Genomic DNA, 72,089 nt, shown 5'->3' on the forward strand with positions numbered 1-72,089 from the left:
TAAATAGCCTTGTCCAAGCCAGAACAGCCCATAGGCCAGGAGCTGTCCCCATAGGCCAGGAGCTGTCCCCATAAGCCAGGAGCTGTCCCCATAGGCCAGGAGCTGTCCGAATAGGAGAACCCCTTTTGGTTCCAGGTAAAACCCTTTTGGGTTCCATGTAGAACCCTCTGTAGAAAGGGTTCTACATGGAACCAAAAAGGGTTCTTCAAAGGGTTCTCCTATGGGGACAGCCGAATAACCCTTTTAGGTTCTACATAGCAACTTTTTTTCTAAGAGTGTATCGTAAGGCAGCTTGATGTACCAGTACACCCCCTGGACAGGACACTAGTCTATCTCCTGTTACTGTAGTGAGGCAGCTTGATGTACCAGTACACCCCCTGGACAGGACACTAGTCTATCTCCTGTTTCTGTAGTGTGAGACAGCTTGATGTACCAGTACACCCCCTGGACAGGACACTAGTCTATCTCCTTTTACTGTAGTGAGACAGTTTGATGTACCGGTACACCCCCTGGACAGGACACTAGTCTATCTCCTGTTTCTGTAGGTGAGACAGCTTGATGTACCAGTACACCCCCTGGACAGGACACTAGTCTATCTCCTGTTACTGTAGTGAGACAGCTTGATGTACCAGTACACCCCCTGGACAGGACACCAGTCTATCTCCTGTTACTGTAGTGAGGCAGCTTGATGTATCAGGACACCCCCTGGACAGGACACTAGTCTGTCTCCTGTTACTGTAGTGAGACAGCTTGATGTACCAGTACACCCCCTCGACAGGACACTAGTCTATATCCTGTTTCTGTAGTGAGACAGCTTGATGTATCAGGACACCCCCTGGACAGGACACTAGTCTATCTCCTGTTTCTGTAGTGAGACAGCTTGATGTACCAGTACACCACCCTGGACAGGACACTAGTCTATATCCTGTTTCTGTAGTGAGACAGCTTGATGTATCAGGACACCCCCTGGACAGGACACTAGTCTATCTCCTGTTTCTGTAGTGAGGCAGCTTGATGTACTAGTACACCCCCTGGACAGGACAGTAGTCTATCTCCTGTTTCTGTAGTGTGAGGCAGCTTGATGTACCAGTACACCCCCTGGACAGGACACTAGTCTATCTCCTGTTTCTGTAGTGAGGCAGCTTGATGTACCGGTACACCCCCTGGACAGGACACTAGTCTATCTCCTGTTACTGTAGTGTGAGGCAGCTTGATGTACCAGTACACCCCCTGGACAGGACACTAGTCTATCTCCTGTTTCTGTAGTGAGGCAGCTTGATGTACCAGTACACCCCCTGGACAGGACACTAGTCTATCTCCTGTTTCTGTAGTGAGACAGCTTGATGTACCAGTACACCCCCTGGACAGGACACTAGTCTATCTCCTGTTTCTGTAGTGAGGCAGCTTGATGTACCAGTACACCCCCTGGACAGGACACTAGTCTATCTCCTGTTTCTGTAGTGAGACAGCTTGATGTACAGTACACCCCCTGGACAGGACACTAGTGTATCTCCTGTTTCTGTAGTGAGACAGCTTGATGTACAGTACACCCCCTGGACAGGACACTAGTCTATCTCCTGTTTCTGTAGTGAGACAGCTTGATGTACAGTACACCCCCTGGAAAGGACACTAGTCTATCTCCTGTTTCTGTAGTGTGAGACAGCTTGATGTACCAGTACACCCCCTGGACAGGACACTAGTCTATCTCCTGTTACTGTAGTGAGACAGCTTGATGTACCGGTACACCCCCTGGACAGGACACTAGTCTATCTCCTGTTTCTGTAGTGAGACAGCTTGATGTACAGTACACCCCCTGGACAGGACACTAGTCTATCTCCTGTTACTGTAGTGAGACAGCTTGATGTACCAGTACACCCCCTGGACAGGACACTAGTCTATCTCCTGTTTCTGTAGTGAGGCAGCTTGATGTACCAGTACACCCCCTGGACAGGACACTAGTCTATCTCCTGTTTCTGTAGTGAGGCAGCTTGATGTACCAGTACACCCCCTGGACAGGACACTAGTCTATCTCCTGTTTCTGTAGTGAGGCAGCTTGATGTACCAGTACACCCCCTGGACAGGACACTAGTCTATCTCCTGTTTCTGTAGGTGAGGCAGCTTGATGTACCAGTACACCCCCTGGACAGGACACTAGTCTATCTCCTGTTTCTGTAGTGAGACAGCTTGATGTACCGGTACACCCCCTGGACAGGACACTAGTCTATCTCCTGTTACTGTAGTGAGACAGCTTGATGTACAGTACACCCCCTGGACAGGACACTAGTCTATCTCCTGTTTCTGTAGTGAGGCAGCTTGATGTACCAGTACACCCCCTGGACAGGACACTAGTCTATCTCCTGTTTCTGTAGTGAGACAGCTTGATGTACCAGTACACCCCCTGGACAGGACACTAGTCTATCTCCTGTTTCTGTAGTGAGACAGCTTGATGTACCAGTACACCCCCTGGACAGGACACTAGTCTATCTCCTGTTTCTGTAGTGAGACAGCTTGATGTACCAGTACACCCCCTGGACAGGACACTAGTCTATCTCCTGTTACTGTAGTGAGGCAGCTTGATGTACAGTACACCCCCTGGACAGGACACTAGTCTATCTCCTGTTTCTGTAGTGAGACAGCTTGATGTACCAGTACACCCCCTGGACAGGACACTAGTCTATCTCCTGTTTCTGTAGTGAGACAGCTTGATGTACCAGTACACCCCCTGGACAGGACACTAGTCTATCTCCTGTTTCTGTAGTGAGACAGCTTGATGTACCAGTACACCCCCTGGACAGGACACTAGTCTATCTCCTGTTTCTGTAGTGAGACAGCTTGATGTACCAGTACACCCCCTGGACAGGACACTAGTCTATCTCCTGTTTCTGTAGTGAGGCAGCTTGATGTACCAGTACACCCCCTGGACAGGACACTAGTCTATCTCCTGTTTCTGTAGTGAGACAGCTTGATGTACCAGTACACCCCCTGGACAGGACACTAGTCTATCTCCTGTTTCTGTAGTGAGGCAGCTTGATGTACCAGTACACCCCCTGGACAGGACACTAGTCTATCTCCTGTTTCTGTAGTGAGACAGCTTGATGTACCAGTACACCCCCTGGACAGGACACTAGTCTATCTCCTGTTTCTGTAGTGAGGCAGCTTGATGTACCAGTACACCCCCTGGACAGGACACTAGTCTATCTCCTGTTTCTGTAGTGAGACAGCTTGATGTACCAGTACACCCCCTGGACAGGACACTAGTCTATCTCCTGTTTCTGTAGTGAGACAGCTTGATGTACCAGTACACCCCCTGGACAGGACACTAGTCTATCTCCTGTTTCTGTAGTGAGACAGCTTGATGTACCAGTACACCCCCTGGACAGGACACTAGTCTATCTCCTGTTACTGTAGTGAGACAGCTTGATGTACCAGTACACCCCCTGGACAGGACACTAGTCTATCTCCTGTTTCTGTAGTGAGACAGCTTGATGTACCAGTACACCCCCTGGACAGGACACTAGTCTATCTCCTGTTACTGTAGTGAGACAGCTTGATGTACCAGTACACCCCCTGGACAGGACACTAGTCTATCTCCTGTTTCTGTAGTGAGACAGCTTGATGTACCAGTACACCCCCTGGACAGGACACTAGTCTATCTCCTGTTTCTGTAGTGAGACAGCTTGATGTACAGTACACCCCCTGGACAGGACACTAGTCTATCTCCTGTTTCTGTAGTGAGACAGCTTGGTGAACCAGTACACCCCCTGGACAGGACACTAGTCTATCTCCTGTTTCTGTAGTGAGACAGCTTGATGTACCAGTACACCCCCTGGACAGGACACTAGTCTATCTCCTGTTTCTGTAGTGAGACAGCTTGATGTACAGTACACCCCCTGGACAGGACACTAGTCTATCTCCTGTTTCTGTAGTGAGACAGCTTGATGTACCAGTACACCCCCTGGACAGGACACTAGTCTATCTCCTGTTTCTGTAGTGAGGCAGCTTGATGTACCAGTACACCCCCTGGACAGGACACTAGTCTATCTCCTGTTTCTGTAGTGAGACAGCTTGATGTACAGTACACCCCCTGGACAGGACACTAGTCTATCTCCTGTTTCTGTAGTGAGACAGCTTGATGTACAGTACACCCCCTGGACAGGACACTAGTCTATCTCCTGTTTCTGTAGTGAGACAGCTTGATGTACAGTACACCCCCTGGACATGATGCTAGTTGGTCTTATATGTTGTCACAATATCACCTAAACATTATATATCTTTTGAGGGCTGTTATATCATTGTAATGTACAATATAATAACTTTCTCATCTCAGTGTATCAGTGGCTCTTCCTGTATTTCCCTTTTGTATGGTTTATTAAACTACTTGCTGGTACATGCTGAGGGGCTTACATTGCAATCTTCCCTTGCTTGGCTAATCATTTGGTTCGATGAGTGTAACGACTGTCGTCTAATGGGGACCAAGACGCGGCGTGTGACGTGCTCATATTTACTTTTATTTAACTCAAAATCAAACAAACAACAACAAAACGACCGTAAACAGTCCCGTCAGGTGCAACATACACAAAACAGGAAACAACCACCCACAGAACACAGGAAAAAACACCCCTACTAAATAGGACCTTCAATTAGAGGCAACGAGGAACAGCTGCCTCCAATTGAAGGTCAACCCAAGAAACTTAAACATAGAAATAGACACACTAGAATAAACATAGAAATATACTAACATAGAACATAAACCAAAAACCCCGAAACACATAAAACAAACGCCCCCTGTCACGCCCTGACCAAACTACAATAACAAATAACCCCCTTTACTGGTCAGGACGTGACAATGAGAAACATTGCCGCGGTGATTCGCCCAAGGGCATAACACGAGGTTAAGTGGATGAGGATGTGTCTTTTATGAGTTTGAAACGCAGCTCAGGTGTGGTTTATTCATCTACTTCCTGGTATTGTATATAAAGGCTTTACGTCCACAGTGACTAGACTATCATTAGCATCATACAACAATTACAGGAAAATCCCAGCTCCACATTGTGTTGACGAAACAAATCACAGCACACCTCGTAATATGAGCGATGGATTTAGGTGTGTCCCCCGAATGATGGGCCTGGGATTCATGAAACAGTGTATGTAATAAACCATCCTTCTTCTCTGGTTAACTTCAATGACTAAAGCAACGAGGGAACAGAATTACCCTCGCATGGAGTTGTATTTTACCTCTGTATGATTTTAGTGTATGTGTGTGTATGTGTATGTGTATGTGTATGTGTATGTGTGTGTGTGTGTGTGTGTGTGTATGTGTATGTGTATGTGTGTGTGTGTGTATGTGTATGTGTATGTGTGTGTGTGTGTGTGTGTGTGTGTGTGTGTGTGGTGTGTGTGTGTGTGTGTGTGTGTGTGTGTGTGTGTGTGTGTGTGTGTGTGTACAAACAAAACCGGTCCTCTGCTAGATCATTATCCTTTCTCGGGCTCATCTGATTGTATTTCCAAACTTCACAAAAAGAGTTGTTGGACCTGCTTTGGTCTGTAACCACACCAAGTGTGAAGGGACAAGCTCCTCCCTGCCTGCCTGCCCGCCCGCCCGCCTGCCTGCCTGCCTGCCTGCCTGCCTGCCTGCCTGCCTGCCTGCCTGCCTGCCTGCCTATCTACCTACCCTGTCTTTCCTGTCTTCCCTGTCTACACAAGCATTTTGCTACACTCGCATTAACATCTGCTAACCATGTGTATGTGACCAATAAAATTTGATTTGATTTGCCCTCCCTGTCTGTTCCCTTTGTCTCCCCTGTCTGCCCTGTCTGTGTGCCCTCCCTGTCTGCCCTGTCTGTTCCCCTGTCTGCCCTGTCTGTCTTCCCTGTCTGTCTGCCCTCCCTGTCTGTTCCCTTTGTCCTCCCTGTCTGCCCTGTCTGTCTGCCCTGTCTGTCTGCCCTGTCTGTCCCCCTGTCTGCCCTGTCAGTTCCCCTGTCTGCCCTGTCTGTCTGCCCTCCCTGTCTGTTCCCTTTGTCCTCCCTGTCTTCCTCGTCTGTCTGCCCTGTCTGTCTGCCCTGTCTGTTCCCCTGTCTGTCTGCACTGTCTGCCCTGTCTGTTCCCCTGTCTGCCCTGTCTGTCTGCCCTCCCTGTCTGTTCCCTTTGTCCTCCCTGTCTGCCCTGTCTGTCTGCCCTGTCTGTTCCCCTGTCTGCCTGCCCTGTCTGCCCTGTCTGTTCCCCTGTCTGCCTGCCCTGTCTGCCCTGTCTGTTCCCCTGTCTGCCCTGTCTGTCTGCCCTGTCTGTCTGCCCTGTCTGTTCCCCTGTCTGCCTGCCCTGTCTGCCCTCCCTGCATTCTAAATGGCACCTTATTCCCTATAAAGTGCACAACTTTTGCCCAGAGTCCTATGGGCCCTGTAGTAGTGCACTATATAGGGAATAGGGTGCCATTTGGGAACGTATTCATAAAGCAGTGGCAGGTAACCTGACCTTAGCTGTGTCTGTTAATCTGTATGACAAACACTGTTGGAGTATATATGGGAGGATGGGGACTATCTGGTCTGCACTGGTCTATCACAGTGCCATCCGTTTTGTCACCAAAGCCCCATATACTACCCACCACTGCGACCTGTACGCTCTCGTTGGCTGGCCCTCGCTTCATACTCATCGCCAAACCCACTGGCTCCAGGTCATCTACAAGACCCTGCTAGGTAAAGTCCCCCCTTATCTCAGCTCACTGGTCACCATAGCAGCACCCACCTGTAGCACGCGCTCCAGCAGGTATATCTCTCTGGTCACCCCTAAAGCCAATTCCTCCTTCGGCCGTCTCTCCTTCCAGTTCTCTGCTGCCAATGACTGGAACGAACTACAAAAATCTCTGAAACTGGAAACACATCTCCCTCACTAGCTTTAAGCACCACCCCATTATTTCTATTTCTACTTTGCACTTTCTTCCACTACAAATCTACCATTCCAATGTTTTACTTGCTATATTGTATTTACTTTGCCACCATGGCCTTTTTTGCCTTTACCTCCCTTATCTCACCTCATTTGCTCACATTGTATATAGACTTATTTTTCTACTGTATTATTGACTGTAAGTTTGTTTTACTCCATGTGTAACTCTGTGTTGTTGTATAACTGCTTTGCTTTATCTTGGCCAGGTCGCAATTGTAAATGAGAACTTGTTCTCAACTTGCCTACCTGGTTAAATAAAGGTGAAATAAAATAAATAAATAAATAAATAAAAATGACAAACACTGTTGAAGTCTATATGGGATGACGGGGACTGTCTACATGACAAACACTGTTGAAGTCTATATGGGAGGATGGGGACTGTCTGCATGACAAACACTGTTGAAGTCTATATGGGAGGATGGGGACTGTCTGCATGACAAACACTGTTGAAGTCTATAGGGGAGGATGGGACTGTCTACATGACAAACACTGTTGAAGTCTATATGGGAGGATGGGACTGTCTACATGACAAACACTGTTGAAGTCTATATGGGAGGATGGGGACTGTCTGCATGACAAACACTGTTGAAGTCTATATGGGAGGATGGGACTGTCTACATGACAATCACTGTTGAAGTCTATATGGGAGGATGGGGACTGTCTGCATGACAAACACTGTTGAAGTCTATATGGGAGGATGGGGACTGTCTGCCTGACAAACACTGTTGAAGTCTATAGGGGAGGATGGGGACTGTCTGCATGACAAACACTGTTGAAGTCTATATGGGAGGATGGGGACTGTCTGCATGACAAACACTGTTGAAGTCTATATGGGAGGATGGGGACTGTCTGCATGACAAACACTGTTGAAGTCTATATGGGAGGATGGGGACTGTCTGCATGACAAACACTGTTGAAGTCTATATGGGAGGAAGGGGACTGTCTGCCTGACAAACACTGTTGAAGTCTATAGGGGAGGATGGGGACAGTCTGCATGACAAACACTGTTGAAGTCTATATGGGAGGACGGGGACTGTCTGCATGACAAACACTGTTGAAGTCTATATGGGAGGATGGGGACTGTCTGCATGACAAACACTGTTGAAGTCTATATGGGAGGATGGGGACTGTCTGCATGACAAACACTGTTGAAGTCTATATGGGAGGATGGGGACTGTCTGCATGACAAACACTGTTGATGTCTATATGGGAGGATGGGGACTGTCTGCATGACAAACACTGTTGAAGTCTATATGGGAGGATGGGGACTGTCTGCATGACAAACACTGTTGAAGGCTATATGGGAAGATGGGACTGTCTGCATGACAAACACTGTTGAAGTCTATATGGGAGGATGGGGACTGTCTGCATGACAAACACTGTTGAAGTCTATAGGGGAGGATGGGACTGTCTGCATGACAAACACTGTTGAAGTCTATATGGGAGGATGGGACTGTCTGCATGACAAACACTGTTGAAGTCTATATGGGAGGATGGGGACTGTCTGCATGACAAACACTGTTGAAGTCTATATGGGAGGATGGGGACTGTCTGCCTGACAAACACTGTTGAAGTCTATAGGGGAGGATGGGGACAGTCTGCATGACAAACACTGTTGAAGTCTATATGGGAGGACGGGGACTGTCTGCATGACAAACACTGTTGAAGTCTATATGGGAGGATGGGGACTGTCTGCATGATAAACACTGTTGAAGTCTATATGGGAGGATGGGGACTGTCTGCATGACAAACACTGTTGAAGTCTATATGGGAGGATGGGGACTGTCTGCATGATAAACACTGTTGAAGTCTATGTGGGAGGATGGGGACTGTCTGCATGACAAACACTGTTGAAGTCTATATGGGAGGATGGGGACTGTCTGCATGACAAACACGGTTGAAGTCTATGTGGGAGGATGGGGACTGTCTGCATGACAAACACTTTTGAAGTCTATATGGGAGGATGGGGACTGTCTGCATGACAAACACTGTTGAAGTCTATATGGGAGGATGGGGACTGTCTGCATGACAAACACTGTTGAAGTCTATATGGGAGGATGGGGACTGTCTGCATGACAAACACTGTTGATGTCTATATGGGAGGATGGGGACTGTCTGCATGACAAACAATGTTGAAGTCTACATGGGAGGATGGGGACTGTCTGCATGACAAACACTGTTGAAGTCTATATGGGAGGATGGGGACTGTCTGCATGACAAACACTGTTGAAGTCTATATGGGAGGATGGGGACTGTCTGCATGACAAACACTGTTGCAGTCTATATGGGAGGATGGGGACTGTCTGCATGACAAACACTGTTGAAGTCTATATGGGAGGATGGGACTGTCTACATGACAAACACTGTTGAAGTCTATATGGGAGGATGGGACTGTCTACATGACAAACACTGTTGAAGTCTATATGGGAGGATGGGGACTGTCTACATGACAAACACTGTTGAAGTCTATATGGGAGGATGGGGACTGTCTACATGACAAACACTGTTGAAGTCTATATGGGAGGATGGGACTGTCTACATGACAAACACTGTTGAAGTCTATATGGGAGGATGGGGACTGTCTGTATGACAAACACTGTTGAAGTCTATAAGGGAGGATGGGGACTGTTTAAATGAATGAAAGCCTGTCAGGGCTATGGCAAAAATTGAGAGTTTTCTTTAAGAAATACATGTTTAAATGGCTAAATGATTTAACAGTGCACCAGGAGTACTTGCTACTGTGATTCCTGTAATGCATAGCCTGTCGAATCTGAAATTATACTTTTGATATATTGTTTGCTAGCTCAGCTGGTTAGCTAGCTCTCGGTCTCACTGACCACCAAACGTTGCTAACACTAGGTAGCTAGCCACTTAATATAAATAGTTTTCTCAAAATGCACAGTATGTTAGCTAGCTAAGTTAGCAATGTTATGAATCCAACTCCCATCTGATGTCAACATCAGAATATGATTTCAGAGTGCTAGTTAGCTCCAAAAGTGGTTATAGTTTTGACTGCATGCTAACAGTGAATTCTGAGCCATTCAGTGGCTAGCTACACTAGGCTACAAACATAATTTTACCAGGTTCCCATGAAGCAATTGTAATAACAGTCCACCACCCAAGAGTTTCCTGATTAGCAAGAAGTAGTCTGTTTTTAATTTAATCTCTTCCAATGGTGCGGTTGCTGTCGGCATCCAAAGATTATCCAACTTGAATAAACACTTGGAGGTAAGGATGAAAGCAGCGGTGAAGTCTACGACGATCACTTATTATTGATATCTACATAGCACGTTGATGTGAATCACACTGCTGCTCTCTCATTTCGCTATTTGCGCCTTACGGATTGTGGTTGTTGAGGATGGCTGTTCACAAATCACACATTCTGATTGACTTAAAGAGGAAATCTGTAGTTGCAGCATCCATTTCTGTATTTATAAATTATATATATATCCATTGATTCTTGAAGAATATAACTTATAAATGCCTCATGGGCTTAGTTCAACTGTCGTACCCCATCAGAACCCAAAATATAAGCTTGTTTTTCTCCAATGTTCGTAAACATTGTAAATGTAAACAAACACTGTATAGCCTCAAAACATGCTTAAACAATACTTTTGATATCATGGATGGTCAGTCCTTGCATCCATAGCTCTGAGAGTGGTTACTACCCAACCCTGATTGTGTACTGGAAACACAGTTTGAGATCACTGTGAGGGGATTTCAGCATTGTTTAGAAGGGGGAATTGGGCTTCCCGGGAAAATGTTGTCCGAGGTTGCAACAGTAACCAAGGTGGGCGGAGCTTAGCAAAGGGTCAATTATACCTCTATCTCTGCAGGGGGGAAGTCCCTAGTGGATGTTTGGCATCTTAGCTGAGCAGTCATGTCTATTTATAAGTCTATTCTTAGGTGATTTGTTTGTGAGTTTGTCTATTTTTAGAATAGAATTACTTTAATGTTCCTAGAAAAAAACTGGCAAGTTGTGTCAAGTTGGATAAGATGTGTAAAGTAAACATATAACAGCAATATGACATCAGAATTCACACAAGACAGACACACATACAGTTGAAGTCGGAAGTTTACATACACCTTAGCCAAATACATTTCAACTCAGTTTTTTTCACAATTGCTGACATTTAATCCTAGTAAACATTCCCTGTTTCAGGTCAGTTAGGATCACCACTTTATTTTAAGAATGTGAAATGTCAGAATAATAGTAGAGAGAATGATTTATTTCAGCTTTTATTTTTCATCACATTCCCATTGGGTCAGAAGTTAACATACACTCAATTAGTATTTGGTAGCATTGCCTTTAAATTGTTTAACTTGGGTCAAACGTTTTGGGTAGCCTTCCACAAGCTTCCCACAATACGTTGGGTGAATTTTGGCCCATTCCTCCTGACAGAGCTGGTGTAACAGAGTCAGGTTTGTAGATCTCCTTGCTCGACATGCTTTTTCAGTTCTGTCCACACATTTTTTATAGGATTGATGTCAGGGCTTCATGATGGCCACTCCAATATCTTGACTTTGTTGTCCTTAAGCCATTTTGCCACAACTTTGGAAGTATGCTAGGGGTCATTGTCCATTTGGAAGACCCATTTGCGACCAAGCTTTAACTTCCTGACTGATGTCTTGAGATGTTGCTTCAATATATCCACATAATTTTTCTACCTCATGATGCCATCTATTTTGTGAAGTGCACCAGTCCCTCCTGCAGCAAAGCACCCCCACAACATGATGCTGCCACCCCCGTGCTTCACGGTTGGGATGGTGTTCTTCGGCATGGAAGTCTCCCCTTTTCTCCTCCAAAAATGACTATGGTCATTATGGCCAAACAGTTCTATTTTTGTTTCATCAGAGCAGAGGACATTTCTCCAAAAAGTACGATCTTTGTCCCCATGTGCAGTTGCAAACCGTAGTCTGGCATTTTTATGGCGGTTTTGGAGCAGTGGCTTCTTCCTTGCTGAGCGGCCTTTCAGGTTAGGTCGATATAGAACTCGTTTTACTGTGGATATAGATACTTTTGTACCTGTTTCCTCCAGCATCTTCACAAGGTCTTTTGCTGTTGTTCTGTGATTGATTTGCACTTTTCGCACCAAAGGACGTTAATCTCTAGGAGACAGAACACGTCTCCTTCCTGAGCGGTATGATGGCTGCGTGGTCCCATGGTGTTTATACTTGTGTACTATTGTTTGTACAGATGAACGCGGTACCTTCAGGCGTTTGGAAATTGCTCCCAAGGATGAACCAGACTTCTGGTCTACAATTTTTTTCTGAAGTCTTGTCTGATTTCTTTTGATTTTCCCATGATGTCAAGCAAAGAGGCACTGAGTTTGAAGGTAGGCCTTGAAATACATCCACAGGTACACCTCCAATTGACTCAAATGATGTCAATTAGCATATCAGAAGCTTCTAAAGCTATGACATAATTTCTGGAATTTTCCAAGCTGTTTAAAGGCACAGTCAACTTAGTGTATGTAAACTTCTGACCCACTGGAATTGTGATACAGTGAGTTATAAGTTAAATAATCTGTCTGTAAACAATTGTTTGAAAAATGACTTGTGTCATGCACAAAGTAGATGTCCTTACCGACTTGCCAAACCTTAGTGTGTTAACAAGACATTTGTGGAGTGGTTGGAAAACAAATTTTAATGACTCTAATGACTGTAAACTTCAGACTTCAACAGTAAGGGTTGATCTTAACCCTATAAACACAAGTGTTTAGGTTAGTGTATTTGGTTTATTCCTGTTTCTGAGGACGGACGGCTTGTGGTGTTATCTTGTGGGCATCCCAAATCGCAGCCTAGCCCCTATAGAGTGCACTACCTTTGGCCAGGACCCTATGGGCCGCCCATTTGGGACACGGCCGTTGTGTGGGCCCCAGCCGTTGTGTGGGCCCCATGCAGGGGAGGGTTTTGGTTTCAATACAAGAACAATTATAAAAGTCAGTCCGCCAATGTGTGATATTTCCATACAGCACCATACATAGATTTGTGTGTGTGTGTGTGTGTGTGTGTGTGTGTGTGTGTGTGTGTGTGTGTGTGTGTGTGTGTGTGTGTGTGTGTGTGTGTGTGTGTGTGTGTGTGTGTGTGTGTGTGTGTGTGTGTGTGTGTGTGTAGATAGATAATATCAGTCATCAGAATTGTTTCCTCAGTGTCCATTTATTCAGTCATAGATTTTACAGATCCTGCATAATCTGCAATAAATAACTATTTATAAAAAAAACATTTTCTAGATAATGAATAATAAATATAAATTAATAACATTTATTGATTCAAGAAAAATAGATACTCTTAACAATGATAATATACCATTGAGTATTGTGCATGATTTCATAGATTAAATAAATACATTATATAAATAGATGGCCAGTTGAGGCATTTTGTATCAAGGAAATATGTAACTTCAATATGTATCTCCACTGTGGCTCCGGAGGGAAGTTTCCCCTTGGTACACACAGATCTAGAATCAGCTCCCCCTCCCACAATCCTAACCTTCACCGTTAGAGGGAGAAATGCTAAACTGACCCAAGATCAGCTTCCAGGTGTAACTTCACCCTACACCTAGCCTTCACACTAGACACGGTTGGTCATCTACATGATGTGTGATTTGAGCCTCTGGGCTTGCCGTCTCTTCCTGCGGTTGTCCTTCTTTAGATGGATCTTAAGGGCCAGTTTGGAGGCTTTCTCGTAGATGGTAATGAACTCGGACAGAGCCTTCCCCTGGACTGTGGTGTTACTGGTCTGAGACAGAAGATACAGGCATTAACGATCAGGTAATTAGTTCATCAGGTGTCATGATGACGGTGTCTATACAGTAGACTATACTACAGTCATAATGATGGTGTCTATACAGTAGACTATACTACAGTCATGATGATGGTGTCTATACAGTAGACTATACTACAGTCATGATGATGGTGTCTATACAGTAGACTATACTACAGTCATAATGATGGTGTCTATACAGTAGACTATACTACAGTCATAATGATGGTGTCTATACAGTAGACTATACTACAGTCATGATGATGGTGTCTATACAGTAGACTATACTACAGTCATGATGACGGTGTCTATACAGTAGACTATACTACAGTCATAATGATGGTGTCTATACAGTAGACTATACTACAGTCATAATGATGGTGTCTATACAGTAGACTATACTACAGTCATAATGATGGTGTCTATACAGTAGACTATACTACAGTCATGATGATGGTGTCTATACAGTAGACTATACTACAGTCATGATGATGGTGTCTATACAGTAGACTATACTACAGTCATGATGATGGTGTCTATACAGTAGACTATACTACAGTCATGATGATGGTGTCTATACAGTAGACTATACTACAGTCATAATGATGGTGTCTATACAGTAGACTATACTACAGTCATGATGATGGTGTCTATACAGTAGACTATACTACAGTCATAATGATGGTGTCTATACAGTAGACTATACTACAGTCATGATGATGGTGTCTATACAGTAGACTATACTACAGTCATGATGATGGTGTCTATACAGTAGACTATACTACAGTCATAATGATGGTGTCTATACAGTAGACTATACTACAGTCATGATGATGGTGTCTATACAGTAGACTATACTACAGTCATGATGATGGTGTCTATACAGTAGACTATACTACAGTCATGATGACGGTGTCTATACAGTAGACTATACTACAGTCATGATGATGGTGTCTATACAGTAGACTATACTACAGTCATGATGATGGTGTCTATACAGTAGACTATACTACAGTCATGATGATGGTGTCTATACAGTAGACTATACTACAGTCATGATGATGGTGTCTATACAGTAGACTATACTACAGTCATAATGACGGTGTCTATACAGTAGACTATACTACAGTCATAATGATGGTGTCTATACAGTAGACTATACTACAGTCATGATGATGGTGTCTATACAGTAGACTATACTACAGTCATGATGATGGTGTCTATACAGTAGACTATACTACAGTCATGATGATGGTGTCTATACAGTAGACTATACTACAGTCATGATGATGGTGTCTATACAGTAGACTATACTACAGTCATAATGACGGTGTCTATACAGTAGACTATACTACAGTCATGATGATGGTGTCTATACAGTAGACTATACTACAGTCATGATGATGGTGTCTATACAGTAGACTATACTACAGTCATGATGATGGTGTCTATACAGTAGACTATACTACAGTCATGATGATGGTGTCTATACAGTAGACTATACTACAGTCATGATGACGGTGTCTATACAGTAGACTTTACTACAGTCATGATGATGGTGTCTATACAGTAGACTATACTACAGTCATAATGATGGTGTCTATACAGTAGACTATACTACAGTCATAATGATGGTGTCTATACAGTAGACTATACTACAGTCATAATGATGGTGTCTATACAGTAGACTATACTACAGTCATAATGATGGTGTCTATACAGTAGACTATACTACAGTCATGATGATGGTGTCTATACAGTAGACTATACTACAGTCATGATGATGGTGTCTATACAGTAGACTATACTACAGTCATGATGATGGTGTCTATACAGTAGACTATACTACAGTCATAATGATGGTGTCTATACAGTAGACTATACTACAGTCATGATGATGGTGTCTATACAGTAGACTATACTACAGTCATAATGACGGTGTCTATACAGTAGACTATACTACAGTCATAATGATGGTGTCTATACAGTAGACTATACTACAGTCATAATGATGGTGTCTATACAGTAGACTATACTACAGTCATGATGATGGTGTCTATACAGTAGACTATACTACAGTCATAATGACGGTGTCTATACAGTAGACTATACTACAGTCATGATGATGGTGTCTATACAGTAGACTATACTACAGTCATGATGATGGTGTCTATACAGTAGACTATACTACAGTCATAATGATGGTGTCTATACAGTAGACTATACTACAGTCATGATGATGGTGTCTATACAGTAGACTATACTACAGTCATAATGATGGTGTCTATACAGTAGACTATACTACAGTCATGATGATGGTGTCTATACAGTAGACTATACTACAGTCATGATGATGGTGTCTATACAGTAGACTATACTACAGTCATAATGATGGTGTCTATACAGTAGACTATACTACAGTCATGATGATGGTAGCACAGTGCTAAAGGATTATTAATCCAGAATGCTGCTGATTTAAATGTTGCATAGTCCATGGGATGTTTCATTCTAATTCACATATCCTTAATATCATTATTTTTTTTTTATATGCAGAAGTACATGTCATTGCTATGTGTCTTCATCTGCTAACATATTAAGCGATGACCATGTGAAAGTCGACTATACCAGATCTGTGTTCTACTTCATGGAGGGAAGCTCACCTCGATGGCCCACAGGTTCTGCAGGTGTGTCCTCAGCTCAGGTATCCTCTTCAGGAAGTAGTGTTTCTGGAGATCCTGAATTTTCCCCTTGACATATTTCAGACTCTCAATCACTTCCTGGTCCACCGTCTGGTTCAGCATCTGGCTGAAGATACTCCGATACACGTCCAGAACCACACTCATTAACACCCTCCGCTCACTGTCCTGAGGGAGGGAGGGAGGGAGGGAGGGAGGGAGGGAGGGAGGGAGGGAGGGAGGGAGGGAGGGAGGGAGGGAGGAGAATATTTTTAATATCTTGAAACGTAGTTTTGTCTCCAGCCTAGCCCGAGGGTAAGCAGTAGTTCCACATTGGTGATATTAGCCTGAAAGGGATAACAATGTGTAACTATATATCTTACCTCAAACGTGTCCTTGGGGAAAACAGGTTTTCCGTTGAACAGCTGGTCCTTGGAGATCTTCTGAAAGAGCAAGACATGATGACAATCAGTGATGTTGCTTTTCTCCTTCAACTTGTTGCAGTTTATTGCATATAGTGGACTCTTCTACCCCTAATCACAAGTATAGAGTCTGTCAGACCTGGGCTAAATATGTCAAATAACTTAAAATACATCATTTAGTTTGTCAGGTACAATGGCAACAATGGAGTAGTCCCAAACGTGCAAACTCTAAACTACATCTAAGCTAAAGCTCACCTCAGATGGAAGTGTTTGAGCCAGGTCTGGTGTCTATGGGCCTACCTGGAAATGCACTGTTATGATGATGTCATCATTTTCAGATTCATTTCAGTCTCACTGACAAGTCTTTCCTGCTTGGGCAGGAAGTGTGGAACTCCTCTTGGTTTTAGTCAAACATTTTATCTCTAACTCATCAACATCCAATGTTCTCCCTGTTCTGTCCTACTGTTGGTCTCCCATTAGGAAGGAGATCTCCCTGTTCTGTCCTACTGTTGGTCTCCCATTAGGAAGGAGATCTCCCTGTTCTGTCCTACTGTTGGTCTCCCATTAGGAAGGAGATCTCCCTGTTCTGTCCTACTGTTGGTCTCCCATTAGGAAGGAGATCTCCCTGTTCTGTTCTACTGTTGGCCTCCCATTAGGAAGGAGATCTCCCTGTTCTGTCCTACTGTTGGTCTCCCATTAGGAAGGAGATCTCCCTGTTCTGTCCTACTGTTGGTCTCCCATTAGGAAGGAGATCTCCCTGTTCTGTCCTACTGTTGGTCTCCCATTAGGAAGGAGATCTCCCTGTTCTGTCCTACTGTTGGTCTCCCATTAGGAAGGAGATCTCCCTGTTCTGTCCTACTGTTGGTCTCCCATTAGGAAGGAGATCTCCCTGTTCTGTCCTACTGTTGGTCTCCCATTAGGAAGGAGATCTCCCTGTTCTGTCCTACTGTTGGCCTCCCATTAGGAAGGAGATCTCCCTGTTCTGTCCTACTGTTGGTCTCCCATTAGGAAGGAGATCTCCCTGTTCTGTCCTACTGTTGGTCTCCCATTAGGAAGGAGGAGTCTAAAGTTTGCTAATGCAAACACAGTCAGTAGAGGCCAATCTATCTATCTATCTATCTATCTATCTATCTATCTATCTATCTATCTATCTATCTATCTATCTATCTATCTATCTATCTATCTATCTATCTATCTATCTATCTATCTATCTATCTATCTATCTATCTATCTATCTATCTGTCTGTCTGTCTGTCTGTCTGTCTGTCTGTCTGTCTGTCTGTCTGTCTGTCTGTCTGTCTGTCTGTCTGTCTGTCTGTCTGTCTGTCTGTCTGTCTGTCTGTCTGTCTGTCTGTCTGTCTGTCTGTCTGTCTGTCTGTCTGTCTGTCTGTCTGTCTGTCTGTCTGTCTGTCTGTCTGTCTAAACCCCTGTTTCCCCAGTTAATAATGTGTATGATACTTACATAGTGGACCTTCAGTTTGTCTATGTTGCTCTTCATGTTAATTGATGTGTACTGAGCGGCATTACTCCATCCTAAAGTCATCCAGCCCATCAAGCAGAAACACATCACTGCCCTTAATAACACATCCATGGCTCTCAACCTCACGCTGAAGTTCCCTCAAAGCTCAATAGTCCTCAATCGGTGTACGGTAACTTCAGTCAAAGGCCTTGACTTGAGTTGACTTAACGAGACCGCCTTGTATCTGACACTATCCAAGTCTTGTTCTTCTGTGTCTGTCTGACTGATGCTGAGGCTAAGACAGACAAGTATTTATATAGTTGAGGCAGAGGCAGAAACGATAGAGGTGTGAGGTTGTGGGTTCTCTGACTGAGCGAAGTTTCCTTTAAATCACACACCAACACACGGCCACTCATTAACACCTTGTTTTTGCAGCAGAGCATGGGGTCTTGGGTTGGAATCCCTAGGAAACAGGTAGTTTTGACACATTCTGGGGAAGTTCTTTGGTGATGTGGGTATGATGAGGGGGAAGAGGAGGAAAATCAGGAGAAGGTATGTGGGGAGGGGGATGTCTGGGTTGAAGTCATCTTGGGTTGAAGTCATGAACAGGTGAAGAGCTTGTGTGCGTCCCAAACGGCACACTATTCCCCTACATAGTACGCTACTTTTGACCAGAGCCATGATTGGCGGTTGGTGATTAGTGGTTGTAGCTGATCAACTAATGAAACTGTGGTGTTTCCTCTGACTGGCTTTGTAGTAAATGATGCATGGTTTGATGTAATAGTGAAACTAACATCAATGCCATCTTGCTCTTATTAGATACTGTCATTACTGATATATACCTTCTGTTGGTCTCTGTAGGTGTACTTCTCATTCATCATTGTAGGTCTGCCTCTCAAATGGCACCCTATTCCCTATGAGGTGCACTACTTTAGATCAGGGCCCATAGGGGTAGTGCACTACTTTAGACCAGGGCCCATAGGGGTGGTGCACTACTTTAGATCAGGGCCCATTGGAGTAGTGTACTACTTTAGATCAGGGCCCATAGGAGTAGTGTACTACTTTAGACCAGGGCCCATAGGGGTAGTGCACTACTTTAGACCAGGGTGAATAGGGTAGTGAACTACTTTAGACCAGGGCCCATAGGGTAGTGCACTACTTTAGACCAGGGCCCATAGGGGTAGTGCACTACTTTAGACCAGGGCCCATAGGGTAGTGCACTACTTTAGACCAGGGACCATAGGGTAGTGCACTACTTTAGACCAGGGCCCATAGGGTAGTGCACTACTTTAGACCAGGGCCCATAGGGGTAGTGCACTACTTTAGACCAGGGACCATAGGGTAGTGCACTACTTTAGACCAGCGTGAATAGGGTAGTGAACTACTTTAGACCAGGGCCCATGGGGGTAGTGCACTACTTTAGATCAGGGCCCATAGGAGTAGTGTACTACTTTAGATCAGGGCCCATAGGAGTAGTGTACTACTTTAGACCAGGGCCCATAGGGGTAGTGCACTACTTTAGACCAGGGTCCATAGGGGTAGTGCACTACTTTAGACCAGGGTGAATAGGGTAGTGAACGACTTTAGACCAGGGACCATAGGGTAGTGCACTACTTTAGACCAGGGCCCATAGGGGTAGTGCACTACTTTAGACCAGGGACCATAGGGTAGTGCACTACTTTAGACCAGGGTGAATAGGGTAGTGAACTACTTTAGACCAGGGCCCATAGGGGTAGTGCACTACTTTAGACCAGGGTGAATAGGGTAGTGAACTACTTTAGACCAGGGCCCATAGGGGTAGTGCACTACTTTAGACCAGGGCCCATAGGGTGCCATTTGGGATATATCCCTCGTTTCTGTAAGAATACAGTGTATGTCTCTTTCGTCAGTGAATGAATAGGTTTTATAGACAGCTGAAAGTTGAAGACATAGTCATAATATCAATACATATAGACTACATGACCAACAGGATGTGGACACCTGCTCGTCCCACATCTCATTCTAAAATCATGGGCATTAATATGGAGTTGGTCCCCCCCCCTTGCTGCTATAACTCTTCTGGGAAGGCTTTCCACTAGATGTTGGAACATTGCTGCGGGGACTTGCTTCCATTCAGCCACAAGGGCATTAGTGAGGTCGAGCACTGATGTTGGGGAGGTTAGGCCTGGCTCGCAGTCGGCATTCCAATTCATCCCAAAGGTGTTCGAGGGGGTTGATGTCAGGGCTCTGTGCAGGCCAGTCGAGTTCTTTCACACCAATCTCGACACAAAACCATTTCTGTATGGAGCTCGCTTTGTGCACGGAAGCATTGTCTTGCTGAAACAGGAACTTCCCCAAACAAAGTTGGAAGCACAGAATCGTCTAGAATGTCATTGTATGCTGTAGCGTTAAGATTTCCCTTCACAAGGGGCCTAGCCCGAACCATGAAAAACAGGCCCAGACCATTATCCCTCCTCCATCAAACTTTACAGTTGGCACTATGCATTCAGACAGGTAGCGTTCTCCTGGCATCCGCAAAACTCAAATTCGTCCGTCGGACTGCCAGATGGTGAAGCATGATTCATCACTCCAGAGAACGTGTTTCCACTGCTGGCGAGCTTTACACCACTCCAGCTGACGCTTGGCATTGCGCATGGTGATCTTATGCTTGTGTGTGGCTGCTTGGCCATGGAAACCCATTTCATGAAGCTCCCGACAAACAGTTATTGTGCTGACGTTGCTCCCAGAAGCAGTTTGGAACTCGGTGAGTGTTGCATCTCAGCACTCGGTGGTCCTGTTCTGTGGGCTTGCGTGGCCTACCACTTTGCGGCTTAGCCGTTGTTGCTCGTAGACGTTTCCACTTCACTATAACAGTACTTCCAGTTGACCAGGGCAGCTCTAGCAGGGCAGTAATTTGACAAACTGACTTGTTGGAAAGTTGACATCCTATGATGGTGCCATGTTGAAAGTCACTGAGCTCTTCAGTAAGGCCATTCTACTACAAATGTTTGTCAATGGAGATCACGTGTGCTAGATTTTATACACCTGTCAGCAACTGGTGTGGCTGAAATAGCCGAATCCACTCATTTGAAACGCTGTCCACGTACTTTTGTATATATAGTGTACGATGTAAATGCACATAGACGTTTCAGTATTTAGAGAAAATTAATCAATATTCCCAAGAAAACGTCATTCATTCAGAGCAGGATTTGCATTGACTGTAAACCAGCTATATCCTATCTATTTTATCATCAACTATAGTTTACATATAGTTCATATTTCACCACTTCATTGTTTATTTATTGTGAATGGGAAAGAAAAGCTACTTATTCTTGGTATTTATTGCTATCTAGGCCAAAGTGCATTCATTGTGTCTGCTGGCATTACAAAGGCACAGATAGCAGAGCAGTGGAGAATGCCTCTCTCTCTCTCGCTGTCTCTCTCTCTGTCTCACTGTCTCTCTCTCTCGCTCTCTCTTTCTCTCTCTCTCTCTGTCTCTCTCTTCCTCTCTCTAACTCTGTTTCTCTCTCTCTTCCTCTCTCTTCCTCTCTCTCTCTCTAACTCTCTGTTTCTCTCTAACTCTCTGTTTCTCTCTCTAACTCTCTGTATCTCACTGTCTCTCTCTCTCTCTCTCACCCCAGTCAGTGTGCTAGCTTCCTAAAATGGCACCCTATTCCCAATTTGTGCACTACTTTTGACCAGGTAGTGCACTATATAGGGAATGGGGTGTAATTTGAGACGCATCCTTTATCAGCACTCAGAAGAGACGGGCCCTATGTGGTGTGAAACAGGAAGGGGCTTGGGCGCTCATGTCACTTAGGAGTAACACTGTCATAAAGCATTTCTTAGAAGACTTCTGTGTTGCTAGATGCTAGTTGCTGCTTGCTAATGCTAGTACAGATAGATGCTGATGCTACTTTAATTGACACCCAGGCTTTTTCAAAGGGGGGACAGCGGCATCACATTCAGACAAATATTGATGTTGAAAGAATGTGGTTTGATTCAACTATCTATTGAAAATTGTTTATTTTCATGAACCACTTTTGCTTATTCAGGCTAGCTGCTAGTTGCTAGTGCATAGACGCTTGTCAGTTTCCATGAGAGAGAAATGGTTAGGGTTGAGGGTGTCACTCTGTCACCTCAGAAAGGGTGACAGGTTGGGGTTTCAGCGTAGGTCGGCCGCGCAACCCCATAACACATCAGGTGACAAAACGGAATGGTTGGATCTGAAATAAAGGTTCCTACAACACACTCATCCTGCGACACCACCGAATGAATGACCTCACCTTTACAATTCCAGAACCCCGGGACAACACCGAATGAATGATCTCACCGTCATAGTTCCAGAACCCCGGGACAACACCGAATGAATGATCTCACCGTCATAGTTCCAGAACAACACCGAATGAATGATCTCACCGTCATAGTTCCAGAACCCCGGGACAACACCGAATGAATGATTTCACGTCTTTACAGTTCCGGAACTGCAATCGGAAATAATGTGACTGAGCACAAATCAATTCACATCAGGGAAATAAAACTACGAAATATCACTCACTGTAAGAAAAACTGTAGGTCTACTAAGAAAGAACAGCACTTCAGTAACATAGAATCCATAATAAAAACCAGACTCAAGACATGTAACAGGATATATTTTCAGGGTGATTTTATTTCCAGGATATAAATACAGTACATATGATCCATTGATTGTGAACTATGATATCAAATCAAATAGTACTACATTACCACTGTTATAGGATGTAACGGCCGTCGTCAGAATTAGACCAAGGTGCAGCGGAGGATGTGTTCATCCTTAGAATTTTAATTGAAAAAGAGAACACTACAAAAATAAACAAAAGACAACAGCAAAACAGTCCTGTCAGGATTAACTCTACACAGAAAACAATCACCCACAAAACCCAAAGGAAAAACAGGCTACTATTGTGTGACACCCAATCAGCAACAACGAACTACAGCTGTGCCTGATTAGGAGCCACACACGGCCCAAAACAAAGAAATACAAAAACATAGAAAAATGAACATAGAACACCCACCCAATGTAACACCCTGGCCTAACCAAAATAAAGAACAAAAACCCCTCTCTATGGCCAGGGCGTTACATAGGACCAATGGAAATTCCCTTCATACAAAGTTGATTAATATTCACTACTACAAATAATTACATAATTAAATTACATTGCACTTAAATATACAATAAATATGTTAAATGATGTTTAAGTTAAATAAATAGCACCGTGAACAAGCATGGTGACCAGTAGGTGAGGAAGCTGGGAGGCAGTTGTTAAGTAAACGTTGGGAAAGTGACTGTTTCCACCTTTCTTCAGGTATCCACTTTTCCTGTTTTTGACTGCACTTAAAGATGATATCATTCAATTCATGAAAACACGCCCATTTCAGGTAATATATGATGCTTTTTATGAAAGTGTTCAGTTGCGTTTTTATTTCTGCAGGTTTTGCGCTTGAAGTGGATACCGGCAGTGAAATGACATCACACTTTCCTAATGTATTACAGTCTGTAGTCTCCTCTGTCTTCAATCAGTCAGTTGGTGGTTCTGTCTGGTATCAGCTCTGTGTTTCAATCTCGGCTCTCGGATGGAGACAGGTCCCCAGCTGGGAAGCTCTCTGGTAGACCACTTTGAACTCGTTCACAGCCTTCCTCTGGACAACAGCATCATTGGTCTAAACAGAAGTCACAACATACATTTAGAGAGACGTCATCATCTTGACCTGACCAGTGGAGTGTCCACACTTGGAAGACGGCATTCAGACAACAATGGACTTTTTAAAAACTATGAGACACACAAGCACACATTTATTCTCTCTCTCTCTCTATCTCTCTCTCTCTCTCTCTCTCTCTCTCTCTCTCTCTCTCTCTCTCTCTCTCTCTCTCTCTCTCTGTCTCTCTCTCTCTGTCTCTCTCTCTCTCTGTCTCTCTCTCTCTGTCTCTCTCTCTCTCTCTCTCTGTCTCTCTCTCTGTCTCTCTCTCTCTGTCTCTCTCTCTCTCTCTCTGTCTCTCTCTCTCTGTCTCTCTCTGTCTCTCTCTGTCTCTCTCTGTCTCTCTCTCTCTCTCTCTCTCTCTCTCTCTCTCTCTCTCTCTCTCTCAATTCAATTTCAATTTAAGGTCTTTATTGGCATGGGAAACATGTAAACATTTCCAAAGCAAGTGAAGTAGATAATAAACAAAAGAGAAATAAACAATTAAAATGAACAGTAAACATATCTCTCACACATTTCTTTACATTGACTCAATCATCTGTTTTTTACCCACTTAACTCACACAGACATGATACCCAATGGTACCACATTACATATATAGAGCACTACGCTTGACCCATAGGGCTCTGGTCAAAAGTAGTGCACTATATAGGGAATAGAATGCCATTTGGACCACAGCCGTTGTGTGGGCCCCATGCAGGAGAGGGTTTTGGTTTCAATACAAGAACAATTATAAAAGTCAGTTCGCCAATGTGTGATATTTCCATACAGCACCATACATAGATTTGTGTGTGTGTGTGTGTGTGTGTGTGCGTGCGTGCGTGCTCATGCGTGTGTGTGTGTGCGTGCTCATGCGTGTGTGCGTGCGTGCTCATGCGTGCGTGCGTGCTCATGCGTGTGTGCGTGCGTACTCATGCGTGTGTGCGTGCGTGCTCGTGCGTGTGTGCTTGCGTGCGTGCTCATGCGTGTGTGCGTGTGTGCTCATGCGTGTGTGCGTGTGTGCGTGCGTGCTCAAGCGTGTGTACGTGCGTGCTCATGCGTGTGTGCGTGTGTGTGTGTGTGCGTGCTCATGCGTGTGTGCGTGCGTGCGTGCTCGTGCGTGTGTGCTTGCGTGCGTGCTCATGCGTGTGTGCGTGCATGCTCATGCGTGTGTGCGTGTGTGCATGCGTGCTCATGCGTGTGTACGTGCGTGCTCATGCGTGCGTGCTCATGCGTGTGTGCGTGTGTGCGTGCGTGTTCATACGTGTGTGGGTGCATGCGTGCTCATGCGTGTGTGCGTGCGTGCTCATGCGTGTGTGCGTGTGTGCGTGCGTGTTCATGCGTGTGTGCGTGCATGCGTGCTCATGCGTGTGTGCGTGCGTGCGTGCTCATGCGTGCTCATGCGTGTGTGCGTGCGTGCTCATGTGTGCGTGCGTCCTCATGCGTGCGTGCGTGCTCATGCGTGCGTGCTCATGCGTGTGTGCGTGCGTGCTCATGTGTGTGTGCGTGCGTCCTCATATGTGCGTGCATGCGTGCTCATGCGTGCTCATGCGTGCGTGCGTGCGTGCGTGCTCATGTGTGCTCATGCGTGCGTGTGCATGTGTGCGTGCGTGCTCATGCGTAAGTGCGTGCGTGCTCATGCGTGCGTGTGTGAGTGCGTGCTCATGCGTGCGTGCTCATGCGTGCGTGCTCATGCGTGCTCATGCGTGCGTGCGTGCTCATGCGTGCTCATGCGTGTGTGCGTGCGTGCTCATGCGTGTGTGCGTGCGTGCTCGTGCGTGTGTGCTTGCGTGCGTGCTCATGCGTGTGTGCGTGTGTGCTCATGCGTGTGTACGTGCGTGCTCATGCGTGTGTGCGTGTGTGTGCGTGCTCATGCGTGTGTGCGTGCGTGCTCGTGCGTGTGTGTGCTTTCGTGCGTGCTCATGCGTGTGTGCGTGCGTGCTCATGCGTGTCTGCGTGTGTGCGTGCGTGCTCATGCGTGTGTACGTGCGTGCTCATGCGTGTGTGCGTGCGTGCTCATGCGTGTGTGCGTGTGTGCGTGCGTGTTCATACGTGTGTGGGTGCATGCGTGCTCATGCGTGTGTGCGTGCGTGTTCATGCATGTGTGCGTGCATGCGTGCTCATGCGTGTGTGCGTGCGTGCTCATGCGTGTGTGCGTGCGTGCTCATGCGTGCTCATGCGTGTGTGCGTGCGTGCTCATGTGTGTGTGCGTGCGTGCGTCCTCATGCGTGCGTGCGTGCTCATGCGTGCGTGCTCATGCGTGTGTGCGTGCGTGCTCATGTGTGTGTGCGTGCGTGCGTCCTCATATGTGCGTGCGTGCGTGCTCATGCGTGCTCATGCGTGCGTGCGTGCGTGCTCATGTGTGCTCATGCGTGCGTGTGTGCGTGCGTGCTCATGCGTGCGTGCTCATGCGTGCTCATGCGTGCGTGCATGCTCATGCGTGCTCATGCGTGTGTGCGTGCGTGCTCATGCGTGCTCATGCGTGCGTGCTCATGCGTGCTCATGCTCATGCGTGCTCATGCGTGTGTGCGTGTGTGCTCATGCGTGCTCATGCGTGCTCATGCGTGCGTGCTCATGCGTTGTGTGCGTGCGTGCTCATGCGTGCTCATGCGTGCGTGCTCATGCGTGCTCATGCTCATGCGTGCTCATGCGTGTGTGCGTGCGTGCTCATGCGTGTGTGCGTGCGTGCTCATGCGTGCTCATGCGTGCGTGCTCATGCCTGCTCATGCTCATGCGTGCTCATGTGTGTGTGCGTGCGTGCTCATGCGTGTGTGCGTGCGTGCTCATGCGTGTGTGCGTGCGTGCTCATGCGTGCTCATGCGTGCGTGCTCATGCGTGCTCATGCTCATGCGTGCTCATGCGTGTGTGCGTGCGTGCTCATGTGTGTGTGCGTGTGTGCGTGCGGATAGATAATATCAGTCATCAGAACTGTTTTCTTAATGTCAGTTTATTCACTCATAGAACTTACAGATCTTGCTTCAACTGCAAGAAATAACTCTTTATATTCCAAGAGAAAAGCATTTTCTAATTAATAAATAATAAATATGAATTAGCAAAATAGATTTCTTTTGATTCATGAAAAATAAATACTCTTTTGACAATGATAAATAACTTAATAATAGAATAAATATCTTAACAAAATAAATAGAGTTTTGTATCAAGGATGTATGTAGCTTCAATATGTATCTCCACTGTGGCTCCGGAGGGAAGTTTCCCCTTGGTACACACAGATCTAGAATCAGCTCCCCCTCCCACAATCCTAACCTTCACCGTTAGAGGGAGAAATGCTAAACTGACCCAAGATCAGCTTCCAGGTGTAACTTCACCCTACACCTAGCCTTCACAGTAGACATGATTGGTCATCTACATGATGCTTGATTTGAGCCTCTGGGCTTGCCGTCTATTCCTGCGGTTGTCCTTCTTATGGGCCAGTTCGGAGGCTTTCTCGTAGATGGTAATGAACTCGGACAGAGCCTTCCCCTGGACTGTGGTGTTACTGGTCTGAGACAGAAGATACAGGCATTAACAATCAGGTAATTAGTTCATCAGGTGTCATGATGATGGTGTCTATACAGTAGACTATACTACAGTCATGATGATGGTGTCTATACAGTAGACTATACTACAGTCATAATGACGGTGTCTATACAGTAGACTATACTACAGTCATGATGATGGTGTCTATACAGTAGACTATACTACAGTCATAATGACGGTGTCTATACAGTAGACTATACTACAGTCATGATGATGGTGTCTATACAGTAGACTATACTACAGTCATAATGATGGTGTCTATACAGTAGACTATACTACAGTCATGATGATGGTGTCTATACAGTAGACTATACTACAGTCATGATGATGGTGTCTATACAGTAGACTATACTACAGTCATAATGATGGTGTCTATACAGTAGACTATACTACAGTCATAATGATGGTGTCTATACAGTAGACTATACTACAGTCATAATGATGGTGTCTATACAGTAGACTATACTACAGTCATAATGATGGTGTCTATACAGTAGACTATACTACAGTCATGATGATGGTGTCTATACAGTAGACTATACTACAGTCATGATGATGGTGTCTATACAGTAGACTATACTACAGTCATGATGATGGTGTCTATACAGTAGACTATACTACAGTCATGATGATGGTGTCTATACAGTAGACTATACTACAGTCATGATGACGGTGTCTATACAGTAGACTATACTACAGTCATAATGATGGTGTCTATACAGTAGACTATACTACAGTCATGATGATGGTGTCTATACAGTAGACTATACTACAGTCATAATGATGGTGTCTATACAGTAGACTATACTACAGTCATAATGATGGTGTCTATACAGTAGACTATACTACAGTCATGATGATGGTGTCTATACAGTAGACTATACTACAGTCATAATGACGGTGTCTATACAGTAGACTATACTACAGTCATGATGATGGTGTCTATACAGTAGACTATACTACAGTCATGATGATGGTGTCTATACAGTAGACTATACTACAGTCATGATGACGGTGTCTATACAGTAGACTATACTACAGTCATGATGATGGTGTCTATACAGTAGACTATACTACAGTCATAATGATGGTGTCTATACAGTAGACTATACTACAGTCATAATGATGGTGTCTATACAGTAGACTATACTACAGTCATGATGATGGTGTCTATACAGTAGACTATACTACAGTCATGATGATGGTGTCTATACAGTAGACTATACTACAGTCATAATGATGGTGTCTATACAGTAGACTATACTACAGTCATGATGATGGTGTCTATACAGTAGACTATACTACAGTCATAATGATGGTGTCTATACAGTAGACTATACTACAGTCATAATGATGGTGTCTATACAGTAGACTATACTACAGTCATGATGATGGTGTCTATACAGTAGACTATACTACAGTCATGATGATGGTGTCTATACAGTAGACTATACTACAGTCATGATGATGGTGTCTATACAGTAGACTATACTACAGTCATAATGATGGTGTCTATACAGTAGACTATACTACAGTCATGATGATGGTGTCTATACAGTAGACTATACTACAGTCATAATGATGGTGTCTATACAGTAGACTATACTACAGTCATAATGATGGTGTCTATACAGTAGACTATACTACAGTCATAATGATGGTGTCTATACAGTAGACTATACTACAGTCATAATGATGGTGTCTATACAGTAGACTATACTTGATGAACGTGCTGCAGTTCGGTTAGCCAAACTCGACTGGGTGGCAGCCGAACGGCAGCATGTTGATAACTTTAGTCCCTGTAGACGAGTGTGGCTTGTTTCATTTACAGGCAGAGTAACAAAACAAATAATAGATTGAATGAAGACGTGTGGAAGTAGACTAAACCAGACCGGTCTACAGTAAGTTGGTCTTCTTCCCCATGGAAGGAAGCTCACCTTCACGGCCCAAAGGGTTAAATTACTGATTGACTGACTGATTGATTGATGCTGTGGAAGGAGCTCACCTCGATGGCCCACAGGTTCTGCAGGTGTGTCCTCAGCTCAGGTATCCTTTTCAGGAAGTAGTGTTTCTGGGTCTCCTGAACCTTCCCCTTGACCTGGTCCAGCCTCTCCCTCACTTCCTGGTCCCCCGTCTGGTTCAGCATCTGGTTGAAGATACTCCGATACACGTCCAGAACCACACTCATCCACACCCTCCGCTCACTGTCCTGATGGAGGGAAGGAAGGAAGGAAGGAAGGAAGGAAGGAAGGAAGGAAGGAAGGAAGGAAGGAAGGGAGGGAGGGAGGGAGGGAGGGAGGGAGGGAGGGAGGGAGGGAGGGAGGGAGGGAGGGAGGGAGGGAGGGAGGGAGGGAGGGAGGGAGGGAGGGAGGAGAATATTTTTAATATCTTGAAACGTAGTTTTGTCTCCAGCCTAGCCCGAGGGTAAGCAGTAGTTCCACATTGGTGATATTAGCCTGAAAGGGATAACAATGTAACTATATATCTTACCTCAAACGTGTCCTTGGGGAAAACAGGTTTTCCGTTGAACAGCTGGTCCTTGGAGATCTTCTGAAAGAGCAAGACATGATGACAATCAGTGATGTTGCTTTTCTCCTTCAACTTGTTGCAGTTTATTGCATATAGTGGACTCTTCTACCCCTAATCACAAGTATAGTGTCTGTCAGACCTGGGCTAAATATGTCAAATAACTTAAAATACATCATTTAGTTTGCCAGGTACAATGGCAACAATGGAGTAGTCCCAAACGTGCAAACTCCAAACTACATCTAAGCTAAAGCTCACCTCAGATGGAAGTGTTTGAGCCAGGTCTGGTGTCTATGGGCCTACCTGGAAATGCACTGTTATGATGATGTCATCATTTTCAGATTCATTTCAGTCTCACTGACAAGTCTTTCCTGCTTGGGCAGGAAGTGTGGAACTCCTCTTGGTTTTAGTCAAACATTTTATCTCTAACTCATCAACATCCAATGTTCTCCCTGTTCTGTCCTACTGTTGGTCTCCCATTAGGAAGGAGATCTCCCTGTTCTGTCCTACTGTTGGTCTCCCATTAGGAAGGAGATCTCCCTGTTCTGTCCTACTGTTGGTCTCCCATTAGGAAGGAGATCTCCCTGTTCTGTCCTACTGTTGGCCTCCCATTAGGAAGGAGATCTCCCTGTTCTGTCCTACTGTTGGTCTCCCATTAGGAAGGAGATCTCCCTGTTCTGTCCTACTGTTGGTCTCCCATTAGGAAGGAGATCTCCCTGTTCTGTCCTACTGTTGGCCTCCCATTAGGAAGGAGATCTCCCTGTTCTGTCCTACTGTTGGTCTCCCATTAGGAAGGAGATCTCCCTGTTCTGTCCTACTGTTGGTCTCCCATTAGGAAGGAGATCTCCCTGTTCTGTCCTACTGTTGGCCTCCCATTAGGAAGGAGATCTCCCTGTTCTGTCCTACTGTTGGTCTCCCATTAGGAAGGAGATCTCCCTGTTCTGTCCTACTGTTGGTCTCCCATTAGGAAGGAGATCTCCCTGTTCTGTCCTACTGTTGGTCTCCCATTAGGAAGGAGATCTCCCTGTTCTGTTCTACTGTTGGTCTCCCATTAGGAAGGAGATCTCCCTGTTCTGTCCTACTGTTGGTCTCCCATTAGGAAGGAGATCTCCCTGTTCTGTCCTACTGTTGGTCTCCCATTAGGAAGGAGGTCTCCCTGTTCTGTCCTACTGTTGGTCTCCCATTAGGAAGGAGATCTCCCTGTTCTGTCCTACTGTTGGTCTCCCATTAGGAAGGAGATCTCCCTGTTCTGTCCTACTGTTGGTCTCCCATTATGAAGGAGATCTCCCTGTTCTGTCCTACTGTTGGCCTCCCATTAGGAAGGAGATCTCCCTGTTCTGTCCTACTGTTGGTCTCCCATTAGGAAGGAGATCTCCCTGTTCTGTCCTACTGTTGGTCTCCCATTAGGAAGGAGATCTCCCTGTTCTGTCCTACTGTTGGTCTCCCATTAGGAAGGAGATCTCCCTGTTCTGTTCTACTGTTGGCCTCCCATTAGGAAGGAGGAGTCTAAAGATCTATCTATCTATCTATCTATCTATCTATCTATCTATCTATCTATCTATCTATCTATCTATCTATCTATCTATCTATCTATCTATCTATCTATCTATCTATCTATCTATCTATCTATCTATCTATCTATCTATCTATCTATCTATCTATCTATCTATCTATCTATCTATCTGTCTGTCTGTCTGTCTGTCTGTCTGTCTGTCTGTCTGTCTGTCTGTCTGTCTGTCTGTCTGTCTGTCTGTCTGTCTGTCTGTCTGTCTGTCTGTCTGTCTGTCTGTCTGTCTGTCTGTCTGTCTGTCTGTCTGTCTGTCTGTCTGTCTGTCTGTCTGTCTGTCTGTCTGTCTGTCTGTCTGTCTGTCTGTCTGTCTGTCTAAACCCCTGTTTCCCCAGTTAATAATGTGTATGATACTTACATAGTGGACCTTCAGTTTGTCTATGTTGCTCTTCATGTTAATTGATGTGTACTGAGCGGCATTACTCCATCCTAAAGTCATCCAGCCCATCAAGCAGAAACACATCACAGCCCTTGATAACACATCCATGGCTCTCAACCTCACGCTGAAGTTCCCTCAAAGCTCAATAGTCCTCAATCGGTGTACGGTAACTTCAGTCAAAGGCCTTGACTTGAGTTGACTTAACGAGACCGCCTTGTATCTGACACTATCCAAGTCTTGTTCTTCTGTGTCTGTCTGACTGATGCTGAGGCTAAGACAGACAAGTATTTATATAGTTGAGGCAGAGGCAGAAACGATAGAGGTGTGAGGTTGTGGGTTCTCTGACTGAGCGAAGTTTCCTTTAAATCACACACCAACACACGGCCACTCATTAACACCTTTCTTTTTGCAGCAGAGCATGGGGTCTTGGGTTGGAATCCCTAGGAAACAGGTAGTTTTGACACATTCTGGGGAAGTTCTTTGGTGATGCAATAAAGTTCAGGTTGGTATGCATGTCTGTTGACTTCTGTGTTGCTAGAGGACAGAGCCCTGTCTGTTGACTTCTGTGTTGCTAGAGGACAGAGCCCTGTCTGTTGACTTCTGTGTTGCTAGAGGACAGAGCCCTGTCTGTTGACTTCTGTGTTGCTAGAGGACAGAGCCCTGTCTGTTGACTTCTGTGTTGCTAGAGGACAGAGCCCTGTCTGTTGACTTCTGTGTTGCTAGAGAACAGAGCCCTGTCTGTTGACTTCTGTGTTGCTAGAGGACAGAGCCCTGTCTGTTGACTTCTGTGTTGCTAGAGGACAGAGCCCTGTCTGTTGACTTCTGTGTTGCTAGAGAACAGAGCCCTGTCTGTTGACTTCTGTGTTGCTAGAGGACAGAGCCCTGTCTGTTGACTTCTGTGTTGCTAGAGGACAGAGCCCTGTCTGTTGACTTCTGTGTTGCTAGAGGACAGAGCCCTGTCTGTTGACTTCTGTGTTGCTAGAGAACAGAGCCCTGTCTGTTGACTTCTGTGTTGCTACAGTAGACGATAGTTGCTGGTTGCTAATGCTAGTACAGATAGATGCTGATGCTATCTTTCATTGACACCCAGGCGTTTTCAAAGGTGGGACAGTGGCATCACTTTCAAACAAATATTGATATTGAAAGAATGTGGTTTGATTTAACAAGGAACCACTTTTGCTTATTCAGGCTAGTTGCTAGTTTCTAGTGACACCCAGGCTTTTTCAGTTGTATCACTTTCACACAAATTGTAATGAATGTAGTATTTTTTAATCATCCTCTTCTACAATCATAAGTCCATGTTGACCCCTGTAACCTCCAACTGTCGTCTTCAGAGCTGCACTCTGTTGAAGGACACTCCCACATATAAATACAACCCAGAGAAGCCAAGGCAGCATGACTCAGTGGTATATCCATCTCATCAATGGCATTTGTGGGTGAATGTGTCAACTTTACACTGGAACTCAACAGATACTAGTCAGTTTCCATGAGAGAGAAATGGTTCATCTCTAGTATTGATGGTGTCACTCTGTCACCTCAGAAAGGACGACAAGTTGGGGTTTCTGTGTAGACCAGCCGCGCAACCCCAATACACGTCAGGTGACAACACGGAAATGTGGGATCTGAGTTAAAGGTTCCTACAACACACTCATCTCAGGACACAATCAAATGAATGGTCTGACCTTTACAGCTCCAGAACCACAATCTGAAATAATGTGACTCAGCATAATTTAATTCACATCAGGAAATAAACTGGATGCTTTCTACATCCATTATTAAAATGACCAAGAAATAGAAAATAACTAATTAAGACGAAGAGAATTAAGAAAGAACAGCACTTCAGTAACATAGAATCCTAATTGGAAAATGGATAAAAAACACATTTTTAAAAACCAGACTCAAGACATGTAACAGGATATATTTTCAAGGTGAATTTATTTCCAGGATATAAATACAGTACATATGATCCATTGATTGTGAACTATGATATCAAATCAAATAGTACCACATTACCACTGTTATAAGGACCAATGGAAATTCCCTTCATACAAAGTTGCTAAATATTCACTACTATAAATACTAACATTATGTCATTGCACTTAAATTTATAATAAATATGTTAAGTTATGTTTAAGTTAAATAAATAGCACCGTGAACAAGCGTGGTGACCAGTAGGTGAGGAAGCTGTGAGGCAGTTGTTAAGTAAACGTTGGGAAAGTGACTGTTACCCCTTTTATGAAGGTGTTCGGTTGCGTTTTTATTTCTGCAGGTTTTGCGCTTGAAGTGGATACCGGCAGTGAAATGACATCACACTTTCCTAATGTATTACAGTCTGTAGTCCCCTCTGTCTTCAATCAGTCAGTTGGTGGTTCTGTCTGGTATCAGCTCTGTGTTTCAATCTCGGCTCTCTGATGGAGACAGGTCCCCAGCTGGGAAGCTCTCTGGTAGACCTCTTTGAACTCGTTCACAGCCTTCCTCTGGACAACAGCATCATTGGTCTAAACAGAAGTCACAACATACATTTAGAGAGACGTCATCATCTTGACCTGACCAGTGGAGTGTCCACACTTGGAAGACGGCATTCAGACAACAATGGACTTTTTAAAAACTATGAGACACACAAGCACACATTTACTCTCTCTCTCTCTCTCTCTCTCTCTCTCTCTCTCTCTCTCTCTCTCTCTCTCTCTCTCTCTCTCTCTCTCTCGCTCTCTCTCTCACACACTTTCTCTCAATCTCTCTCTCACTCTCTCTTTCTCTCACACACAATTCATTTTTTTGGTACCATATGGTACCATATTCCCGATATAGTGCACTGTCTATAGGGCTCTGGTTAAAAGTAGTGCACTATATAGGGAATAGGATGCCATTTGGGATGCAAACAGAATAAGTGAATATCTTAGTTTAGTCTTTTGACCTTAATGTCTGCCAGAGCCTGTATCTTCATCTTCAGTCTGTCCTGGTAGTAGCTCCTCTTCAGATCCTCCACCTTCCCACGGAGTCTGCTGAGGCCCTGCTTGACTTCCTCTGGATAGTTCTCCTTCAGCATGTTGGAGAAGATGTTTAGGTACACGTCCAGAGTGGCATTCAGGAGCAGCCACTGTTCATGCTTCTAATGGAGAGAAGACCACAAAAGGGGAGAGGAGCGAGAGGGAGAGAGAGAGAGAGAGAAAGACAGAGAGAGAGATGAATAGAGAGAGAGAATGAGAGACAGACAGAGAGAGAGAAAGAGAGAGCGACAGAGAGAGAGAGAAAGAGAGAGAGAGAGAAAGAGAGAAAAAAGGCACACCATTAACAATGAGTTCGTCCTCAGTACATGTGACAGCAGGTTGACAGGGCCAGCAGGTTGAATCTACAATAGCAGGGCCAGCAGGTTGAATCTACAATGGCAGGGCCAGGAGGTTGAATCTACAATAGCAGGGCCAGCAGTTTGAATCTACAATAGCAGTGGCAGCAGTTTGAATCTAAAATAGCAGGCCAGCAGGTTGAATCTACAACAGCAGGGCCATCAGTTTGAATCTACAACAGCAGGGCCAGGAGGTTGAATCTACAATAGCAGGGCCAGGAGGTTGAATCTACAATAGCAGGGCCAGCAGTTTGAATCTACAATAGCAGTGGCAGCAGTTTGAATCTAAAATAGCAGGCCAGCAGGTTGAATCTACAACAGCAGGGCCATCAGTTTGAATCTACAACAGCAGGGCCAGGAGGTTGACAGAGCCATCAGGTTGAATCTACAACAGCAGGGCCAGCAGGTTGAATCTATAATAGCAGGGCCAGCATGTAGAATATACAGCAGCAGGGCCAGCATGTTGAATCTATAATAGCAAGGCCAGCAGGTTGAATCTATAATAGCAGGGCCAACAGGTTGAATATACAGCAGCAGGGCCAGCAGGTGGAATCTATAATAGCAGGGCCAGCAGGTTGAATATACAAATCATGTTGGCTTTAAAACTGAAAAATTCAACTATGTACAGAACTTTTTGAGTTCAGTAACATTTGTTGAAAAACTGAAATGAATATGAGATATTTACCTCAAACTTGCCATCAAGCTCTCTCATGAGCTCTAGGAAGACAGGTTGGCTGACCAAGTTGGTGTCCAGCAGATCCTGAATAAAATGAGTACATTTGTCATTTAGTACACAGACTCAAGCAGAGTTTTAAGAACAATTTATCATATAGTTCTTGCCTTTTTTAAAATGTGTACATCATGAAGTTGGAAAATACATCCCTTTAATTTACTGCTTTCGCCATCATAATCAAATGATGTAACTCAGGCCACCTTTCCCTCTCCTCCCCCTAGGGGGCGACCTCACTGTAGTCTATGGTTCTCTCTGATGGTGGGAACTAGGCTACTGTAACTGTAAACATCATAGCCCACATCTAACCCTTGGGGGGCTTTGAACATTTGCATGAAACTTTGAGACCCAGATAAAGAAGTGATAAAATCCCAAGACGTCTGTAAATTGACTGTAAGTTTGTTGTTTGTCATCTGATGAAGGCCAGGAGAAGGGAACCTCTCAGTAGTACAGGACAGGACTGTCATAGTACGACATGCATTAGGCATTATAACATATTATCAACCGGGTGGGTCGAGCCCTGAATGCTGATTGGCTGAAAGATGTGGTATATCAGACCCTACATCACAAAAAATGACTTATTTATGGTTCTAATTTACATCGGTAAACTATTTATAATAGCAAGAAGGCACCTCGGGTGTTTGTGGTATATGACCAAAGTAGTGTGCTATAAACTGAATAAGGTGCTATTTGGGACACATCCATGACCACGGACCAGAGAAATCAGTTTAAACAGGTTTAAGGCTTTCTATTGTAACTCACCAAAGGGCCTTGCAGGGTTTCGATGTCCTCCTCTATGATTCTGGACACGAAGCTGGGCCCATGGCCAGAGCCAGAGTGGTGGGGGCGTCCCAGAACCACAACAGAGCAGAATCCCAACCATACTACCACAACAAGATCCAGGGCTGAATTCATATTATTATCCTGGTTACAGTGGCTCACGTTCTTTCAATCCACAGAACAAAAGCCTCGTAAAATATATCAAAATATGCCCTTGAGAAGCCTTTCGAAGTCTTTGAGAAGTCTTTCAAGGAGTCCTTTTAGAGTTAAACTGTGGAGTCTATGTTGACTGTACCCGTCTGTAGATGGAGTGTCAATGTGAGTCAGTAATGGTGGCCTGGTGTCTCTCTGGGGTTTATTTATATGTGAGACAGAGAGCTGTGCAGCAGCAGAGTCTGCTGGAGACAGCGATGATGGTTAGAGGTTACGGAGGTTTTGGGGTTTGTGGGTTCCTCTTCTCGGTAGGTTTCCTTTAAATCAGAGGTGTTCTGCTCCTAAATGGGTGACTCTTCCTCAGTACCCCCCCAGCTACCTCAGATCAGGTCATTTTCGAGGGATTTTTTGGAAGGGCCACTATGGGGGTGGGGGAGCGGGGTGAGTCAGTTTGGTGAGTGACGTGAAGAAAAAGAGGTTGGTATTGTCACGTTTGTCATATGATGGAGACCAATGCACAGCGTGTGTAACTTTCCACATTTTATTGTCACTGTGAAACTATGCAAGACATACAAATAAACTAATGAACACAACAACAAACCGTGACGAAGAGGTGCAACATATACTTACTCAAAATAATCTCCCACAAAACCTAGTGGGAAAACCAACAACTTAAATATGATCCCCAATTAGAGACAACGATGACCAGCTGCCTCTAATTGGAGATCATCCCCCCAAAAAACAACATAGAAATACAGAAACTAGAAACCCCCAAGATAGAAAAAAGAAACTAGAACCAACATAGAAATAAATAAAGTAGACAAAACCCCCTGTCACGCCCTGACCTACTCTACCATAGAAAATAAAAGCTTTCTATGGTCAGAACGTGACAGTACCCCCCCCCCCCCCCAAAGTGCGGACCCTGAACACAAAACCCTAAACAAAAAAAGGGTTAGGGTGGGTGTCTAATGTTGGTGGCGGCTCTGGTGCAGGACAAAGAACATTCTCATCCCGCGGATTCTCCTGCATCGGAGGCGGTTCTGGTGCAGGACAAAGAACCCTCTCATCCTGCTTATCCCCCAGCATAAGAGGTGGCTCCGGTTCGGGGCATAGCCCCCGCTCTGCCAGCTGATCCCTCCGCTTTCGTGTCACCGGACTGCGGATCATCGCCGGAGGCTCTGGACTGCAGAATATCGCTGGAGGCTCCGGACTGTGGGCCGCCGCCTCAGGAGGCTCCGGACTGGGAACTGTCGCCGGAAGCTCTGGACTGGGAACTGTCGCCGGACGCTCTGGACTGGGAACTGTCGCCGGAAGCTCTGGACTGGCAACTGTCGCCGGAAGCTCTGGACTGGGAATGTGCACTGGAGGCCTGATGCGTGGGGTTGGCACAGGTGGTGCCAGACTGGTAACACGCACCTCAGGGTGAGTGCTGGGAGCAGGAACAGGACACCCCGGACTGGGCAGGTGCACTGGAGGCCTGATGCGTGGGGCTGGCACAGGTGGTGCCAGACTGGTGACAGGCACTTCAGGGCGAGTATGAGGAGCAGGCACAGGGCGTACTGGGCTGTGGAGGCGCACTGGAGGTCTGAAGCGTAGGGCTGGCACAATCCGTCCTGGCTGGATGCTCACTTTAGCCCGGCAAGTGCGGGGCGCTGGCACAGGACACACTGGGCTGTGAATGCGCACTGGAGACACCGTGCATATCACCGCAAAACATGGTGCCTGACAGGTCACACGCTCCCTCAAGCGAGTGCGTGGAGGAGACACAAGACATACCAGACTCAGGAGGTGCACTGAAGGCCAGATGCGTGAAACTGGTGCATATGACACCGGACTGGTGTCACGCTCCTCAGCACGCCCGCTCTGCAGCGCTCTCAATGCCAACACCTCTCTCCGGAATCTTGCGTCGAGTTCCTCACTTGTCTCCCTGACTGGCTCTGGTTCACCCCTCAGCTCTCCACAGTAAGCACGAGGAGTTGGCTCAGGTCCCAAACCTGACTCCACCAAACTCCCCGTGTCCCCCCCCAAAAAAACATTTTGGGGGGAGCTGCCTTTCGGGCTTCCGTCGTTGCCATGCTAGTTCTTCGTGTTGTCGCCGTTCCTCTCTCGCTGTCTCCGCCTGCTTGCCTTGATGGTATAACGCCTCGTAATATCAGCGTTCTGCTCTCGCTGCTTCAATCTCCTCCTTTGGACGGCGATACTCCCCGGGCCTTGTCCAGGGTCCTGCCCCATCCAGGATTTCCTCCCAGGTCCAGTCCTCCTGACCACGCTGCTTGGTCCGTTGGTGGTGGGAGATTCTGTAACGTTTGTCGTATGATGGAGACCAAAGCGCAGCGTGTGTATCATTCCACATTTTACTGTGTTTTATTGTAACTGTGAAACTATGCAAGACATACAAATAAACTAATGAACAAAACAACAAACCGTGACGAAGAGGTGCAACATACACTTACTCAAAATAATCTCCCACAAAACCTAGTGGGAAAACCAACAACTTAAATATGATCCCCAATTAGAGACAACGATGACCAGCTGCCTCTAATTGGAGATCATCCCCCCAAATAAACATCGAAATACAGAAACTAGAACCCCACATAGAAATACAGAAACTAGACAAAGCCCCAACATAGAAAAAAGAAACTAGAACCAACATAGAAATAAATAAACTAGACAAAACCCCATGTCACGCTCTGACCTACTCTACCATAGAAAATAAAAGCTTTCTATGGTCAGAAGGTGACAGGTATCTAGAACCTAAAAGGGTGTTTCGGCTGTCCTCATGGAGAAACCTTTCGAAAAACAGTTTTTGGTCGCAGGTAGAACCATTTTGAGTTCCATGTAGAACCCTCTGTATAAAGGGTTCTACATGGATCTCAAAGGGTTGAAAAGAACCGAAGAACCCTTTTGGAAGCCTTTTTTCTAAGAGTGTAGATACTGTTGTCAGAGGCTGGTGATTAGGAGTATGCCAATCTGTCTTCTCAGCTAATGCCCTTGTCTTTTCCTGCTACCACTGGCTACTTTGTTGAGGGAAAATCTACTTGCTACGATTGTGATAGGTTGTTTTGTCACCTAGCTATCTTAATATGAATGCAATGATGTAAGTCTCTCTGGATAAGGGCGTCTGATAAATGACTGAAATGGAAAAAATGGAAAAGAAATGACGTTTTATTAAAAATGATAAATGCTCTGACATTATGTTATATATGTTATATAATGTAATGTACTGTATGTTATCTATGTTATATAATGTAATGTACTGATGTGATCTATGTTATATAATGTAATGTACAGTACTGTATGTTATCCTGTATATACATTGGTGGAAAAAGTGCCCAATTGTCATACCTCAGTAGTGATGACCAGGGATGTTCTCTTGATAAGTACGTGAATGGGACCATTTTCCTGTCCTGCTAAGCATTCAAAATGATATGACAAAAACGTATAGAGTAAAAAGTACATTATTTTCTTTAGGAACGTAGTGAATTAAAGGTAAACGTTATCAAAAATATAAATAGTAAAGTACAGATACGCATGAAAACAACTTTTTTATCAATTTCGACCTAAAATTACTCAAATCTAACTGCCTGTAGCTCAGGACTTGAAGCAAGGATATGCATATTCTTGATACCGTTTGAAAGGAAACACTTTGAAGTTTGTGAAAATGTGAGAGGAATGTTGGCAAATACAACACATTAGATCTGGTAAAATATAATACAAAGAAAAAAACTATTTTTTGTTGTTGTACCATCATCTTTGAAATGCAAGAGAAAGGCCATAATGTATTATTCCAACCCAGTCACAATTTAGATTATGGCAACTAGATGGCAGCAGTGTATTTGCAAAGTTTTAGACTGATCCAATGAACCATTGCATATCTGTTGTATCAAGACTGCCCAAATGTGCCTAATTGGTTTATTAATAACTTCAAAACTGTGCACTCTCCTCAAACAATAGCATGCCATTACTTCACTGTAATAGCTACTGTAAATTGGACAGTGCAGTTAGATTAACAAGAATTTAAGCTTTCTGTCAATATATCTATGTCCTGGGAAATGATCTGGTTACGCACAACAACATGCTAATCGCATTAGCCTACGTTAGCTCAACCGTCCACGGGGGGACACTGATCCTGAAGTTAAGTAGTACTTTAAATTATTTCTACTTAAGTACTTTACAGCACTGTGTATATGTTATATGGGAAATGTACTGTATATGGTAACCATATTTTGTAACCCTGTAGAATAGATAGACAATCATGGAACGTGAGCACTAACAGTAACCAGCTGTGGCTCAACCACCAGAGACATTTCTAAATACCTACCACCTCCACTACCCAGAGACATGTCTAAATACCTACCACCTCCACTACCCAGAGACATGTCTAAATACCTACCACCTCCACTACCCAGAGACATGTCTAATTACCTACCACCTCCACTACCCAGAGACATGTCTAAATACCTACCACCTCCATTACCCAGAGACATGTCTAATTACCTACCACCTCCACTACCCAGAGACATGTCTAAATACCTACCACCTCCACTACCCAGAGACATGTCTAATTACCTACCACCTCCACTACCCATCATTATCATGCTGATGATGTGGAGTAGGACCTACTAGTAACCAGCTGTGGTTAATCCTATAGATAATGCTGATGATGTGGAGTAGGAACTACTAGTAACCACCTGTGGTTAATCCTATAGATAATGCTGATGATGTGGAGTAGGAACTACTAGTAACCAGCTGTGGTTAATCCTATAGATAATGCTGATGATGTGGAGTAGGAACTACTAGTGACCAGCTGTGGTTAATCCTATAGATAATGCTGATGATGTGGAGTAGGAAATACTAGTAACCAGCTGTGGTTAATCCTATAGATAATGCTGATGATGTGGAGTAGGAACTACTAGTCACCAGCTGTGGTTAATCCTATAGATAATGCTGAATATGTGGAGTAGGAACTACTAGTAACCAGCTGTGGTTAATCCTATAGATAATGCTGATGATGTGGAGTAGGAACTACTAGTCACCAGCTGTGGTTAATCCTAAAGATAATGCTGATGATGTGGAGTAGGAACTACTAGTAACCAGCTGTGGTTAATCCTATAGATAATGCTGATGATGTGGAGTAGGAACTACTAGTAACCAGCTGTGGTTAATCCTATAGATAATGCTGATGACGTTGAGTAGGAACTACTAGTAACCAGCTGTGGTTAATCCTGTAGATAATGTTGATGACATGGAGTAGGAACTACTAGTAACCAGCTGTGGTTAATTCTATAGATAATGCTGATAATGTGGAGTAGGAACTACTAGTAACCAGCTGTGGTTAATCCTATAGATAATGCTGATGACATGGAGTAGGAACTATTAGTAACCAGCTGTGGTTAATCCTATAGATAATGCTGATGATGTGGAGTAGGAACTACTAGTAACCAGCTGTGGTTAATCCTATAGATAATGCTGATGATGTGGAGTAGGAACTACTAGTAACCAGCTGTGGTTAATCCTATAGATAATGCTGTTGACATGGAGTAGGAACTACTAGTAACCAGCTGTGGTTAGTCCTATAGATAATGCTGATGATGTGGAGAAGGCACTACTAATAACCAGCTGTGGTTAATCCTATAGATAATGCTGATGATGTGGAGAAGGCACTACTAGTAACCAGCTGTGGTTAATCCTATAGATAATGCTGATGATGTGGAGTAGGAACTACTAGTAACCAGCTGTGGTTAATCCTATGGGGGGGGGCGGCAGGTGGCCTGGAGGGTAGAGGCGTTGGGCCAGCAACTGAAAGGTTGCTGGATAGAATCTCCAAGCTGACAAGGTAAAAAACGTTGTTGTTTAAATATTCCTCCCTGAACACGGCAGTTAAGCCACTGTTCCCCAGGTGCCTTGGATGTCGATTAAAGCAGCCCCCCTCTCTGATTCAGAGGGGTTGGGTTAACTGCAGAAGACACATTAATGCTGATGACATGGAGAAGGCACTACTAATAACCAGCTGTGGTTAGTCCTATAGATAATGCTGATGACATGGAGAAGGCACTACTAATAACCAGCTGTGGTTAGTCCTATAGATAATGCTGATGACATGGAGAAGGCACTACTAATAACCAGCTGTGGTTAGTCCTATAGATAATGCTGATGACATGGAGAAGGCACTACTAATAACCAGCTGTGGTTAGTCCTATAGATAATGCTGATGACATGGAGAAGGCACTACTAATAACCAGCTGTGGTTAGTCCTATAGATAATGCTGATGACATGGAGAAGGCACTACTAATAACCAGCTGTGGTTAATCCTATAGATAATGCTGATGACATGGAGAAGGCACTACTAATAACCAGCTGTGGTTAGTCCTATAGATAATGCTGATGACATGGAGAAGGCACTACTAATAACCAGCTGTGGTTAATCCTATAGATAATGCTGATGACATGGAGAAGGCACTACTAATAACCAGCTGTGGTTAGTCTTTTAGATAGTTATGATGATGTGGAGTAGGAAATATTAGGAACCAGTTGTGGTTCCAACCATGATGCACAGAAAGACACTTTTCTCCCCCGCTCACTATTCCGCTCAGTACACACACTGCTTTCACTCAAAGCCTGCACCCTAATCCTTATATAGTGCACTACCCTATGGGTCCTGGTCTAAAGTAGTGCACTACCCAATGGGCCCTGGTCTAAAGTAGTGAACTACCCTATGGGCCCTGGTCTAAAGTAGTGCACTACCCTATGGGTCCTGGTCTAAAGTAGTGCACTACCCAATGGGCCCTGGTCTAAAGTTGTGCACTACCCTATGGGTCCTGGTCTAAAGTAGTGCACTACCCAATGGGCCCTGGTCTAAAGTTGTGCACTACCCTATGGGCCCTGGTCTAAAGTAGTGCACTACCCTTTGGGGCCTGGTCTAAAGTAGTGCACTACCCTATGGGCCCTGGTCTAAAGTAGTGCACTACCCTATGGGCCCTGGTCTAAAGTAGTGCACTACCCTATGGACTATGAAATTAGTGCACTAAAAAGGGAATAGAGTTCCATTTGGAACTTATCCACTTGTTCAACAGCCTCATCTCTTTTACCTCAAATAACTTTGACAACAGCCTTAACAACGTTTTCAGGACCAATACATCTGCAATACAATACAATCCTACCTTTATTGATCTATTTGCACAGAAACTCTATATGTTGTGAGGTCACAGTGGCCTTATGGATGACGTGTAGAGAGGAACTGCATTGGAAAAATACATATGAGTTGGTGTGATATATAGGAGGTAACCTGTGCTGAGTTGGTGTGATATATAGGAGGTAACCTGGGCTGAGTTGGTGTGATATATAGGAGTAAACCTGGGCTGAGTTGTTGTGATATATAGGAGGTAACCTGTGCTGAGTTGGTGTGATATATAGGAGGTAACCTGGGCTGAGATGGTGTGATATATAGGAGGTAACCTGGGCTGAGTTGGTGTGATATATAGGAGGTAACCTGGGCTGAGTTGGTGTGATATATAGGAGGTAACCTGGGCTGAGTTGGTGTGATATATAGGAGGTAACCTGGGCTGAGTTGGTGTGATATATAGGAGTAAACCTGGGCTGAGTTGGTGTGATATATAGGAGGTAACCTGGGCTGAGTTGGTGTGATATATAGGAGTAAACCTGGGCTGAGTTGGTGTGATATATAGGAGGTAACCTGGGCTGAGTTGGTGTGATATATAGGAGGTAACCTGGGCTGAGTTGGTGTGATATACAGGAGTAAACCTGCGCTGAGTTGGTGTGATATATAGGAGTAAACCTGGGCTGAGTTGGTGTGATATATAGGAGGTAACCTGGGCTGAGTTGGTGTGATATATAGGAGTAAACCTGGGCTGAGTTGGTGTGATATATAGGAGTAAACCTGGGCTGAGTTGGTGTGATATATAGGAGTAAACCTGGGCTGAGTTGGTGTGATATATAGGAGTAAACCTGGGCTGAGTTGGTGTGATATATAGGAGTAAACCTGGGCTGAGTTGGTGTGATATATAGGAGTAAACCTGGGCTGAGTTGGTGTGATATATAGGAGTAAACCTGGGCTGAGTTGGTGTGATATATAGGAGTAAACCTGGGCTGAGTTGGTGTGATATATAGGAGTAAACCTGGGCTGAGTTGGTGTGATATATAGGAGTAAACCTGGGCTGAGTTGGTGTGATATATAGGAGGTAACATGGGCTGAGTTGGTGTGATATATAGGAGGTAACCTGGGCTGAGTTGGTGTGATATATAGGAGTAAACCTGGGCTGAGTTGGTGTGATATATAGGAGGTAACCTGGGCTGAGTTGGTGTGATATATAGGAGTAAACCTGGGCTGAGTTGGTGTGATATATAGGAGGTAACCTGGGCTGAGTTGGTGTGATATATAGGAGGTAACCTGGGCTGAGTTGGTGTGATATATAGGAGTAAACCTGGGCTGAGTTGGTGTGATATATAGGAGAGTTGTTCTTGTAAAAATTGCACATTTGCATCAACAATAATACATCCCAAATGCCTCCCTATTCCCTACATAGTGCACTACCCTATGGGCCCTGGTCAAATGGCACCCTATTCCCTACATAGTGCACTACCCTATGGGCCCTGGTCAAATGGCACCCTATTCCCTACATAGTGCACTACCCTATGGGCCCTGGTCAAATGGCACCCTATTCCCTACATAATGCACTACCCTATGGGCCCTGGTCAAAAGTAGTGAACTATATAGTGAACATGGTGAGATTTGGGATGCATCGAGAGTCTGAGTTTTCGTGCTGTAAGCATTACTAGAAATTGAAGGTGTGTAGCAGCAAAGTTATTTCCAAACCACAGTTCATTGTCTTACCAAGGTAAAAGTTTCACTGTGGCTGCTACACTTCCTGAATTCCCCACAGGAAGTATGATGATGTGTAGCACTCAGCTATTTCTACCAAAATGAAAGTATATCTCTTATCTTTATCTAATCTAATCTATTCTTTATGTTATGTCATGTTATCTTATCTTTATCTAATCTATTCTTTATGTCATGTCATCTTATCTTTATGTCATGTTATGTAATCTTATCTTCACCTTTATCTTATGTTATCTTATGTTTATGTTATCTTATCTTCAGCTTTGTCTTATGTTATCTTATTTTTATGTTGTCTTATCTTTATGTTATCTTATCTTCAGCTTTGTCTTATGTTATCTTATCTTTATGTTATCTTATCTTTATGTTATCTTATCTTCAGCTTTGTCTTATCTTATCTTATCTTTATGTAATCTTATCTTCATATTTGTCTTATCTTTATGTTATCTTATCTTCAGCTTTATCTTATGTTATCTTATCTTTATGTTGTATTATCTTTATGTTATCTTATCTTTATGTTGTCTTATGTTATCTTATCTTTATGTTATCTTATCTTCATATTTGTCTTATGTTATCTTATCTTTATGTAATCTTATCTTCATATTTGTCTTATCTTTATGTTATCTTATCTTCAGCTTTATCTTATGTTATCTTATCTTTATGTTGTCTTATCTTTATGTTATCTTATCTTCAGCTTTGTCTTATGTTATCTTATCTTTATGTTGTCTTATCTTTATGTTGTCTTATGTTATCTTATCTTTATGTTATCTTATCTTCATATTTGTCTTATCTTTATGTTATCTTATCTTTATCCTATGTTATCTTTATGTTATCTTATCTTTATCCTATGTTATCTTATGTTATCTTATCTTTGTTATTTTATCTTTATCTTATAGAATAAATGAAATACAATATTTGTATCATAGAATAATAGAAAACAATGGAATGGCAATACTTTATTAATGGTATCAATCAATGTTGTTATCCAAAATGGTTTGTCAAAATGTTTATTGGGATGGATTTGATAAACTCTTTACCAAGTGATAAATGATCATTTGACAGAGAGAGATAAAAGTTATTTCTGTCCAACCACAAAGTGGATTACTTGTCATCGTACTGCTGATGTAACTGATACCCACGTAGGGCCTTTCTTCCAGTCATTCAGTCACTGATTATAGAAGGAGAACTGTTTCCTCCAGTCAGTCAGTCAGTTCTGAGAGAAGGAGAAATGTTTCCGATTGGCTCTGAGGCTGACATAGTGGCATGCGTGTTGGTGGAGAGTATTTCCGTAAAGCAGTTTGTGGTTTGCTGCTGTCTGACTGAGTCTAACAGAATGATGCTCAGATAGTGCAGGCAGGATACCAGTGGCAGGATACCAGTGGCAGGATACCAGTGGCAGGATACCAGGATACCAGTGGCAGGATACCAGTGGCAGGATACCAGTGGCAGGATACCAGTGGCAGGATAACAGTGGCAGGATACCAGTGGCAGGATACCAGGATACCAGGATACCAGTGGCAGGATAACAGTGGCAGGATACCAGTGGCAGGATACCAGGATACCAGGCTTCAGCTGTGCATGTAGTTTGTTTATTGTCCTGTCAGTACAGTCCTGTAGGTATGATATTGTCCTGTCAGTACAGTCCTGTAGGTATGATATTGTCCTGTCAGTACAGTCCTGTAGGTATGATATTGTCCTGTCAGTACAGTCCTGTAGGTATGATATTGTCCTGTCAGTACAGTCCTGTAGGTATGATATTGTCCTGTCAGTACAGTCCTGTAGGTATGATATTGTCCTGTCAGTACAGTCCTGTAGGTATGATATTGTCCTGTCAGTACAGTCCTGTAGGTATGATATTGTCCTGTCAGTACAGTCCTGTAGGTATGATATTGTCCTGTCAGTACAGTCCTGTAGGTATGATATTGTCCTGTCAGTAGAGTTACTGAGTGAGTCCAGTAGATTCAGGAGTTACTGAGTGAGTCCAGTAGATTCAGGAGTTACTGAATGAGTCCAGTAGATGCAGGAGTTACTGAATGAGTCCAGTAGATTCAGGAGTTACTGAGTGAGTCCAGTAGATTCAGGAGTTACTGAGTGAGTCCAGTAGATTCAGGAGTTACTGAGTGAGTCCAGTAGATTCAGGAGTTACTGAGTGAGTCCAGTAGATTCAGGAGTTACTGAGTGAGTCCAGTAGATTCAGGAGTTACTGAATGAGTCCAGTAGATGCAGGAGTTACTGAATGAGTCCAGTAGATTCAGGAGTTACTGAGTGAGTCCAGTAGATTCAGGAGTTACTGAGTGAGTCCAGTAGATTCAGGAGTTACTGAGTGAGTCCAGTAGATTCAGGAGTTACTGAGTGAGTCCAGTAGATTCAGGAGTTACTGAGTGAGTCCAGTAGATACAGGAGTTACTGAGTGAGTCCAGTAGATTCAGGAGTTACTGAGTGAGTCCAGTAGATTCAGGAGTTACTGAGTGAGTCCAGTAGATTCAGGACTTACTGAGTGAGTCCAGTAGATGCTCAGTTCAGAGGTCGTCTTAGAGGAAAGTAAAGGATTGGTGAGGTGACAAGTGACTAAATAGATAGTTAGTTTATCCCATCATGTACAGTAAGTCACAGCACCTTTCATTTGACCTAAAGTGTTGTCACCTGTGGTTGACAGCCAGTAACACTCAGTTCCACATCAATGGTTCTTACCCAGGGTGTTATTAACAGTCCAGTCAAGAACTGTCAGTGTGCAGCATGTTTAACAGTATTGGCCCCTGGGACCACAGTGCAAGGCCTGCCGTGTCCTGCATGCCGTGTGCACCAGAACAGTAGCAGAAGCATGCTAGTTGATCTCAGGCAGCCCACCTAAACAAGGGTTGTGGTCTGAGAAAAATGGGTTGTTTTGTGGTCTGAGATCGGTATGGTCGTGTCAGAGGCCGACCCCTTCCAGGAAGTCAAGCTGAGCCACACAGGCAGATGGTAGTGAGTGGGATGGAGGAGCTCAGGTCCTCAGCAGCACTCCGTTTCTAAGCCATTTCATACAGTAACTATTAACTAAGCATGTGCTGTCTCCTCAGAGGAGAGCTGCAGATTACTATGTAGGATAATGTATAGAATGGCTCCATGACATGACTTACGTATCTATTACTGTATGTGGTGGAAATGGCTTCTATATTTCATACAGCAACACAAAGTCATCTACTGTTCTTCTTTAATCTGGTCTTATTTTGTCATCTCTCTCTCTTTCTCTCTCTCTCTCACTCTCTCCCTCCTCTCTCTCTCCCTCTCTCCCTCCCTCTATAGCGCTCTCTCTCTATCTATCTATCTACTTTCTATCTCTCTCTCCCTCTCTCTCCCTCTCTCACCCTCACTCTCTTTCTCTCTCTCTCTTACTCTCACTCTCTCTCACTCTCTCCCTCCTCTCTCTCTCTCACTCTCTCCCTCCTCTCCCTCTATCTCTCTCCCTCCCTCTATAGCGCTCTCTCTATCTATCTACTCTCTATCTCTCTCGCTCTCTCTCACCCTCACTCTCTTTCTCTCTCTCTCTTACTCTCCACCTCTCTCTCTCTCTCATTCTCTCTATATCAATCAATCTCTCTCTCTATCTCTCTCTCACTCACTCTCTCTCTGTCCCTCTTTCTCTGTTTCGCTTTCTCTACCTCTCTCTCCCTCACTCCCTCTCTCTCCCTCACTCACTCTCTATCTCTCACTCTTTCTCTCACTCTCTCTCACTCTCTCTCACTCTCTCTCACTCTCACTCTCTCTCTCGCTCTCTCTCCCAGTCTCTCTCTCAGTCTCTCTCTCTGTCCCTCTCTCTTTGTTTCTGTCCCTCTCTTTGTCCCTTTCTCTGTCTCTCTTTCTCTCTCTGTCTCTCTCTCGCTCTCTCTCCCTCTCTCTCACTCTCTCCCTCACACTCTCTGTCTCTCTCTCACACACACTCTCTGTCTCTCTCTCTCTCTTTCTCTTCCTCTCTCTTTCTTTCTCTCCCTCCACATCTCAAATCAGATGTGAGGTATAGAATAATACCACTAGGGGGAGTAAATACAAACAAATGAGACACTTTTTAGTTTCACATGGTTGAATACCAGTATATTAATAATGAGTCTATCAGCTTTTAGTTTCACATGGTTGAATACCAGTATATTAATAATGAGTCTATCAGCTTTTAGTTTCACATGGTTTAATACCAGTAGATTAATAATGAGTCTATCAGCTTTTAGTTTCACATGGTTGAATACCAGTATATTAATAATGAGTCTATCAGCTTTTAGTTTCACATGGTTGAATACCAGTATATTAATAATGAGTCTATCAGCTTTTAGTTTCACATGGTTGAATACCAGTAGATTAATAATGAGTCTATCAGCTTTTAGTTTCACATGGTTGAATACCAGTATATTAATAATGAGTCTATCAGCTTTTAGTTTCACATGGTTGAATACCAGTATATTAATAATGAGTCTATCAGCTTTTAGTTTCACATGGTTGAATACCAGTATATTAATAATGAGTCTATCAGCTTTTAGTTTCACATGGTTGAATACCAGTATATTAATAATGAGTCTATCAGCTTTTAGTTTCACATGGTTGAATACCAGTATATTAATAATGAGTCTATCAGCTTTTAGTTTCACATGGTTGAATACCAGTATATTAATAATGAGTCTATCAGCTTTTAGTTTCACATGGTTGAATACCAGTATATTAATAATGAGTCTATCAGCTTTTAGTTTCACATGGTTGAATACCAGTAGATTAATAATGAGTCTATCAGCTTTTAGTTTCACATGGTTGAATACCAGTATATTAATAATGAGTCTATCAGCTTTTAGTTTCACATGGTTGAATACCAGTATATTAATAATGAGTCTATCAGCTTTTAGTTTCACATGGTTGAATACCAGTATATTAATAATGAGTCTATCAGCTTTTAGTTTCACATGGTTGAATACCAGTATATTAATAATGAGTCTATCAGCTTTTAGTTTCACATGGTTGAATACCAGTATATTAATAATGAGTCTATCAGCTTTTAGTTTCACATGGTTGAATACCAGTATATTAATAATGAGTCTATCAGCTTTTAGTTTCACATGGTTGAATACCAGTATATTAATAATGAGTCTATCAGCTTTTAGTTTCACATGGTTGAATACCAGTATATTAATAATGAGTCTATCAGCTTTTAGTTTCACATGGTTTAATACCAGTAGATTCACAAGGCTGAAATCTGAGCACTACTTTCTCACAGGAGACGTTCCAAATGGCACCTTACTCCCTACAGAGTGCACTTCTTTGACCACTACTTTGAGTGCACTACTTTGACCACTACTTTGAGTGCACTATTTTGAGTGCACTACTTTGAGTGCACTACTTTGACCACTACTTTGAGTGCACTACATTGACCACTACTTTGAATGCACTACTTTGAGTGCACTACTTTGTGCTATAAGGACATAGGGTGCCTAGTTCAAGACATTGCTGATTACCTATTAAATCACAAGATGCAGTGATGGATGGAATGGATTGGTTTACACGTCACAAACGGCTGTTTCTCATTGGGTTCATAAGTGATTGGATTTGTCCAGTGGTTAATGTGTAAATCGGGAGGTGCCGTAACCAGGGGCGGAAGTCCCGGGGGGGACGGGGGGGACACGACCCCCCCATCCTGGGAAAATATGATTTGTCCCCCCCAATATATCACTGAAACATAACTATGTAATTTAAATAATATTAATAATACGCAATGAAAGCAATTGAGCTGATTATAGACACTTAATAGCGCGTTTTTAATTTTCAAAATATTGCGACCCCCCCACCCATTGCCTCACAATGGTTTGATCCACTGCCAGTTCCTTAGCTTGCTACGTAACTGACGTGAGGTTAATCCAGTCAATCGCGCACACACACTGGCTGAATATGCAGAGCTAACGCGCAAATATTAACTATTAAACTAGCTAGTACCTATTCCATTTATGTGGCGTCGTCAAAGATGGAATCAGCATGCAGATGATGTAAGTTAGTGCTTCAAAGTCCCTGTGATAAGGTTAGCGATAAACTGAAGTCCAACCTGAACAGAACTACACTCTCTTCTACCATTGTCTTAAATATATTTAATGGTCTCGTTGCAAAAGCTAAATTGTCGCAAGTGAACTTTTATTTATTTATTTTATTTCACCTTTATTTAACCCGGGTAGCAAAGATTATAGCATACACCACTGAAACTGAATTGGTGCTCGCTATCTTTGCAAATTCAGCTATTGTTGGAAGCCAGCCAATATGAAACAAACTATTAAAATTACAAAAGGTAGCAGCATATGTTGTGTAAATGGTGAACTCACACAGCTTTCAACTCTTGTCATTTTAATCCGGTTCACATTTGCTAGCTACCTTTTAGATCGAAGCCCAAATTGAATGATTGAAGATGATAGAAGCCCATCTCCTACTGTAAATAACCTACACACTGTGTGTGTAGCCAGCCAGCCAGCCAGGTAGAAAAATGGCAGAAAAATAAAAGACGGACATCAGAGTACTTTTCAAAACACCAAAACGCATAGTAAGAACTCTAGTACCCTAATATCTCAAAGACTAGTTGATAAAATGTTCATAAGAAAGAAATGAAATTCTAATGGAAATGTTTCACAATGATGTCATTAGGCAGAGCAGGCAACAGATGGCACACAGACAGCAGAGTTGGGGACAGATATGCAGAGACAGGGAGTCTCAGGTAAGTTTGTTGAGTCTTTGTTTGGCAACATTATGAAAGGTTCTCCATTTTTTTTACTTGTAAAATAGGAACATAATTGGAAAATGCCATGGATACCCCCACTCTCAACTTAAACTGGTGACTGAACTAAGATTTGTTAAAGGCAATGGTATTGCTGTTGTGAGTAGTTGTGTAGTTTTGGGTACCGGTAGTTAGGAGTACGGCAAACACCTTATTTCTTTGGTTCCTCAATATACATTTACCATCTTACAATGTAGGCTATGTGTTACAGCACTACTTTTGGTGTCCCCCTCAGGAATTGCTCTTGAGAAAATTTCATGTAATTGTCCCCTCCAAAGTTGATATCAGATTTTCGCCAATGGCCGTAACAAAAAGTGAGAACGAGAGGGGGGGTGACCTGGGGAGTTCTGAGGTAGCGGAATGCAAGAGAAATAAAAATCTCCTCTAAAATAAAGCATCATGCATATCGTCGTAGTTGCGTAGTGACAAAGAGCAGAAGAGTAGAGGCACTTACTGAAGTTCTACACATGGGGAACATTTTTAGTAGCCTAGGATCCGGGAAAAGGCCTTTTATCAACGCATTTCATACAATTCTATGTCATTTTACATGACTGGAGACTTTTTTAATCTGGAGGCTAAAGAAACGCACACCTGGTTAAGCGAGGTGATGGCGAGCAGAGTAGAACACTTAAAAAAGTAAAGGAGAGTCATAAACATAAATAGCTCTATTTAGCCATTCTAGTGGAAGTAGTACATGTGTTTCTAAGTTGTCTGAAGTTGAGCCAGTCAGTAGAGCTACCAGTCTGACTGTCTGTCTTCAGACCAAGCTTTGTTCCTTAGCTGAAATAACTCATCATGTTCAGGAGTGACCCACAGGTTGGCTCTATCTTTCATTCCTAATCTCTTCAATGGAGCATGTTTATCAGATACACAGATAAACATATTCGCAGTGGTGTGTATTCATCGATGTTAAGGGAAGCCAGGCTTACCCAAATATATATAAAAACATTTTAAATCATAATCTCTTTCGTCTCTCTGTGTTTTCATCATTTTTCCATCGATTCGAAATTGGCAAAATCTCACCGAAGAAATCATCATAGCGAGGGGAAACAGCGCCCCCCTGTCTCAGTATGTGTAGCCCATGTATCTGATGCTGTCTGGTCAAACGGAGTATGACATGTTGCCGCCGTAGTGTTTGATTGATTGATGCCAGCGAGCGTTTGGCCTCCCTTAATAAAAAAAAAGATATAAAAGAATTAGTAAATCAGTGTTGAGCTGAACTCAACAGTTGTCCTAGCAAAACGTGTCTGACTCTGGTCTGCTTGTGGTGATGTCCTGCTGTAGCTAGCTTGTCCTAGCAAAACGTGTCTGACTTTGGTCTGCTTGTGTTGATGTCCTGCTGTAGCTAGCTTGTCCTAGCAAAACGTGTCTGACTTTGGTCTGCTGTGTTGATGTCCTGCTGTAGCTAGCTTGCTAAATCATCCCTTTCCTAAACCATGGATGGAGATGGGGATTTGGACTTGTGGTTTTGACTTAATTCTCTGTACAGAACAATGATTATGATGGCGATTCTGATCTAACCACGAATTCATATATTGTGCCACTGGCCTGAGACGATTGAAGTTTAATTTGTAGCCTCGATATAGACTCATGTTAACTAGCTAGCTAACTTAGCTGCTTGAGCTGTAGGTCCCAGTTGTTATTATTCAGGGACAAACCAACATTATTCATGTGAATAGTGAACAGTAAAGGGCATTGATTGTATTGAGAACTCCTTTGGTTATGTTAAGAACATTAGACTGAACTCCTTCAGCATATTGACTTCAACATGAGGTGCAGCAAGCAGTAGAATACACGGGTCAAGCATGTCTGGCCCAGCAAGCCGTAGAAGACACGGGTCATGCATGTCTGGCCCAGCAAGCAGTAGAATACACGGCTCAAGCATGTCTGGCCTAGCAAGCAGTAGAAGACACGGGTCATGCATGTCTGGCCCAGCAAGCAGTAGAATACACGGGTCAAGCATGTCTGGCCCAGTGGACTCTTTAACATCAATAACTATGAGAGCATCCAGAACCTCCCTAGTAGTGACTTGATGAAGACAGAACATCCAGAACCTCCCTAGTAGTGAATTGATGAAGACAGAACATCCATAACCTCCCTAGTAGTGACTTGATGAAGACAGAACATCCAGAACTTCCCTAGTAGTGACTTTATGAAGACAGAACATCCAGAACTTCCCTAGTAGTGACTTGATGAAGACAGAACATCCAGAACTTCCCTAGTAGTGACTTGATGAAGACAGAACATCCAGAACTTCCCTAGTAGTGACTTGATGAAGACAGAACATCCAGAACTTCCCTAGTAGTGACTTGATGAAGACAGAACATCCAGAACTTCCCTAGTAGTGACTTGATGAAGACAGAACATCCAGAACTTCCCTAGTAGTGACTTGATGAAGACAGAACATCCAGAACCTCCCTAGTAGTGACTTGATGAAGACAGAACATCCAGAACCTCCCTAGTAGTGACTTGATGAAGACAGAACATCCAGAACTTCCCTAGTAGTGACTTGATGAAGACAGAACATCCAGAACCTCCCTAGTAGTGACTTGCCTTAGAGAGAACAGCGGGACACCATTTAAGGTATCAGGTAAGTCTATGACTGAACATCACCGTGCTTTAGAGATGAGCTTGTGTCTTGAACAGTCTTTTCTGAGTTGTCCTTATTGCTGCTGTTGCCCCTTTCAGGTAAATGGCCTGCTGTAATAACATGTTGGTAAAAGGTGTCCGTTATTGACATTTTGTCTGTTATAGTACTGGAGTTAAATAGAATGGCTGCTTCTTTTTAGTGATTTAATAGCCTTCCAAAACATAGCTGGATCGCCACGAGGGTGAGAAATGTAATTAATTAAATTGCTCAATTTAGCCCTTTTAAACCTCTAGATTCAATCTACCGCTCAGCCTCTGTATTAAAACCTCTAGATTCAGTCTACCACTCAGCCTCTGTGTTAAAACCTCTAGATTCAGTCTTCCACTCAGCCTCTGTGTTAAAACCTCTAGATTCAGTCTACCACTCAGCCTCTGTGTTAAAACCTCTAGATTCAGTCTTCCACTCAGCCTCTGTGTTAAAACCTCTAGATTCAGTCTACCACTCAGCCTCTGTGTTAAAACCTCTATATTCAGTCTACCACTCAGCCTCTGTCACGTCCTGACCAGCAGAGGGAGCAATTGTATTAGTTTTGGTCAGGACATGGCAGGGGTTTTTGTGTTATGTGTAGATTGGTTGTTGGACTCTCAATTGGAGGCAGGTGGTTCTAGTTGCCTCTGATTGGGAGTCCTATAAACAGGTGTGGGCGACGCCGAAGTGAGCGATACCGAAGGTGGAGCAAGGTCCACGTCCCGCACCTGAGCCACCTCCAGGATAGGTGAGTTGGGGAGGGAGAGTGTAGCACAGCGCCGTCGTTGACGGCAGCCACCCTCCCTTCCCTCCCTTATTGTTTATTGGTTTTGTTGGCGCCATGTTTCGCTGAGGTGTGCACTATCTCGCCTATATGCACGCACAGCCCAGTCCACCCTGTACCAGCGCCCCGCATTTGCCAGGGCGAAGTGAGCATCGAGCCTGAAGGGGTGATGCCAACCCTGCGCTCAAGACCGCCAGTGCGCCTCTACGGTCCGGTGTTTCCCGCTATACACACTAGCATGGAGGTGCGTGTCTCCAGGCTGGCATGTGCAGTACCAGCCCCACGCATCAGGCGTCTAGTGCGTCAGCCCAGCCTCGCCATTCAGGAGCTGCCAGAGCTGCCCGCCAGTCAAGAGTCACCAGAGCTGCCCGCCAGTCAAGAGTCGCAAGAGCTGCCCGCCAGTCAAGAGTAGCCAGAGCTGCCCGCCAGTCGGGAGTCGCCAGAGCTGCCCGCCAGTCGGGAGTCGCCAGAGCCGCCCGCCAGTCGGGAGTCGCCAGAGCCGCCCGCCAGTCGGGAGTCGCCAGAGCCGCCCGCCAGTCGGGAGTCGCCAGAGCCGCCCGCCAGTCGGGAGTCGCCAGAGCCGCCCGCCAGTCGGGAGTCGCCAGAGCCGCCCGCCAGTCGGGAGTCGCCAGAGCAACCCACCTGCCCGGATCTGCCAGGGTGCCCCGCCTGTCCTCCGGCCCAGCTCGAGTGGCCAGCCTGTCCTCCGGCCCAGCCCGAGTGGCCCGCCTGTCCTCCGGCCCAGCCCGAGTGGCCCGCCTGTCCTCCGGCCCAGCCCGAGTGGCCCGCCTGTCCTCCGGCCCAGCCCGAGTGGCCCGCCTGTCCTCCGGCCCAGCCCGAGTGGCCGCCTGCTCTCCGGCCCAGCCCGAGGGGCCCGCCTGTCCTCCGGCCCAGCCCGAGTGGCCCGCCTGTCCTCCGGCCTAGATTCAGATTCAGTCTACCACTCAGCCTCTGTGTTAAAACCTCTAGATTCAGTCTACCGCTCAGCATCTGTGTTAAAACCTCTATATTCAGTCTACCACTCAGCCTCTGTGTTAAAATCTCTAGATTCAGTCTACCACACAGACTTTGTTTCATAACTGATGATAATTTCCGTACGCATCATTGTCTCTTATCTAGTTCTGTTGGCTTGGAGACTCTGACTACCAGAAGGGCCCAACATTGGCTATTATTTCGATATAAAGCACTTCTACAGAAACTCCCATACTACTTCACCTCGCTTCTAAATTAGACTTCTAGTAACTATAAGACTCTCAAGACTGGTTGGTACTAGAGGTTCCACGGGTCTCCTCTGAGTTAAGACTGGTTGGTACTAGAGGTTCCACGGGTCTCCTCTGAGTTAAGACTGGTTGGTACTAGAGGTTCCACGGGTCTCCTCTGAGTTAAGACTGGTTGGTACTAGAGGTTCCACGGATCTCCTCTGAGTTAAGACTGGTTGGTACTAGAGGTTCCACGGGTCTCCTCTGAGTTAAGACTGGTTGGTACTAGAGGTTCCACGGGTCTCCTCTGAGTTAAGACTGGTTGGGACTAGAGGTTCCACAGGTCTCCTCTGAGTTAAGACTGGTTGGTACTAGAGGTTCCACGGGTCTCCTCTGAGTTAAGACTGGTTGGTACTAGAGGTTCCACGGGTCTCCTCTGAGTTAAGACTGGTTGGTACTAGAGGTTCCACAGGTCTCCTCTGAGTTAAGACTGGTTGGTACTAGAGGTTCCACGGGTCTCCTCTGAGTTAAGACTGGTTGGTACTAGAGGTTCCACGGGTCTCCTCTGAGTTAAGACTGGTTGGTACTAGAGGTTCCACAGGTCTCCTCTGAGTTAAGACTGGTTGGTCTTAGAGGTTCCACGGGTCTCCTCTGAGTTAAGACTGGTTGGTCTTAGAGGTTCCACGGGTCTCCTCTGAGTTAAGACTGGTTGGTACTAGAGGTTCCACGGGTCTCCTCTGAGTTAAGACTGGTTGGTACTAGAGGTTCCACGGGTCTCCTCTGAGTTAAGACTGGTTGGTACTAGAGGTTCCACAGGTCTCCTCTGAGTTAAGACTGGTTGGTCTTAGAGGTTCCACGGGTCTCCTCTGAGTTAAGACTGGTTGGTCTTAGAGGTTCCACGGGTCTCCTCTGAGTTAAGACTGGTTGGTACTAGAGGTTCCACGGGTCTCCTCTGAGTTAAGTCTTTTTGGTTGTTCTAGAGCAGTGGTTCCCAAACGTTTTATAGTCCCTTACCCCTTCAAACATTCAACCTCTAGCTGGGTACCCCCTCTAGCACCAGGGTCAGCGCACTCTCAAATGTTGTTTTTTGCCATCATTGTAAGCCTGCCACACACACACACACTATACGATACATTTATTAAACATAAGAATGAGTATGAGTTTATGTCACAACCCAGCTCGTGGGAAGTGACAAAGAGCTCTTATAGGACCAGGGCACGAATAATAATAATATAATAATAATCAATAATTTTGCTCTTTATTTAGCCATCTTACATATAAAACTTTATTTTTTAATGGAAATTGTGAATAACTCACCACAGGTTAATGAGAAGGGTGTGCTTGAAAGGATGCACATAACTCTGCAATGTTGGGTTGTATTGGAGAGAGTCTCAGTCTTAAATCATTTTCCACACACAGTCGGTGCCTGTATTTAGTTTTCATGCTAATGAGGGCCGAGAATCCACTCTCACATAGGTACGTGGTTGCAAAGGGCATCAGTGTCTTAACAGCGCGATTTGCCAAGGCAGGATACTCTGAGCGCAGCCCAATCCAGAAATCTGGCAGTGGCTTCTGATTTAATTACATTTTCACAGAACCTCTTGTTGTAATTTCGATGAGGCTCTCTTGTTCAGATACCAGTAAGTGGACTGGAGGCAGGGCATGAAAGAGATAACGAATCCAGTTGTTTATGTCATCCGTTTCGGGAAAGTACCTGCGTAATTGCGCACCCAACTCACTCAGGTGCTTCGCTATATCACATTTAACATTGTCCATTACCTTGAGTTAATTTACACACAAAAATCCTACAATGATGGAAAGACCTGTGTGTTGTCCTTGTTAAAAGTTCTTTGGGATAGGGGGCGGTGTTTTGACATCCGGATGAAAAGTGTGCCCAAAGTAAACTGCCTGCTACTTAGGCCCAGAAGCTAGCCTGTTTAGGATAGGGGGCAGTATTGACACGGCTGGATAAAAAAACATACCCGATTTAATCTGGTTACCACTCCTACCCAGTAACTAGAATATGCATATACTTATTACATATGGATAGAAAACACCCTAAATTTTCTAAAACTGTTTGAATGGTGTCTGTGAGTATAACATAACTCAAATGGCAGGTCAAAACCTGAGAGATTCCTTTACAGGAAGTGGCCTGTCTGACCATTTCTTGAACTTCTTTTCCATCTCTATCATTTACTAAGGATCTCTGCTCTAACGTGACACTTCCCACGTCGTCCATAGGCGCTCAGAGCCCGGGAAAAAACAGAATGTCGTCATTTCAGCCCCAGGCTGAAACACATTATCTCCTTTCTCAAGTGGCCGATCAAGGGACACTGGGCTTAGGCGCGTGACCCGACCGCCCCCGCCTTTGGGATTTTTTCCTCTGTTTGCCGAAAAGGAGATTCCCTGTCGGAATATTATCGCTTTTCTACGAGAAAAATGGCGTAAAAATTGATTTTAAACAGCGGTTGACATGCTTCGAAGTACGGTAATGGAATATTTTGAATTTTATTGTCACGAATTGCGCCATGCGCGCGACACTTCTTTACTATTTCGGATAGTGTCTGGAACGCACGAACAAAACGCCGCTATTCGGATATAACGATGGATTATTTTGGACCAAACCAACATTTGTTATTGAAGTAGCAGTCCTGGGTGTGCATTCTGACGAAGACAACAAAAGGTAATCAAACTTTTATAATAGTAAATATGATTATGGTGAGTGCTAAACTTGCCGGGTGTCTAAATAGCGAGCCCGTGATGCCTGGGCTATGTACTTAGAATATTGCAAAATGTGCTTTCACCAAAAAGCTATTTTAAAATCGGACATATCGAGTGCATAGAGGAGGTCTGTATCTATAATTCTTAAAATAATTGTTATGCTTTTTGTGAACGTTTATCGTGAGTAATTTAGTAAAATGTTAGCGAATTCCCCGGAAGTTTGCGGGGGGTATGCTAGTTCTGAACGTCACATGCTAATGTAAAAAGCTGGTTTTTGATATAAATATGAACTTGATTGAACAAAACATGCATGTATTGTATAACATAATGTCCTAGGGTTGTCATCTGATGAAGATCATCAAAGGTGAGTGCTGCATTTAGCTGTCTTCTGGGTTTTGGTGACATTATATGCTGGCTTGAAAAATGGGTGTCTGATTATTTCTGGCTTGGTACTCTGCTGACATAATCTAATGTTTTGCTTTCGTTGTAAAGCCTTTTTGAAATCGGACAGTGTGGTTAGATTAACGAGAGTCTTGTCTTTAAATAGCTGTAAAATAGTCATATGTTTGAGAAATTGAAGTAATAGGATTTTTAAGGTTTTGAAAATCGCGCCACAGGCTGCCAGTGGCTGTTACGTAGGTGGGACGAATTCGTCCCGCCTAGCCCAGAGAGGCTAGGATATGCATATAATTGGTAGATTTGGATAGAAAACACTCAAAAGTTTCTAAAACTGTCAAAATCATGTCTGTGACTATAACATAACTTATTTGGCAGGCGAAACTCCGAGGACAAACCATCCAGGAAAAAAAATGGAGTTCACTGTGTTTTCAATTGGGTTTCTGTGGTAAACTAGATTTTTGAGGCATCTGGTTACAGTTCCAATGGCTTCCACTAGATGTCAACAGTCATTAGAAATTGGTTGATGTTTTTCCTTTGAGAAATTAAGAAGTACGGCTATTCAGAATGAGAGTCAAGCCAAGTGGACTCTTTTGTTTGCTCCACTTTGATTTTATCCGCTATTGAACACAGTATATTCCGTCTTAAATTGTACCGATTATTTATGTTTTAGGATACCTAAGGATGGATTAGGAAAGTTGTTTGAACAGGTGTAGTACTGCTGGTAGTAGCAGGTGTAGTGCTGCTGGTAGTAGCAGGTGTAGTACTGCTGGTAGTAGCAGGTGATGTACTGCTGGTAGTAGCAGGTGTAGTACTGCTGGTAGTAGCAGGTGTAGTGCTGCTGGTAGTAGCAGGTGTAGTACTGCTGGTAGTAGCAGGTGATGTACTAGAGGTTCCACGGATCTCCTCTGAGTTAAGACTGGTTGGTCCTATTCCCTATATAGTGCACTACTTCTGACCAGAGCCTTATGGGCCCTGTTCGAAAGTAGTGCACTACATAGGGAATAGGGTGCCATTTGGGATCTAAACCAAGCTCTCAGAGGGTCACTTGGCAACTCCTGTGTGCTGAATCTGCCTCAATCTGTCTCAAGTGCACCAGCTCTCCTTTATTGGGTTTAAGTCCCAAATGGTACCCTATTCACTACATAGTGCACTACTTCTGACCAGAGCCTTATGGGCCCTGTTCAAAAGTAGTGCACTATAAAGGGAATAAGGTGCCATTTGGGATGCAGGGCATGATCTACTGTAAACATCATGATGTGTGTAGAGCCTGGGCCTCAATGGCTGATCTGTTTGCTGTGTTGTCATATATTTCATTTCATCAAGGGGAGTTTACAGTTAGTCTTATACAGTTGCTCTATAGGGTGTTCCAGCATCCTAAACCACTTGACGAGAAGAAAACTGACGCAATCATTTGAAATATTAATAACTGGGTGACGTAGACACAACATCCCGAACCTTGGCCACCAGTTCTCTTTTTGACGTCATTCATTTAGGAACACACATTTATTTATCTTATGTCATCTTTTTTATTCATAAATCATCTTCTCTTTTTTTCTGCCTATGATGTTATTTTTGTGTATAGTTTTGCAATTCGGTGTAATAACGTTGACCTGGTTAACCCAGGTAGGGAAGCTGGGGAGGGAGGGAGGGGATACCCGCGGATTGACCTGAATGCAGAGAAAGAGACCACAATGACGTCTCCAAGACAATATAAATACTGTCCCTACCAGGTAGAAAACATGACAACCTACCAAACCAACCCGTAAGGTAAGCAGTTTAATCTACGGTCTTGGTTGTAGTATTACAACAGGTCTCTCTTGCAAAATAGATTTATGATCACCTGTAGCGTGTAGTCTATAAATAGGATTAGATAAGGCTGACCGAAATCAAAACAAGATATCTGACTGTAATTTATTCTTTCCAGGCGAACTGTGATATTTTCGCATTATTATTCAAACGAAGAAAGACAAATCTCCCGTAGCCAATATGAAGTTCAGTTCGGTCCAACTCGTAGCCGCTGTGGTAGTGGTGATGAGCGTCTGTCTGCTGCGCGAATCCGTGGCGCACTCCATCCATCGCCCGCTCAGCGCCCCCCTGCACAGCGCGGATACCGACACCATGGTACAGCTGGTGGCTCAACATGTAAGTTACTTTATCATATTCCATAATGGCTTATAATTGTAGGACTAAACTAAATATATTCTATTTGTAGAACTAGTAGCCTATTATTTTGTATTTTATGCGGGTTTATTTCATTATGATAATGACTTTAAAAAGCCTAATAATACCATTCCTGTCTGTTTCAACAGGCGCAAAGTTCTGACACTGATACTGACACTAAACTGATGCCAGACATCGATACTAAAAAGGTCTGTCTATTAAACCTATGAGTAATGTCATGTTAATCCATGTCTAGCCTACATTATTTTACAGCTTGGTGTGAAATGGTATTTAGTTTAGTGTTGTATTTTCTATTTCTACCACCTGATGCAGCTGTAGGCAATAGGAATCATATCATACTAATGAATTGATGCCTTTGAACTGAACTTTGAACTGACGTCTCCAATGGCAGAACCACAGAGACATCTGCTGCCTGCATGCTAACATCCTGGACTTCTACCTGAGTAACATCCTGACCACTAAGGAGAAGCAGGACAAGCATCATCCTAAACTCCCTGCCCTGAAGGAAGACCTGGCCCGAGTCAGCAGAGACCTGAAGGAACACGGCTGTGTAAGTTCTCCTCTCCGTCATTTGCTTTACCTACACTCCTTTATTTCATCCCCTTCTCTCTTCATCCATTCTTTACCTTTTCAACACACTCCTATGTTTCACTCTGTTTGTCTCTGTCTCTGTCAGAGATCTGAGGGGTGATATTGTGTAGAGATGGTGTTTTTATCACTCAGAGAAAGGGACTGATTTCCTCTCTCTTTCTTCTAGGCTATTAAACACTACAATGACCACCACCACAGCATTGCTTTCCGCAAGAAGTTGGCCGGGGTAATTCTCCATTATACCTGTACAGACTTGATCATTTTCATACTTGTCACAAAGAAACATGATAAACAAAAGTTATGAACAAGAGTTAATGCATTAATCAAAGTGAAAATGAATCCATTGAACATTTGATTGAATGTGATCTTTGTCTAAACCCCCATTGTTTTTGGTTTCTTGTTTCAGATGGAGGAGGGGAAAGGGATAAAGAAAGCCATTGGAGAGATTGACATCCTCTTCACCTTCCTGAAAGACTTCTGTGTGCACGCCTAGATCCAAATACAGGATTCAAATACATCCTATATCATCACATAGAGATGTACATCTAGATCCAACACATCCTATATCATCACATATAGATGTACATCTAGATCCAACACATCTATATCATCACATAGAGATGTACATCTAGATCCAACACATCCTATGTCATCACATAGAGATGTACATCTATATCCAACACATCCTATATCATCACATAGAGATGTACATCTAGATCCAACACATCCTATATCATCACATAGAGATGTACATCTAGATCCAACACATCCTATATCATCACATAGAGATGCACATCTAGATCCAACACATCCTGTATCATCACATAGAGATGTACATCTAGATCCAACACATCCTATATCATCACATAGAGATGTACATCTAGATCCAACACATCTATATCATCACAGAGAGATGTACATCTAGATCCAACACATCCTATATCATCACATAGAGATGTACATCTAGATCCAACACATCCTATATCATCACATAGAGATGTACATCTAGATCCAACACATCCTATATCATCACATAGAGATGCACATCTAGATCCAACACATCCTATATCATCACAGAGAGATGTACATCTAGATCCAACACATCCTATATCATCACATATAGATGTACATCTAGATCCAACACATCCTGTATCATCACATAGAGATGTACATCTAGATCCAACACATCCTATATCATCACATAGAGATGTACATCTAGATCCAACACATCCTATACCATCACATAGAGATGTACATCTAGATTTTAGTCATGCTATGTTTCTGTACCTTATATCCTATAAGGATATTGTGTTTTTTTGTATTCATTTTGCATTGCTTATTTATTATTGATCTATTTATTGTTGTTACTAAGAAACATGCAAACTGGTGAAATGTATTTCAAATGCATCATGATTCTGTTCACATCAAATGTGCAGGGTCTTGAGCATTTCATTTGTAGCCGCATTGTGGCCCTTACTTTCTACATCTTGTGCTGGACACAATAATAATACTATATTTATTAAGCTTTTTGGAGAATATATTTAAACAGAGAATCTATTCCATTTTTAAGTTATTGTCATTGTTAAATTATTATGAAATGTTTAAGTTATTTATACATCTATTGAACAAATACGTATTTTGCTATAAAGTGATTGTATTTATATAGGAAGTGAATGCAGCTGTCTGTAACATGGGGAAATGTATTGAATTTGCCACAGTGTTTGTAACCTAAGATTCCTAAAATAAAAACTTTTCAAAAGCACATTCTTCTTTTCATATTTATTATCGTGTCTTTACACAGTGTACGGTACAGACTTAGACAGCAGTAGAATAACTTTAAATGTGTACAGCAGTAGTTATATAGGATGATCCTGGACTAGAATACAGTGTAGACTTAGACAGCAGTAGTTATATAGGATGATCCTGGACTAGAATACAGTATAGACTTATACAGCAGTAGTTATATAGGATGAGCCTGGACTAGAATACAGTGTAGACTTAGACAGCAGTAGTTATATAGGATGAGCCTGGACTAGAATACAGTGTAGACTTAGACAGCAGTAGTTATATAGGATGAGCCTGGACTAGAATACAGTATAGACTTATACAGCAGTAGTTATATAGGATGATCCTGGACTAGAATACAGTATAGACTTATACAGCAGTAGTTATATAGGATGAGCCTGGACTAGAATACAGTGTAGACTTAGACAGCAGTAGTTATATAGGATGAGCCTGGACTAGAATACAGTGTAGACTTAGACAGCAGTAGTTATATAGGATGAGCCTGGACTAGAATACAGTATAGACTTAGACAGCAGTAGTTATATAGGATGAGCCTGGACTAGAATACAGTATAGACTTAGACAGCTGTAGTTATATAGGATGAGCCTGGACTAGAATACAGTATAGACTTAGACAGCAGTAGTTATATAGGATGAGCCTGGACTAGAATACAGTATAGACTTAGACAGCAGTAGTTATATAGGATGAGCCTGGACTAGAATACAGTATAGACTTAGACAGCAGTAGTTATATTGGATGATCCTGGACTAGAATACAGCGTAGACTTAGACAGCAGTAGTTATATAGGATGAGCCTGGACTAGAATACAGTATAGACTTAGACAGCAGTAGTTATATAGGATGAGCCTGGACTAGAATACAGTGTAGCGTTAGACAGAAGTAGATTAACTTTATTTTTCCAGAATGATCTCTAGAAGCTGAACATACAATCAACATTAAATTCACACATTCAGCACACATATATAACTCTACTTCCCATAGAAATACATTGTTCACTGTGTACAGCGACCACAGAGCAAGGTTTAAGGGTGAATTCATCAATAAATGGTTCCTAAATTGATTGGGCCAGTTTCCCGGAGATTCTCCATTGAGTCCAGTACTAGACTTAATCAGGGTCCGGAAAACATCTGCAGACTGTGATGTTGAAATGGGAATCATTTTCAGTAAAATTACACAGGCATTTTAGGCCTTCATTATTATAGCAAACAATATATAATATCTGTCAATTCAGTGAGAGTTGATGACAGAAACAGAAGTGCTGTCATTATGCTCAATAAAACACATTATCTAAACCTTGGAGTGTCATTACTGATAATGTCTGGAGCATACAATAACATTAACTATCGTTGACGTGTGTGTGTGTCTCCAAGTGTGTGTACTTGTGTTTGTGTCTAAATGTGTGTGTGTGTGTGTGTGTGTGTGTGTGTGTGTGTGTGTGTGTGTGTGTGGTGTGTGTGTGTGTGTGTGTGTGTGTGTGTGTGTGTGTGTGTGTGTGTGTGTGTGTGTGTGTGTGTGTTGGTGTGTGTTGGTGAATGAGTGTGTGTATTGTGTCATGCAGAGAGCATGCTCCAACAGTGGGATTGTCCAATCAGGAAGTTCACCTGCTTCCCCAGTTCAGGTAAATGACAACATGATGACACATGACACCTGAGACTTCCTGGTTCCTCTCTGCTCTTCTCTGCTCCGCATGCAGGCCAGGGGAAGCAGCTGGTGGAGGTTTGGCCGGGGGTGTGGCCGGTGGCATGACTGGTGGTGTGGCCGGGGGCGTGGCTGGGCCAGGTTCTTGTGTTCCACCTCTGGAGTGTTTAAGGTGATGAAACACAGACAGAGGGATAATGACCTGGAGTTTTTACAGCTATTTCCTGTTCCACATCAGCAGAGGAAACGGAGGGCTTTCAGAGAGCAAACAAAGGATGTATCTTCCTGAGAATTACCCATAATTACCCCATGGTGACAGTGACCACTACACCTCTCAGCTCCTAACTGTGTCCCCCCCCACCACCACACCTCACAGCTCCTAACTGTGACCCCCCCCCCCCACCACCACACCTCACAGCTCCTAAATGTGACCCCCCCACCACACCTCTCAGCTCCTAACTGTGACCCCCCCACCACCACACCTCTCAGCTCCTAACTGTGACCCCCCCACCACCACCACACCTCTCAGCTCCTAACTGTGACCCCCCCACCACACCTCTCAGCTCCTAACTGTGACCCCCCACCACACCTCTCAGCTCCTAACTGTGACCCCCCCCCACCACCACACCTCTCAGCTCCTAACTGTGACCCCCCCACCACACCTCTCTGCTCCTAACTGTGACCCCCCACCACCACACCTCTCAGCTCCTAACTGTGACCCCCCACCACACCTCTCAGCTCCTAACTGTGACCCCCCCACCACCACCACACCTCTCAGCTCCTAACTGTGACCCCCCCCACCACACCTCTCAGCTCCTAACTGTGAACCCCCCCCACCACACCTCTCAGCTCCTAACTGTGACCCCCCCACCACCACACCTCTCAGCTCCTAACTGTGACCCCCCACCACTACACCTCTCAGCTCCTAACTGTGACCCCCCCACCACCACCACACCTCTCAGCTCCTAACTGTGACCCCCCCACCACACCTCTCAGCTCCTAACTGTGACCCCCCACCACACCTCTCAGCTCCTAACTGTGACCCCCCCCCACCACACCTCTCACCTCCTAACTGTGACCCCTCCCACCACCACACCTCTCAGCTCCTAACTGTGACCCCCCACCACTACACCTCTCAGCTCCTAACTGTGACCCCCCCACCACCACCACACCTCTCAGCTCCTAACTGTGACCCCCCCCACCACACCTCTCAGCTCCTAACTGTGACCCCCCACCACACCTCTCAGCTCCTAACTGTGACCCCCCCACCACCACCACATCTCTCAGCTCCTAACTGTGACCCCCCACCACCACACCTCTCAGCTCCTAACTGTGACCCCCCACCACACCTCTCAGCTCCTAACTGTGACCCCCCCACCACCACCACACCTCTCAGCTCCTAACTGTGACCCCCCCACCACACCTCTCAGCTCCTAACTGTGACCCCCCCCCCACCACACCTCTCAGCTCCTAACTGTGACCCCCCCACCACCACACCTCTCAGCTCCTAACTGTGACCCCCCACCACTACACCTCTCAGCTCCTAACTGTGACCCCCCCACCACCACCACACCTCTCAGCTCCTAACTGTGACCCCCCACCACACCTCTCAGCTCCTAACTGTGACCCCCCACCACACCTCTCAGCTCCTAACTGTGACCCCCCCCCACCACACCTCTCAGCTCCTAACTGTGACCCCCCCCACCACCACACCTCTCAGCTCCTAACTGTGACCCCCCACCACTACACCTCTCAGCTCCTAACTGTGACCCCCCCACCACCACCACACCTCTCAGCTCCTAACTGTGACCCCCCCCCACCACACCTCTCAGCTCCTAACTGTGACCCCCCACCACACCTCTCAGCTCCTAACTGTGACCCCCCCCCACCACCACACCTCTCAGCTCCTAACTGTGACCCCCCACCACTACACCTCTCAGCTCCTAACTGTGACCCCCCCACCACCACCACACCTCTCAGCTCCTAACTGTGACCCCCCCACCACCACCACACCTCTCAGCTCCTAACTGTGACCCCCCCACCACACCTCTCAGCTCCTAACTGTGACCCCCCCACCACACCTCTCAGCTCCTAACTGTGACCCCCCCCACCACACCTCTCAGCTCCTAACTGTGACCCCCCCCCCACCACCACACCTCTCAGCTCCTAACTGTGACCCCCCACCACTACACCTCTCAGCTCCTAACTGTGACCCCCCCCCACCCACCACCACACCTCTCAGCTCCTAACTGTGACCCCCCCCCCACCACCACACCTCTCAGCTCCTAACTGTGACCCCCCCCCCACCACACCTCTCAGCTCCTAACTGTGACCCCCCACCACTACACCTCTCAGCTCCTAACTGTGACCCCCCCACCACCACCACACCTCTCAGCTCCTAACTGTGACCCCCCCACCACACCTCTCAGCTCCTAACTGTGACCCCCCCACCACACCTCTCAGCTCCTAACTGTGACCCCCCACCACACCTCTCAGCTCCTAACTGTGACCCCCCCCCCCACCACCACACCTCTCAGCTCCTAACTGTGACCCCCCACCACTACACCTCTCAGCTCCTAACTGTGACCCCCCCACCACCACCACACCTCTCAGCTCCTAACTGTGACCCCCCCACCACCACCACACCTCTCAGCTCCTAACTGTGACCCCCCCCCCCCACCACACCTCTCAGCTCCTAACTGTGACCCCCCCCACCACACCTCTCAGCTCCTAACTGTGACCCCCCACCACACCTCTCAGCTCCTAACTGTGACCCACCACCACACCTCTCAGCTCCTAACTGTGACCCCCCCCACCACACCTCTCAGCTCCTAACTGTGACCCCCCACCACACCTCTCAGCTCCTAACTGTGACCCCCCCCCACCACCACACCTCTCAGCTCCTAACTGTGACCCCCCACCACCACACCTCTCAGCTCCTAACTGTGACCCCCCCCACCACCACACCTCTCAGCTCCTAACTGTGACCCCCCCCACCACCACACCTCTCAGCTCCTAACTGTGACCCCCCCACCACCACACCTCTCAGCTCCTAACTGTGACCCCCCCCACCACCACACCTCTCAGCTCCTAACTGTGACCCCCCCACCACACCTCTCAGCTCCTAACTGTGACCCCCCCACCACACCTCTCAGCTCCTAACTGTGACCCCCCCCACCACCACACCTCTCAGCTCCTAACTGTGACCCCCCCCACCACCACACCTCTCAGCTCCTAACTGTGACCCCCCCACCATCACACCTCTCAGCTCCTAACTGTGACCGCCCCACCACCACACCTCTCAGCTCCTAACTGTGACCCCCCCCCCACCACCACACCTCTCAGCTCCTAACTGTGACCCCCCCACCATCACACCTCTCAGCTCCTAACTGTGACCGCCCCACCACCACACCTCTCAGCTCCTAACTGTGACCCCCCCACCACACCTCTGACTAGATATATCAAATGTAACTTTAGACTATACAATGTTTAGACTAGCTGTATCCAGAGAGACATTACCTGTACTGCTGTAAGTGGTGCCATACTATGTGAGGCCTAACCCAGTTCTTATGACAGAGGCCTAACCCAGTTCTTACGACAGATGCCTAACACAGTTCTTACGACAAAGTCCTAACACAGTTCTTATTGCAGAGGTCTAACCCAGTTCTTATGACAGAGGCCTAACCCAGTTCTTATTGCAGAGGTCTAACCCAGTTCTTATGACAGAGGTCTAACCCAGTTCTTCTGACAGAGTCCTAACACAGTTCTTATGACAGAGGTCTAACCCAGTTCTTATGGCAGAGTCCTAACACAGTTCTTATGACAGAGGTCTAACCCAGTTCTTCTGACAGAGTCCTAACACAGTTCTTATGACAGAGGTCTAACCCAGTTCTTACGACAGAGGCCTAACCCAGTTCTTATTGCAGAGGTCTAACCCAGTTCTTATGACAGAGGTCTAACCCAGTTCTTCTGACAGAGTCCTAACACAGTTCTTATGACAGAGGTCTAACCCAGTTCTTCTGACAGAGGTCTAACCCAGTTCTTATGGCCAGAAGCCTCACCCAGTTCTTATGGCCAGAAGCCTAACCCAGTTCTTATGACAGAGGTCTAACCCAGTTCTTATGACAGAGGTCTAACCCAGTTCTTCTGACAGAGGTCTAACCCAGTTCGTATGGCCAGAAGCCTAACCCAGTTCTTATTGCAGAGTCCTAACCCAGTTCTTATGACAGAGGTCTAACTGTCACGTCCTGACCAGCAGAGGGAGTAATTGTATTAGTTTTGGTCAGGTCTGGCAGAGGTTTTGTGTTATGTGTAGGTTGGGTGCTGGACTCTCAATTGGAGGCAGGTGTTTCTAGTTGCCTCTGATTGGGAGTCCTATAAACAGGTGTGTGTTTTTCTTTGGGGTTATGGGTAGTTGTTTGTGAGCACTGCTTTGTTTGGCCTGCCACACTGTTCTAGTCGTTCATGTTTATTGTTTTCCCGTGTATGCTTTATTCTAAAGTAATTAAAAGATGAGCATCCACATTCCCGCTGCGTATTGGTCCTCCCTTCAACACAACGACATTATCTGTGACAGAACTACCCACCACAAATGGACCAAGCAGCGTGGGAAGAAGGACTCCTGGACATGGGAGGATATCCTGAACGGCAAGGGATCCTACACATGGGCGGAGATCCTGGCTGGAAGGGATCGCCTCCCATGGGAACAGGTGGAGGCAGCCAGGAGAGCGGAGGCAGCAGGAAAAGGGAGCGAACGTTATGCTGGAACACGGCTGGCAAGGAAGCCCGAGAGGCAGCCCCAAGATTTTTTTTGGGGGGGGCACAAGGGCTGTTTGGCGGGGGGAGATTGGAGACCCAGGCCAGCTCCCCGTGCCCTTTTTGGACATAAACAGACTGGACAGGTCCCGTGCTTTGGGGTAGGTGCTGTGGTGAGGCCTGGTATTTTCAGGCCGGTATGCGCAGTACCAGCGCCCCGCATGTGCCAGGGGAGAGTGAGCATCGAGCCTAAAGGGGTGATGCCAACCCTGCGCTCGAGACCGCCAGTGTGTCTCTACGGTCCAGTATTCCCCGCTACACGCACTAGCCTTGAGGTGCGTGTCTCCAGGCTGGCACGTCCTGTACCAGCCCCACGCATCAGGCATCTAGTGCGTCAGCCCAGCCTCGCCAGTCTGGGGCCGCCAGAGCTGCCCGCCAGTCAGGAGTCGCCAGAGCTGCCCGCCAGTCAGGAGTCGCCAGAGCTGCCCGCCAGTCAGGAGTCGCCAGAGCTGCCCGTCAGTCAGGAGTCGCCAGAGCTGCCCGCCAGTCAGGAGTCGCCAGAGCTGCCCGCCAGTCAGGAGTCGCGAGAGCTGCCCGTCAGTCAGGAGTCGCCAGAGCTGCCCGCCAGTCAGGAGTCGCCAGAGCTGCCCGTCAGTCAGGAGTCGCCAGAGCTGCCCGCCAGTCAGGAGTCGCCAGAGCTGCCCGCCAGTCAGGAGTCGCGAGAGCTGCCCGCCAGTCAGGAGTCGCCAGAGCTGCCCGCCAGTCCGGAGCCGCCAGAGCTGCCCGCCAGTCAGGAGATGCCAGAG

The 72,089-nt window shown here is 45.0% G+C and overlaps 2 protein-coding genes across 2 annotated transcripts; both read right to left on the minus strand.

Annotated features, from left to right (window-relative positions):
- Nucleotides 1-13,076: 13,076 nt before the first annotated feature.
- Nucleotides 13,077-32,224, minus strand: LOC100329178 (interferon gamma). The gene is given in 4 exon segments (NM_001171804.1): nucleotides 13,077-13,677; nucleotides 16,362-16,565; nucleotides 29,979-30,038; nucleotides 31,940-32,224. Coding segments are annotated over 4 exon segments (543 nt in total). The 5' UTR covers nucleotides 32,069-32,224; the 3' UTR covers nucleotides 13,077-13,527.
- A 2,117-nt stretch (nucleotides 32,225-34,341) lies between these two features.
- On the minus strand, nucleotides 34,342-37,153 carry LOC145879955 (interferon gamma 1-like). Its single transcript, XM_082977234.1, has 4 exons — nucleotides 36,799-37,153; nucleotides 35,992-36,066; nucleotides 34,878-35,072; nucleotides 34,342-34,458 (listed from the first exon to the last, which is right to left on the minus strand). The coding sequence occupies exons 1-4, from the start codon at nucleotides 36,949-36,951 to the stop codon at nucleotides 34,342-34,344; spliced, it is 540 nt and encodes a 179-aa protein (XP_082833360.1). The 5' UTR covers nucleotides 36,952-37,153.
- Between the last annotated feature and the right edge of the window lie 34,936 nt (nucleotides 37,154-72,089).

This window comes from Salmo salar, chromosome 07, assembly GCF_965601325.2.
Source record: "Salmo salar chromosome 07, fSalSal1, whole genome shotgun sequence".
Lineage (NCBI taxonomy): Eukaryota > Metazoa > Chordata > Actinopteri > Salmoniformes > Salmonidae > Salmo > Salmo salar.

What these genes read in the sequence shown, in the direction of transcription:
- LOC145879955 (XM_082977234.1), bottom strand. Translation starts at nt 36,951, where the DNA reads ATGAATTCAGCCCTGGATCTTGTTGTGGTAGTATGGTTGGGATTCTGC. An exon ending in AAACCCTGCAAGGCCCTTTG is followed by an intron (nt 36,067 to 36,798) that starts GTGAGTTACAAT and finishes CATTTTATTCAG; the next exon opens with GATCTGCTGGACACCAACTT. An exon ending in AGGCTCTGGCAGACATTAAG is followed by an intron (nt 34,459 to 34,877) that starts GTCAAAAGACTA and finishes ACTTCTGTTTAG; the next exon opens with ACCAATGATGCTGTTGTCCA.